General features: G+C 32.0%; 2 protein-coding genes and 1 long non-coding RNA gene across 3 annotated transcripts; all 3 read right to left on the bottom strand.

Moving 5' to 3' along the window:
- Window positions 1–4356: 4356 nt before the first annotated feature.
- LOC143046667 (uncharacterized) lies at window positions 4357–7876 on the bottom strand. The gene is made up of 3 exons (XR_012969216.1): window positions 6712–7876; window positions 5703–5786; window positions 4357–4507 (listed from the first exon to the last, which is right to left on the bottom strand). It is a non-coding gene; the product is annotated as an uncharacterized LOC143046667 (long non-coding RNA).
- A 24840-nt stretch (window positions 7877–32716) lies between these two features.
- On the bottom strand, window positions 32717–39012 carry LOC143044546 (uncharacterized). The gene is made up of 4 exons (XM_076216606.1): window positions 38913–39012; window positions 36590–36880; window positions 36107–36179; window positions 32717–34635 (listed from the first exon to the last, which is right to left on the bottom strand). The coding sequence occupies exons 1-4, from the start codon at window positions 38968–38970 to the stop codon at window positions 33846–33848; spliced, it is 1212 nt and encodes a 403-aa protein (XP_076072721.1). The 5' UTR covers window positions 38971–39012; the 3' UTR covers window positions 32717–33845.
- A 29849-nt stretch (window positions 39013–68861) lies between these two features.
- LOC143046666 (uncharacterized) lies at window positions 68862–71794 on the bottom strand. The gene is made up of 3 exons (XM_076219781.1): window positions 71684–71794; window positions 70766–70838; window positions 68862–70046 (listed from the first exon to the last, which is right to left on the bottom strand). The coding sequence occupies exon 3, from the start codon at window positions 69920–69922 to the stop codon at window positions 69008–69010; it is 915 nt and encodes a 304-aa protein (XP_076075896.1). The 5' UTR covers window positions 69923–70046; window positions 70766–70838; window positions 71684–71794; the 3' UTR covers window positions 68862–69007.
- Between the last annotated feature and the right edge of the window lie 295 nt (window positions 71795–72089).

Genomic DNA, 72089 nt, shown 5'->3' with positions numbered 1-72089 from the left:
CTGGTCAGTTTTGACCAGAAAGTTAAGAATATTTGATTACAAAGAGTAAAAGGCTCTAATTGGATTTGATCTATTAATAGACATACATAAAGTTCGGTTCGACGACATCCTTATATAATTGTAATGAGTTATTTTTCACTGCAAGCTTAGTATACACAAAACAAGCAATTACTATAATGTTTTCTCTCCATAAAGTCAATAACAGCACTTTTAAGCGCTCATTGAAAATGTGATGTTATACTTGGAGAGATAGGTAAATTAGTTAAATTACAATTTCGGGTTTTGCACAATCAGAACAAAATCAAAAGGTCTTTCCACGGAAAGGGGGAAAGACCTAATAATTTACAGCAACAAATCACAACCATTATTTGACCCCTGACTGTCGACAGGCACATACTTCAAAATAAATAAAACTGTACAATGGCTGCCTATCCAAAAGCCAATCAGTACCCACACAATCCATTCAATTTTTATTATGATAAATAAATCAAAACAAAAAGACAAATATTGTCAAGACCAAAAGTCAAAGGTATGGCCAGTTTCACCGTACGGCTTACAACAATGAGCAAAATCCATTGCAATTGTACACTAAGCTATAAGCTACTGTAACAGATAAATCTATGCTAGCTCCGGTATAAACTAATGTAAAACAATCCGATAGAGCGGCCTTATCTATGCTACAACTGTTTGAATACAAGTTGTGCAGAAATGTAACAGAGACTACAGGTTGCACTTTGTAAATGCAGCTGTTTCACAAGCCACGCCCCTTTTGTGGAGATACATATGTTAATGTGTTAACGTACTGGTTCCCAGATATGATCTAACCAGTTGTTGGCATGATACGGGTTATGTTTTTCTCATATATTTTATAATGGTATAATACTAAACCCCTGACGGGAGGGACTCAGTTGTACTTATTATTCATATGATGAAGACATAATCTTTCAATCAATTTATTTGAGGTCTGGCATGTCAGTAACTGCTAGTAGTCCATTGTTAATTTATGAATCATTGTTGTTTTGTTTAGTTTCTTTTGTTAAATATTCTGACAACGGACTCGGACTTCTTTTGAACGGACTTTTACAATGCGTATTGGTGGGTGCTTCTTTTTCTACATTAGCTAGAGGTATAGGGGAAGGTTTGAGATCTCAAAAATTATGTTTTCGCGCCTTTTCCATGTCAGGAGTCTTTAGTCTTGTATGATTTTTAATATTAGTTTCCTTTGTATATAGTGTGTATATTTCGGAGTTTAGTATGACGTCCATTATCACTGAACTAGTATACATCTTTGTTGAGGGGCCAGCTGAAGCACGTCTCCGGGTGCGGGATTTTCTCGCTGCATTAAAGACCCATTGGTGGCCTTCGGCTGTTGTCTATATCTGCTCTTTGTTGGGGTTGTTGTCTCTTTGACACATTCCCCATTTCCATTTTCAATTTTATCTGTCTTTCATCCTTTGAATGTAAAAGCAGTTTATATGAAATTCCTGTTCTCGGATATAATTTTCTACAAAACTTCATAGTGAAAGTAGCACAGATTTAGCTGCAAAGGGAGATCCTATGCGAAATTGTACAATGTAATACCTATTTTACAGAATTGCAACCTACATTAATAGTTGAAGTTAATCATTATAGGCACTTTGTACAGAACTTAGTGCATACTTGGCAAATTTTGAAACACTTGAGGAAGCTATGACAATGAACAAATGATGAAGTTAAAATTACAACGTATGAACACAGGTAATAATAAAACGGAAATGTAAGGGGGCAAACGTCATGTGACAGCAACCCTACAATACGTGAGATACATGTATGATTGACATGAAAATAGCTTTTCTACCATACCATATAGAATGTCACGGAATAAAAATTTAAGAAAAAAATCAAAGAAAAACGTCTCAAAGTCAGACATATATGTATACAATTTAAAGTAAAATCGAGAAAGGAAATGGGGAATGTGTCAAAGCGACAACAACCCGACAATAGAGCAGACATAGCCGAATGCCACCAATTGGTCTTCAACGTAGCGAGAATTCCCACACCCGTAGGTGTCCTTCAGCTGGCCCCTAAAAATGTGTATACTTGTACAGTGATAATGGACGCCATACTAAACTCCGATTTATACACAAGAAACTAAAATTAAAAATCATACAAGACTAACAAAGGCCAGAGGCTCCTGACTTGGGACAGGCGCAAAATTGCGGCGGGGTTAAACATGTTTATTAGATCTCAACCCTTAAAGTACACGCAATGAGACATTTTACAACGAGAACGTTCTTTTTAAAAAACAGTCAAATTTCACAAAATTGGCATTGGGGTATTTTTTCGATAAACTGCAATATACTTAGCAGTTTATCTATTTGTTTTATACAACACATATACTTGCATTGTTATGATATAAACCATGACATAGCTAGTTACATAGAGCGTTTTGCCTGTGTAAAATTGTCATGTCAGGGAACAATTGAAGGTCTTTCCGCCCAAATAGGCATATCTAGAAAGAGAAATATTAAATTTTTGTTAATTTTATCAATTCTGGTGTCAGATAATAGCTTAATTTATGCTGATTCCAAAATATATGGTTTATATACACTTTTGCTAAAAAAAGTAGGGGAGATAAATATGTACTTCCGGTAGTAAAAGGCTTATTCCGGGTACATTTCAACCTGCATTTATTTGGTACAAAATAAAGCAAAAAAAGGGAGTGAAAATGTCTCAAAAGTCCCCAAAATTTGGTCCAAAGGAAAATTTCAATCCACTAGAGTGATACTTTTCCTGCAACCATAGACATTTATCTATCAAAAGGTCCAAAAAAATATATGCATTTCTGCTCATTTTTCCATAAAGTTTAATTAAAAAGTTAAATGGTCAAATCTTTGTTGAAATACACTACCATAATTTCTGGACCTGTGGGCGTTACGGATGTGAAAATACACACCGTCAAACAGAATATTTGCCTATAAAACATGCAAAAAACAATCTTGATGTTCATATAAACCCACTTGGAAGGCTATTTTATTCCTCAGCAATCAAAAAATCAATTTTATTGTACAAAAACTTTCATATTTAAATAATTCACCATGGCCAAAACTAGACTTCTAACTGTGTATTACTACCTTAAGTTCTGGTAAATTGTACATGAAAATAATGCAAAATATCAAATTCCGGTTTACAAAATGTCATACCCTCTGACTTTATCTTGAACCAATAAGAAAAAGGAGCAAAGGTAAAAATGTAAAAGTCAAATCAAACTTTGATCCCAATTTCAAGGTCATTAAACAAGGACCTTAAATCAAAAGACCCTAAGTCTTTATTACATATTATAGTTAATGAATTATATCATAATTACGGCTAATCATCTTTTATATAAGCTTTGGATTTCAAATATTTTGGCTACGAGCATCACTGAAGAGACATGTATTGTCGAAATGCGCATCTGGTGCAAGAAAATTGGTACCGTTAATTTGATTAAAATATAAGAGGGGAGAAAACTCCCATTAAATGTCTACGTGAAATTTCAACCATTATAGTTTGTGTTACGACATGTAAAAACATTTTGTCAATATCTTATACGATTTCTAAAAATAAGTGATAACAAGCCAAAATCAAAATTTTTGAACATGGCCTTAACCTTTGACCTTGACCTCATTTTCTTTTTAATGGACAAATGACCTCAGATAAAAAGTTCCTAGGTCTCTATCACTTATGATTTGCCAGTTACAAATACATTTCACTTATATTACATACAGAAGGGGAAATAACTCTCATATGAACTATACCGCTTTTTTCAGTCAAAATTAAACAAAACATCCTGAGGATATAACGAGCAATTTGGAAAAATAAAATTGTCCGTTTCTTCTACGGTTGCGAAGTATAAGAAATAACAATATCAATCAATCAATCAAACAATCAATCAATAAAAAAGACAGTAACACCATTCTATGCAACAATTTTACTCTTTGATTAAACCGGAATTGATTTTTACAAGACAACATCTATGTTCCTATTTAACCTATTCTCATCATTGAACTTCCCGCCATAATTTCCGGTCGAACTGTTCTGCAGAACTTAACTTTTGGATTTGGTGTTGATTATTTTCTTGTTTTAAACATCTATGAAATATTTACCACAAGAAATTAAACAACATTTTTGAAACGATTTTGCTATACGAAACTTACAGTGCATTCCCATTTCTTCTTATAGCTCACAGATAAATCGAAAAAATAAATCTGAGGGACAAACTTCTTTCCATAAAAAACGAATTTCATATTTTCAAATCCAATAATTTTGAATTTGTTGGTCTTTCGATTCGTTTTTATTCTGGGATTGCACCAGCAAGTTGACATATGTAAAACGATGCAATGTTAACATTTTTATTCTACGGTGATATCTTATAAAGAAATCTTTTAAATTGACTTGTAAAGTTAACAAATTTTTTTTTTGAATGTCTGGTCTTTCGATGATAATCTCGGTTCGATCTTTTGATGAAACTTTCGCACACTTTACAAATCTGAAAGAGAAAACAAAATTAACATGTAATGTCCACTACACTAGGTTATGCTTGGTCTTTATTGCACTAGTTGAGGAAAAGCAGCCTATGCGGAAACATAATTTCAAAAGGAATTCATAAGCAGTGTACAGTTGAATTGCCTTTTTTATTTTTGTTATTTACCTACGATAAAATGCTTGACGTACAATTGGTTTTGGTAAATACATATTTTTCTCTTTAAGATCATGGAATAAAACAATTACTGTTTTTTGTTTCGGTAAATATGTGGTTTAATTGACATTGACGTTGGCCTCGCTGATTATCAGTTTTTCAAAAGTCAATAAAACCACATATTAACCTCATCAAAAGAGAGTAATTGTATAAAATTGTCTATACCGAAACTATCGATATTGCTTAACCACTTAGATTTTTATACTAATAATTGCAGTCATTCCATACCCAGTTAGATGGTACTTATTGAAATTTGAAACCATGCACTGTTATCTCGTGCAGTTATAAACATTTAAGAAACTTTTGATAGAAAACGTTGGTATAAAGTTCTTCCTTTGTAACACTGTTTTTCAGCATTATTTGATGCAGATTCGTTTAATCATTGTTGACGAATTCCCAGGAAATGCTATATGACAAACGCTACATCATATATATGAAAGTGTATGAAGACAAGGTGGCAATAAAGATCATACTAAGTCGAAGGAGCGATAACACAATGGGCAAAAGAAAATGAAAATGAACAGTCCATAAATCACTACGCAGAAAATGAACGATTGAGTAATGTGTACCAACAGTGTTGAACTCTGACCTGTGCTATAGAAGGGATAGCAGTTCCCGATCCAATAGTAGCACTCATTGACGTTGTGTGGTGTACGACTGTTGTTTCTGTCATTAACTTTTCGAGAAAAATCCAAATGAGATATAATACTTGAAATAAAAGATAAAATCAGGGCCATACAAAACTTTATTTTTCAAAAACATGACTTACAAATGAATTTTTAAGCAACTTACATCACCATTATAATAAGAGCTAATAAGGGGAATCCAGCCATTACAAAGAAGACGAATCCTTTGTAGAATGTTACTGTTTGGTGGTAGATGTTATTGATCTCGTTGTATCACTAGCCGGGTCTACCTTGACTTATCACTCAACTTCTTAATATTGGTGCACTACTCACCTTGTTTATCTTGGTGTACCACTTACCTTGTTTATCTGGATGTACAACTCTGGATAAGATGGCTTTAATCAACACTGTTGGTAGCATTTTTAGAATACCAGCTGCTGCAGCTGCAATATATATTGCAGGTTAAACTAGTGGAAAAATTGTCAATTGGTGCTTTTTTTTTGGTTATAATATCATTGAATTATCATATAACATCGACAAATATTGTAGATTGTTAATTAACTAAACGGTAAAACTATTGACAAAAACAATAAAAACCATTTTGCTCGATTGCTTTTTTTTATTGTGAAATGCAGTTCTTATTTTTACCAAAATTATGTTAATATGCACATTTTGAATCGGAAAGATACAATTTTAAACACAAAACCTCACCTCTTTACCTCACTAGTGCAGAAAACTCATACGGTAAGGAGTGTTACCCGCCCATTTTTTGTTACCTTTGTTCTGTATCAAATGCGTATTACTTCATGCTAAAAAAACTATGTGTTAAAGTCAGATATATGTAATGTTCATTTATGTTTACATTAATGTATGCTTTGGAGAAGACGTTACTTAGTGGAAAAAACTTGTTTCTGATCCATTTGTCCTTTTGAACAAATGAATATGTTTAACTAATCTAAATTAAACGCGCATCTGATGCAGTGGTACCGTTAATGCTATTGATACATAGTCTTGGGTTGCTTTCTTACGGCATATATTGGTTTATTTCGAAAGAACGCATATGACGCAATCAAATGATTTCTCTTTCAGTGAATAAAAGATCCGTATGAATGATTGTATAATTTGAACACCACAATACATGTATATGGTTTTGAAATATAGGATTGCAATAATTATTATACCAAATAATTTGCATTACGCAAGTTATCGTAATACGACAATGTCTTAGACTAAACCTTTAATATGTTAATGGATTTCGAAACAAATGCTGATCTTTTTGCATTCTAGTTGTTTTCTTTGGTTATTTTTAAGTTGTATATTAATACTTTATAAAGCAAATCAATTTGTAATGGTTAGTTAATAGTTTACCTCCATACAACATCCAATTATTTGTCGATAATCCAAACAGTATTAAGCTTGCGATAGCGGACAAGAAACCAAATGATACAATCAATTCGTCTGTAATGTATATTTTTGAAGCATATCTGTAAAACTTTAAGAATAATTGTTCCGCCTACAAACATTACAATATCATTGCAGGCACTAAACCAACCGATAAATTCTGAAGACCAACAAAATGGTGAACTCAAGGTACATATCATTGTTATGGAGGTGGTTGCAGACAGTGACATCACATTAATAAAGAATATAAACAAATACAGCAAAACGTACTTTACACTGCCGGTTATATTGTCACTTATGGTACACCAGGAAAATATTACTCCGGGAGATAATGGACATTTGTGTTTCTTCATTTTTTTCCCAAGTTTCATTTAAAGTGAATACCACTAAAATTGCTAAGAAGAAAATAATCCCGCCTGAAATAGCGAAAGGATACATATAACCTGCAAATTCTATCAGATATCCCGTACTTATATAAGAAAAGAAAATTCCAAATCCTAGTAAGGCATCATATATAGCTATAACAATCGTTCTTTCTTTTCCTTTTGATGTTCCGTCTGCTAACAGTGACACACTTGCAATATGGAAAGTATTATATGTACCAGAGAAGCCTTGAAGTGCAAATCCAACTAAAAAGTAATACAAATTCAGATCAAAGTAAATAGCTACCGCCTTCATTGCAAAGGAAATTGTCATAACTGATAAATTCCACAGCAAAATCTTTTTCCGTCCTATTCTATCTACCATAGGTTCAACGAAAATAATAAATGGAATAGCAATACCGTACTCTGCTAGTGTAATATACCATACCCAGTCGGACGTTATGGCTTGTATTGTATCGTCGGAAGTACCATTTACATTACAGCTCCGAGATCCAATTTCCGAATGGTTCTTATTTAATTTCCCCGTCGAGTTGTGTGCAGTATTGTGACTTTTAACGTAAGAATAAATATATTGTGTCGTTGCGGCGCCGGAAATTGAGAGAGTATAAATAATAACATATATCATAACTTTCCCGCGTGTACCTATCCGTTTTGATTTATGTTGTTGCCGAAGCCGTTGCTCATTCAATAGCGGTTTTTGTTCCTCCATTTTCAGATATAACTTTCACTCAAACCATATTCAGATAATATTGGTGAATAATCATGATAATATAGATGGGTTTGTTATCATGTCATATTTATAAGCCAAGTTAAATCAACCTCTATAAAACAAATAAACAGAGTGGTCAATGTTCGGTTACTTATGCAATAATCTTTCTATCTTCTGAACTTGTTGTTCGTAACCGTAATCATAGCATTAGTCAATAGAGGGATAATGGGTTAGCTAACTTAAAGAATGATACATAACGTTAGGAAAATAGTACATAAATATGGACTCAAATTTTAACTTTATCATAAATTTCAAAATTGCTATAATTTGGTTCTTAAATATCTTTACTTCAAAAACCTTACAACTTTTTTAAAATGAATCTCTTCATAAGAGTTCATTCTTGGCTTCAGAATAAGCACATTTTGGATAAATACAATGATTTTGTGCCTTTTTCGAACCTAAAAGCTTGAGAATTCCATCAAAAATTTAGAGCCAATTTTAGCCCTTGCTTCTCCTTTCTAACGTAACTGTTGTATATTTAATTTAGATTGAAATAATCTGGCATATATGCATACACAAATTCGTTATGCATATAAATGAATATCTCCGACAGGAATAAAACTAATATGAGTAAATATCATTTATTCAGACACCCAGTTGGTTATGGCATCTGTTGTGGTCATCTAACAGAAGGCCATATTAGGTCATAAACACATATATAAAAAAGAAGATGTGGTATGATTGCCAATGAGACAACTGTCCACAAGAGACCAAAATGACACAGACATTAACTACTATAGGTCACCGTACGGCCTTCAACAATGAGCAAAGCCCATACCGCATAGTCAGCAATAAAAGGCCCCGATAAGACAATGTAAAACAATTGAAACTAGAAAACTAACGGCCTTATTTATATATATAAAAAATGAATGTCTACTTGATTCAGCTAAAATACTACTTGAACAATGAAATCATTGTTGCACAATGACAAAATATAACATATAAAACAAAAAAGTAATGTATGAATCAAAAACATTCAAGTCTATAATAAGGAGAGTTAATAACCTGAAAATCTCACTTTTTCACAAAGATGTCAAGATTGCGTATCTGGATTTTGTATTTGCGGATTGTCGATGTCTAGGTCGACTGTATCTTTCGTCGAATGGGCCTTGCATGCATGTAACAAACCTGAAATGGCATATTTAATGCTCTTCAACTTTGTACTTCAAGTTGTTTGGCTTTATAACTTTTTTGATCTGAGCGTCACTGATGAGTCTTATGTAGACGAAACGCGCGTCTGGCGTATTAAATTATAATCCTGTTACCTTTGATAACTACTGAAATGACATAATTAAAATCGTACCTTTAAAAAAAAAATATATTTGCATCTAGACGCTGTTTGTTCATAATACCTCCATAATACATTCTAAAAAGATTAATGTATTTTGTACACAAAGATATCGATGGTACCGTAGAGTTCTTTGATTAACAGATGATCTGTAAATAAGTATATCAATAAAAACTTTTACAACTACAAATCATTACAAGATTATATATGACTATTTGTGAATTTTCATTTTCAGTAAACGTTACTATGAATAAAAGGAGAAATGCGGTAGAAGTCAAAACATGTCTAGACGTCAACCATGAAAGGTCGACAAGAAAACAATTGTCTATGCAAAATATGTCAAGCTCTATTAAAATGTCCCCCTATATAAAAGATGCGAATAAATTGGCCTATATTGATAAGTCTAGTATATTCGGTAAAAAGCTAATCCGAGCTTATTTTTTGTATATTTTATACCATGGTGAATGAAAATAAATCAGTATATTTCTTTTGACAGTGTCATTCTGTTAAATCATAATAGATATAGGAAGATGTGGTGTGAGTGCCAATGAGACAACTCTCCATCCAAATAACAATTTATAAAAGTAAACCATTATAGGAGGTCAATGTACGGCCTTCAACACGGAGCCTTGGCTCACACCGAACAAAAAGCTATCAAGAGCCCCAAAACTACTAGTGTAAAACCATTCAAACGGGAAAACCAACAGTCTAATCTATATGAAAAACGAGAAACGAGAAACACGTATAAATTACACAAACAAACGACAACTACTGTAACTACATCAAATTCCTGACTTAGGAAGACTATTTACTCAACTTAGACTGATTCTTAATGTTTTAATTCCAGTATCTTTTTAACATCTTCATTTATTTGTGATGTCACCACGCACAATTGGCTTTTTTTTTTTTTTAACTTACATCAATTTATAACAAGAGCTATATGAAAGCCGGAAATCCTGCCATAACAAAGAAGACAAACCCTTTGTGTAATGTAACTGTATGATGATAGATGTTATTAAATAAGGTGGATCCAAAATTTGCACAAACTGTATTCAACTGATATATATTTGAAACAAGAATGTGTCCATAGTACACGAATGCCCCACTCGCACTATCATTTTCTATGTTCAGTGGACCGTGAAACTGGGGTCAAAACTTTCATTTGGAATTAAAATTAGAAAGATCATATCATAGGGAACAAGTGTATACTAAGTTTCAAGTTGATGTAACTTTAACTTCATCAAAAACTACCTTGACCAAAAACTTTAACCTGAACTTCGCACTATCATTTTCTATATTCAGTGGACCATGAAATTGGGGTCAAAACTATAATTTGGAAGTAAAATTAGAAAGATAATATCAGGGGGAACATGTGTACTAAGTTTCAAGTTGATTGGACTTCAACTTCTTCAAAAACTACCTTGACCAAAAACTTTAACCTGAAGCGGACGGACGAACGGAGGCACAGACCAGAAAACATAATGCCCCTCTACTATCGTAGGTGGGGCACAAAAAGTGCGCCTGAAAGTAGAAAATGAACAATTGTATTAGTATTATAACTACGAGCCTTCAATATTGATTTCTATTAACTATTGACAGTAATGAAATGTAATAAATCTGCGTTCATCCAGCAAGAAAGTCTTATCTAAGGAGGAATAAGGTAATCATCAAGCAAACAATGGTCAAATTTACCTTTATTTATATGACATTGGTAAATCAAAGTACTGAAATACTGAACATCGGATGACTGCAAGTTCTTGTAGATGGTCACAAGCACTTGTCTCAGAAAAAAAAATCACACCTTTATATTACCTGAAAGTGAGGTTAATGTACAGAGATATGTTTTTTTCTGAGATAAGTTCATGTCTGGATGATGAATAAATGACAGGGAATTTAACCTCAGCGTAATAACTATTATATTGTAGTGATACAAATCAATATACTCTGGTTTTATTGTTATACATTATATTAATATTTGTATATAAGTTACATGCATATATAATTTTCATGCATTTGTATGTCATTCTGTTCTACTATTCTAATAATAGTGCAGTGCAAGTGCATGCTGGACACTCTTCTGTAATAATTCGATTTTTCTAATAGATTGGATTTGAGTAGGCATTAGTATTTTCCCGCAAAACGTTCTTGAGATATTCTTCCCCATGCGTTAACACAATTTTTCTGTACGTGTGCATAGATATTAATGATTTTTTTTACTTATATATATATATTTCTAACGACAAAACATTTTTATATCATTAATTTATGTTTAAAAAAAATAATTTTATGAGTATTCATTAAAGAAATGAATTTATAACAAGCGATAAAGAATGTTATTTTGCACTCGATAATGTCCGCGTATTTATACAATCGATTACCAGTCAAAAACAAAAGTCAAGTCTCTGTGGCAACAATACATCGGAATGCCCTCACGGTCATCGCGATGTAAGAAATAAATGTAACTGCGAATACTCTCAGATCGGTACTTTAGTGTCTTTTTGTTGTGGGATGTAAAAGTTCCAGTCCACGTCCACTTTGTGTTTTTGTTAGATATATTTCTATTCGTATCGATTCAATGGTTGTCGTTTGTTGCTGTGTAACATATTTGTTTTTCGTTCATTATTTTGTACATAAATAAGGCCGTTAGTTTTCTTGTTTAAATTGTTTTAATAATATATTTGTCATTTCGGTGCATTTTATAGCTGACTATGCGGTATGGTCTTTGCTCATTGTTGAAGGCCGTACGGTGACCTAAAGTTGTTAATTTCTGTGTCATTTGGTCTCTTGTGGAGAGTTGTCAACTTGTCTCATTGGCAATCATACCAAATAATCTGATGTACAGTAGTTGTCGTTTATTTATGTAATTTATACGTGTTTCTCGTTTCTCGTTATTTATATAGATTAAACCGCTGGTTTTCCCGTTTGAAATGTTTTACACTCGTTATTTTGGGGCCTTTTATAAATAGCTTTTTGTTCGGTGTGAGCCAAGGCTCCGTCTTGAAGGCCGTACATTGACCTATAATGGTTTACTTTTATAAATTGTTATTTGGATGGAAAGTTGTCTCATTGGCACTCGCACCACATCTTCCTATATCTACTAACTAATTATACTAGATTAAAAGTCATAAGATTCCTCAAATTATAAAACAAATTATGCATATGTTTTTTATAACTAAATGGATAGTTTTCATTTTACAACTTATGTACATATATTTTTTTCTGAGAAAAAATCTTTAATTTGTCCACATTTAGAAGAAGTTTACTTATTTTAATTGCTTGCTTCCAGGAAATAATTCGCCGACATATTTTCCATATGCATAGTGACCTGAGAGTAACCCTCCTCGTAAAAATCCGGTGATCGCAATACGCATTAAAATAAACAATATTTATTATTATAATCTGATTGTACATTTGTACATGTTAAACACGTGCTCAATACCCATGCTTTTTGTTATTTGTTTACTATAAGGTGACAATCGGTAAACTTCGGCTTCAAAACACAGCATTTAATGAGCAGCCATATTTGTTAAATCATAACAGACAGAGAGAAAAAAAAATTAACGATTATAACATATATTTGCGTAGAAAATGATAAAATCGTGCACAGAGGACTACGTTTATGATAATATACATGCATTGGTTCAAGAATTGGATAAACATTATTTTTCACCCCTCACTGGTTTCATATGACGTTAACAAATCTGTTCATTAGAGTTATTCTGTACACTAAATGCTTCAAAGTACATTCTGGATATATTGTCAAAATACGATGACTTCGTGCATTTTTCAGACAAGGGAGACAATCCTTGGCCACAGCCTACGATCCAAAATGTTTTGTAGCCAAAATATGTCAATCATGACCTTAAACACAAACATTTTCTGGATTAGAAGTTTGATTTTCAGAATTTCGCATGTTACAAGTTTAAACTAATTTTAATTGCTGTTTCAGGTGACATTTGGACCTTTTTGATTATTGCTCTTCATCTTTTATATAAGCTTTGGATTTCAAATATTTTGTCCACGAGCATCACTGAAGAGACATGTATTGTCGAAATGCGCATCTGGTGCAGGAAAATTGGTACCGTTAATGTTATTGGTAGCACATGACAGTAAATTGACGTGTAATAGTATTTCCAACTTATTTGTTTCTCATGTATAACATGTATAATCGTATTGAAATTTCAAAACAGTTTTGACATTTTGATAAGATAAATCTGATTAAAATACAGACTATGTGTGTATTCTGCGCTTAGAAGGGTCTGACTTAGGCTCCGTTTTACTTTTTAAATGCCCTTCCGGGATCCTCTGGTTTTGTCGTTATGGTACACACCTTCAAAAATATGAAGGCAGTATGTTATTGGCTGATGTAAGTATTAACAGAAGAGAAAGAAAGACGGAATGTGTTAGATCCTTGTAAGCGAAGCATGGACACAGATCCGTTAATGATATTGAATAAAAATGAAATGATGCTGTCACCCCATGAAAGAACAGAAATACACATCTTGATAACAATCATATGTTAATCAATGCCACACATTGACCGTAAATCGACTGCATGGTGAAACGTAGAACAATACAACGACAATTTTCAATCTTATCTTCAAACCGCGTGAAGTACGTTCATTAGTCATTTTTCATTATTCAAAATTCAATAATGAATAATGTAATATTGCCTAAGCTACCCTTCCGGAGTGCCTAATCTACCCTTCCAAAGTGCCTAAGCTATCCTTCCGGAGTGCCTCAGCTACCCTTAAGGAGTGCCTAAGCAACCCTTCCGGAGTGCCTAAGGTACCCTTCCAAAGTGCCTGAGCTACCCTTCCAAAGTGCCTAACCTACCCTTCGGTAGTGCCTAAGCTACCCTTCCGGAGTGCCTAAGCTACCCTTCCGGAGTCTCTAAGCTACCTATCTGGAGTGCCTAAGCTACCCTTCTAGAGTGCCTAAGCTACCCTTCCGGAGTGCCTAAGCTACCCTTCCGCAGTGCCTAAGATACCCTTCCAAAGTGCCTAAGCTACCCTTCCGGAGTGCCTAAGCTACCCTTCCAGAGTGCCTTAGCTACCCTTCCGGAGTGCCTAAGCTACCATTTCGGAGTACCTAAGCTACCCTTCCAATGTGCCTTAGCTACCCTTCCGGAGTACCTAAGCTACCCTTCCGGAGTGTCTAAGCTACCTATCTGGAGTGCCTAAGCTACCCTTCTGGAGTGCCTAAGCTATCCTTCCGGAGTGCCTAAGCTACCCTTCCGGAGTGCCTAAGCTACCCTTCCAAAGTGCCTAAGCTACCCTTCCGGAGTGCCTAAGCTATCATTCAGGAGTCCCTAAGCTACCCTTCCAAAGTGTCTAAGCTACCCTTCCGGAGTGCCTAATTATATAAGCTACCTATCTGAAGTACCTAAGCTACCCTTCCGGGGTGCCTAAGCTACCCTTCCGGAGTGCCTAAGCTACCCTTCCAAAGTGCCTAAGCTACCCTTCCGGAGTTTCCTGAGCTACCCTTCCAAAGTGCCTAAGCTACCCTTCCAAAGTGCCTAAGCTACCACCAACATGTTTGTAGTTGTGTTCGTCTTGTTGAATCTTGAATTTTCTATGTAGTGTTGAGCCATACATGCAAATGGTGTATGAACTTAAAATAAACTTAAATGGGAAACACAGTTCATTCAGACCATTAACAAAAAAGAATTAATCGAAAAACCCACTGACAAATGTTTAATTCAATAAAAATAATAAACATTATAACAAACCAATCTAAAGACTGAACACGGAATACAATATACTATCATACTATCATGTTACTTTCTTCATCAAGCAGTAAGACATCCGTTCTTCTGCAGGGTCCGTCTGTTAGTCCAGCCGTGCAGCAGTGACTTATTTTCATTTTTAGTGCGTTTGTGGCATAAATGCTGCGAATCAAATTGAAAATCCTTATCCTGTCATTTTACAGGACAGCTTAAATCTTAATCGATACTTCTCGGTCAACCAATGTGTAAAACCTACATGTTTGATGCATTGCTAACATTATAATTGTAATTATATAAAATATTTCCCATTGGATGTAAAGCATACAACATCGAAATACACAAAAAAAAAAAACACAAAACTCGAAAAGATATGTAAATATTCAAGATATATATGATATAATTTTCATAGTCTTTCTCCATGAAGAATTAAAAAAAGTAAGAAAACATGAAGGGGCAATAACTTGCTTGATATATTTGTCACTGCACGTTTGACTAAAACAACTCATATTCAACATGCACGAAAAATCGAAGTATATGTAAAACGCGTAAAAAATAGTTTGACAACAATTTATAAGGAAGAAATTCATTACATCCGATCAATTTGTTTAATAACTGATAACTGAGTCATGCTTTATATTTGTCCAAATTACATATTAAACGAATCTCAAAAAAAGGAACAATCTTTTAGACACTATATATATAAAAGAAGAAGTGGTCTGATTGCCAATGAGACAACTCTCCACAAGAGACCAAATGACACAGAAATTTATTAACAACTACATGTCACCGGACGACCTCCAACAATGAGCAAATCCCATACCTCATACTCAGCTATAAAAGGCCCCGAAATGAAAAATTTGTAAAACAATTTAAACGGGACAACTAACGGCCTAATTTATGTACAATATTCATTTTTGAAAATGCTCTATATTAGACTTTAAATCATTGTCATTATGGAATATTTTTTAAATTGTTGCCCTTTCTCAGGAATTTTCAAGGCCGAGTATAGCTGTATAATTATGGAGTGTTCTCTTTATTTTTAATTCTTAGAATTTCAATTAAAATAATCCTATCTTTGGGAAAAAAAGAAAAAAACATTGGTGTACATGGTAAACAAGTATGACATGTTTTGTTGTATGTGTGATTTGCATGAACAAATAACAGTAAGTACATATTAATTATAAATATCAGATTTTTGTTTTTGCAAAAGAAAGGGGGGATCATTGATAATCAATCTCTCAATTAGTATACAATAGCTTTTCCGGCTGCAGCTTAAATATTTCAAAGAATTTGTCTCATCAAAATCTTAACCTTGTAAATCGAAATATTTCTTAAACCCGTAAGAAAAGAATTCGACCCCCCTTTTTTTCCCTCCGTCAAACACATAAGTTAAAATAGAAATTTGTTTAAAAAATAGAAATACGATACAATTTCTCCACCGGATTTTGATCTACGCATATATAAAAAAAAACTAAATTCATATTGTTGGGATTTAAATATTTCCTTATTCCAATTTATTAACTAGAAACCCTTTGAAAAAAATATGGTTGGTCAAATGTGGTCAAAATGGTTTTTAATTTTTATTGTACACGCCGAAAAAGGTGAGTACATTTATTTCAAAACGTGAATCCTTTTAATATGTTTATTTTTTATTTAATTTTCTTATGTATAATTCGGAGTTTAGTATGACGTCCATTTTTACTGAACTATATAGTATACATATTTGTTTAGGGGCCGACTGAAGGACTCCCCCGGGTGCAGGAGTTTCTCGCTGCATTGAAGACCCATTGGTGGCCTTCGGCTGTTGTCTGCTCAATGGTTGGGTTGTTGTCTCTTTGACACATTCCCCATTTCCATTCTCAATTTTATTAAACTGTTTTTGAATGTTTATAATTTTAATACGCTAAGTCGTGCAGATTTGAACATCATAATTAAACAATTGACATTTTAAGATCCATGACAAATAAATACTTGATTTCTTTCAGTTATGATAGTTTTAACATTCTTTTATCAAATGATCCCACCAACAGTGGGATGAACAGAAATCTATGGACTTGTCGTACTGGTTACTTGATATCTATTCGATATATCTGTGCAATGACAACAACATTACACTTATCAATTATTGCAACACAAATGTACATTTCTACCCTAAAAAAAACCTATCGTTAATCATACTGCTCAGATGCAAAATGAGATTTGGGACAACATTTATATTTCTGGTTGTCACGTCTAAGATGGAACCAGCATTGTTATAGTTCAAGATACCATGCAATAGATACATCATGCCTCTTTTTAAACAAATATTTCGTTTGGTTCAATCGGAATCACTGTTTTAAAAAAATTGACAAATCTTACAAGATAGAATTTCTAATAAAACCTCCACGGGTCGAAATTCGACACCAGTTTGACACACATTAGAAAACATAAAAGACGACAGCCATTAACAATTGTCAAAGAAGGACACAAATAAAATTTCAAAAGGCAATATACCATTTGAAAATCTAAGAAATAGAAAAAAAAGACAGAATTTGACACTTGTATTCCACAACAGGCAACATACTAGTGTTTTAATATTATATCTACAAAATGTTGTAAGATTTTCAATATGGGTCTGACAATTAATAAAACAGATTTCTGTTACATTGACTTTTTGTATGTATTTTTTTTGTGAATAAGACAGTTCCTCGCTTCCAAAGGACGGTAGTTTATTACCGGCTACGCCAGCTTCCTTTACCAATAAAGGAACTCCATCGTCTGCCATAATAAAGCCAAGGTCCATTGCATGTTGGATATGCACTGATTGATATTTAAGTCTTTGATACATGACTGTTTTTATTAATTGTTATTGGCTTTGAACTAGCGATCATGAACTGTGATGACTCTCTGATCTGTACTTAGTGTCTGTTTGTTATGGGAATGTTAAAGTACCCTACCACGTCTATTCTGATTTTCTTATTACGTTAACGCTCGTTTGAATTGTTTCACGTTAATAATTTTATAGCTGACTATAATACGGTATTGGATTTGATCATTATTGAAGGCCATGCGACGACCTTTAGTTGTTAATCTCCGTGACAGTTGGTCTCTTGTGAATAGTTTTCTTAAAGACAATTATACCATATCTTCATATTTTTATATTATCCACATGTTCGCTGATTAATGAAACCGTAATAAGAAAATCATAATTTCTGATAATATTTTATACTCGTTTTTTGTCTGACTGTGTAAAGCGGGTTTTGTTTTTCTTAATAAAAACGTAAATTATCATGGAAGTAAGCAGGAGATTTAAGAAAGGTATTCAGCAGTCCACAAATCACTACACAGAAAACAAATTAAAAAAAAACGACTAACAATGCTTATTTATTTTGATTTTTTCTATAAAAACGTACCTGTTTTTTTTATTTTTTTTATTTCTGTTTTATTCAAAGACGTCATGAGTGGCCATTACTCAGTTTCAAAATGTTACCTTTTGAAAAGAAGCAAATTATTTTCTTTCGTGTAATGACATAGCTAAAAAGTGTTTGACTTCTGACAAATTAAATATGAATTCTAGACCTCAAACTTGCTTCCCAAACAAAAGATACATAGAACACAGGCAAATTGTTCAACCACCAAAATTCACTTTCAAATTAAACGGTAAAACTCTCATTTTTTTCTTATATAATACCATATATATATGAAGAAATGCTTCATGAAAAAAGTTACCGAAATAATGTCAATTTTTTATTTCAAACATTTTGTTTGTATTTTTCTGATTTCTGCTTTGTAAATCGGAGAGAACGCATCACATATATTGTCATTTAAACTAGTTTTAGGGGACGAATACACATTGTCACGCAACAAGACAGATTTAGGTCAGAGTATCATACCATGCCATATCAATTACAACGAAGACAGCACACCACATACTGAGGACAACAATAGTTTTACAAGCTATGAAGTGTTGATTTCGACACCTTGGATGATACATAAAGGTTATAATAATTATTATATAAGTATGAAATTATACCAAATGAATAAAAATAAAATCATGATATGGTACATTTTGTCATGTTTCAACTCTTTATCAAATTGAAAATGGAAATGGTGAATATGTTAAAGAGAAAACAACCCAACCCAACCAAAAAGCGGTCGACCAATGGGTCTTTAACGCAGCTAGGAAAACTCGAACCCGGCGGTGGTCATCAGCTGACCCCTAAACAAATTATGAAATAGTTCAGTGAAAAGGGACGTCACACTAAACTCCAAAACATATATAAATGAACAACTAAATTTGAAAAAAAAAACATACTAGATTTACAAAAATTTATGATATGATTATTGTTTTCATAAGGCAGCTGTGGTGTTCCATATCAGCCATTACTAAATGACTAAACGGTAGGGGTCTGCTTGTTTTGTTGAAAGCCGTTCTATGGTCTTCAAATAAAAACTTCTTAAATCCAAGTTGTTTGTGGTTGCTTCATTGGCAAGCAGCTCTTTTTCTGCTCTTTGGTCGTGTTGTTGTCGCTTTGACACATTCTTCATTAAAAACCAACGTTTACGTTCTAAACAGAAAACAGAAATACACAAGCGCTCTTCATTTGTGTACTATGATCCTTGTATAGAAATTTAATACAATAAATGTATACACTGTATTCTCTCTTTTCCATTTTATCATGTAGAACTATTTAAAAATACCCACTACGGGTTTTTATTGCGAAAAAACACGTATTTAGTGAATGGCGAAGAAATGGTCACTATATTCAAGACAGGTTCATCTGTTTAATTGCTTACACCGAACATAAATAGAGATTAATAATACGCGATCTCGTTTCTCCGGAGCGGGAGATTTGGCTAGCCACAAAACCAGGTTCGGCCCACCATTTCTTTCTTACAAAATGTCCTGTACCCAGTCAGTAAAATGGCCATAGAAATATTATAGTTCGTTTCTGTGTGTGTGTTACATTTTATTGTTGTGTTTCTGTTGTGTCGTAGTTCTCTTTTATTTGTTGTCTTTCCCTCAGTTTTAGTTTGAAACCCGGATTTGTTTTTTTCTCAATCGATTTATGAATTTCGAACAGCGTTATACTACTGTTGCATTAATTTCTCATCTGTGAATTTGGAATACCGATGCATGATTTCAGATTGATTATCTGTATCTCAGTTTCCAATTATCTGTATCTCAGTTTCCAATTATCTGTATCTCAGTTTCCAATTATCTGTATCTCAGTTTCCAATACGTGATCATGTTTAATAAAGTTTGTTGATAGATGAAAACTGATAATGTAAAAAACTTATGCTGATCTTGTTTTAGAATTTTTTGTCAGAATTTCAGAATTCTCTTGTTTTATCCATGTTGTTCCAATAAAATATTTGTAGTTCGAAAGTTAAATAGAAGAGGCAATAAGACAGAACAACATCATAGATTAAAGAAAAACAATTAATGAAACACCTGTCCATTCTTTAATCATTATTTATGTTATGTTTTTGAGATAAAGGAAGACATGACATGGTAACTGATAATTTGTCTTTCTTGAGGTTGTTATTATTTTCCTCGAAGAGACAAGATACTGAAACAAGAATACCTAGAGTACAATTCACCTGGTCGTTGCTCATTGTTTTGTGAATCTTTTCCTTTCTTCGGATTGAGGGTGAGTAAATAATGTTAGTGAACTCAAGCTGATGTTATATCCTTGTTTGATTGTAAAAGATAGCTGATACCTTCCAAATGATTCATGATAAAGCGGTCGCTTCCAATACGGCTGGTTTGATGTTCATCGGATCCAACCAAAGACTTGAACATTGGTATTTGCGGTTTCTGTGATTGGCTCGGCATATGGCATTGAGACTAAAAAGAAAGAACAGATAGGAATTATAATTAATATGTGTCCATATAAGGAGTCATATCTTTCTGCTAACTTCAACCATACCAACAAGCCAAACATCAATCCATAGCTTAGAGTGTCTGTTAAATGCAACGCATTCTTTTTTTAATCAAGTTCCAATCGACGTTGAATACCTTCCCATCGTCTATGGTACACGTCAACGAAGCGTCACCTCAACAAAAAAGTAAAATTATAAAATTGTACAATTATAACTTGTTTCACGTATCAATGACGAACACAATAATTTCATGTAAACGCCAATGAAACAGGATGCGAAATATATGGTGTTGAGTATTTCATATAAAATTAAATCTGGAAAAGTGATTTGGACACAGTTTCTTTAAAGCGCTATTCTCATTTTTTTTATAAACCGCTATAAACCTGATAACCTACTAAAAGATTTAGAAGAATAACCATAGATTTTGCAGCAAGATCATCGACATACAATAGAATTGAGAAAGGAAATGGGGAATGTGTCAAAGCGACAACAACTCGACCATAGAGCAAAAAAAAAAAAACCTATATACATAGTAATGAGAGTCGTTCTGCGTCTAAGTACTAGTCTTGTCCACGAATAGATCAAGTTATTGAACTATTATAACTATGACCTGATTTGCGTTTTAGAATCACGTTTCAAAACTTGAAACAATTAAAACGAAAAAAACAAACGGCCTGATTTGTAATAAAAAAATCCAATAAGATTGTATGATATTTTTCGAAGGTTGAAGTACAGATTTGTGAACATAACAATTTTTTTATAATGTCCTTAAGTTTGGAAAACCAACGGGGTCAACATTCTAATTCGCAAATTGTCAATTGGTAAGTTGTACAGTGGAGATCACTTCTAATCTCTCATCTTATCTGTCAGAATCTGTCAGGAGAACTGTTCGAGGGCAGTATGTATTCTGACACAGTTTTTGATCAGTTCTATGACTAGAATTGATTTAGTCAGTTCTATCCATAGAACAGTTTTAAGAAATCTTTAGGTTTAAGTCAAAAGAAAATAATAATGTCAAAGTTTAAGACAGTTCTACCCTAACAAATCAACATTTAACGAATCGACATGTCACAAGTTACAAAACATCAATGTACAAATTGACAATTCACCAATAAAGAATTTTGAAATCACAGTTATAAGTAACAAACTGACAATTTACGAATTAAGAATTTTGAAACTTACAAAGATACAAGTTACAAATTGACAATTTCCATTTTGACATTTTCTTTCATTTCATACACAGAAATCCAAGTATTAAGATGCTCAAAGTGACTAGTTTTGCAATCTCCGTGTCAATAGTTTTCTGTTCATACCTCTCTTCCCGTACAATGTGAACAATTTAACGAGAAATCTAACTAATTCGAAGCAAGGTTTACTCAATTCGTCATTTTGACAAGATTTGTACTTATTTCTCCGTTAATATAGATCTGTTGTAGTAAACATTACACCTCACAATAGCAAATAGTTATATATGTATACATATTCTTCGATATCATAAAAATAAAAAATAAATAAACAGAAACCTACATTTCTCTGTCTATAATAGACATAATATAAATAATGTTCCGTCACCGTGCAAGATATTAGATACCATCGAGTTCAAACATTTTTTGCCGGAGTAGTTTAGACACAGTGGTAAACCTTCCACTAAAAAATACTATGTGTATGTCTAAACATCACTTTTTTGAGTTTATTTATGAAAGTCAATCCCCAGGTATATAGCACAACATATTATAGAATACTAATGGGGATTTATATTTTCTTTTTCTGATAATTAACACCTTAAAACTTGCATTTAGTATTATACATGATCCATTTTCTTTAATAGTCGAGAAAATGTATATGTTTCAAAGTGGAGAATTATTTGTATTATATGAGTACCTATAGTATCTGTCAACATCCATGTCCTAATTCAAGATCAAACGCTACATGCGGATCCTTTGAACTGTCGTACGTTGATTTTTACAACCATAACATAGGTGAGAGAAATTAACAAAACAGGAGTGAGGCCAACTTATTCACGTAATATTGAGAATGAAATGAAACTACAGAAAAAGAGGAATACACAATTCAAATGAGAAAAAAAAAATAACGGCCTGATTAATTTAATAACTTGATACCTTGACTAAATAAAGGCAACAGTAGTATACCGATGTTCAAAACTCATTAATCGATAGAAAAAACAAATCCGGGTCACAAACGAAAACCGAGGAAAACGCATAAAATATCAATCATGCGAAGTTCAATCGATTCAGTTTAAAGCGCCATAAATAGACTGAAAAAAGGAACTTGTGCACTGACAAAATATAAGTTTGGACAGGATGTTGGGTGATAAAGAACTGACACATTTGGTGGTGTCTGCAAAGTAGGAAGATCGAATGAAAGGCAGCAATTTTTACATTGCTACTGAAAAATAAGAGGACTTTCAATAGTTGTGTATCATGTAGATGCCGTGGTTTTCTCTTTTTATGGGATGAAATATCCAAATCTTTATTCCGACCTACACTCAATTATTTAGACCGGAAAACTGCAATCAATTTGTAAAACCCTTTTCACATTACTTGTACAAGGTAAACGGCTGCAATGTTTTAGTTATTTAAAATTACAAAATTACAAAAAAAAAAAAAACAACCAAAAGACATCACTGTTTTCACGATTGATGCTCTGTCTAAATTTATTATATAGAATTTACTCAAAATCCGGAAGATCAAGATCAAGTTGATAAGACCTGCTTGTTAGCTAAACAAATCGATGAAGCTCGTGTGAAATATAAAGCGGTTTCGTGTTCCGAACAGCACCCTGTAATTTGCTTTTTTTTAAATGGAGGTAATTTCAATTTTATTTTTCACAACATTATGTGGTTTCAAAGGTTAAACCAGACCATACAATAATATCAAAACATAGAAAAATAAAACAAAACAACACAGAACAATTAAAATTCAAACAAACAAATTCCAAACCAAGATATAGAACAAAACATACAAAGAAAGTAAAAAAGAAAATTATACTTATAATAAAAAACGAAAGCAAGAATCTAATATAGTGATCATTATTACATAATCAGTTATTACATTTATATTCCAAAAAAAAAAATGTAATCGTTAAATTTTTCAATTCAAAACTCCTCGTGAATTATTTTTTCGTTGATGATTGTTTTATTTCTTAAGATATTTTGTCAAACGGTACGCATTTTTCTGCATCACTAGCAAAACCAACACCATTGAAAAGAACAATATGTTGATGTTACTACGATTACCGTAACTCCTTTCTTACGGTAATTACTAGATAACCATCAAAATTTAAAATAACCTGATTCTTAAGAACTATTAAAATTACCATTCGGAAACCAACTAAACTCTTAAGTATGTGGCCGGGATAAGAAAGGGAAATAACTCAAAACAGATTAATCTCAGAAAACTAACAATTTGAAAAGCAAGCTTAATCAGTTTCTCATATTCAATCAATGATTTGTTGCCAAGTTTCAAAAGTGTTTAGATATAGAAAGATGTGGTGTAAGTGTCAATGAGACAACTCAATATCCAAATAACAATTTAAAAAAAATAAACCATTACTGTCTTCCAGTGTTTTATAGTTATTGTCATTCGTTTGCTGTGTTTAAGCTTTTAACTGTTTTATAAGGAACTTTCCGTGTTGAATTTTCCTTGGAGTTCAATATTTTGTTATTTTATTTGTTTAAGAAAAGCAACAATAAAATAGGCGTTTGAGTTGACAATGGACATTACGAACACAAGATTTCAAATAACATTTGAAAAGACAAACTGAAAGAGTTGATATTGCTTTGCTTCATAAAAAAGAATGGTCACCGAAGATACAAGTATCTTGTCTTAGGGAGGGATAAATCCTACGTTGTAAAGGATCAATCTGAATCAAACAAAAAATTCTCTAAAACTGACATTATCAAGATGCTTGATTTTTTGATTGAAAACATATTTGTTATTCGAAGGACGTGTTTTTCAACAGACTGTCGGCATTCCAATGGAAACAAATTGTGCCCCTCTACTTGCCGACTTGTTTCTTTATTATTATGAGGATGACTTCATGCAGGAACTTCTAAAGAAGAAAGATGAGAAGTTAGCGATATCCTCTAACTCTACTTTCCGCTATATAGATGATGTTCTTTCACAAGATGATTGAAAATGGTGACTATGTGGAACGCATCTATCCCATCGAACTAGTGATAAAGGATACAACAGATACACTTAAGTTGGCCTCCTATCTTGACTTACTTATAGAAATTGACAATGAAGGTCGGTTGAAAACAAAACTTTACGACAAAAGAGATGATTTCAGCTTTCCAATTGTGAACTTTCCATTTCTAAGTAGCAACATTCCAGCAGCACCTGCATACGGGGTATATATCTCCCAATTGATACAATATTCCTGTGCTTCCATTTCCTATCATGATTTTCTTGATAGAGGGTTGCTGCTCACAAGGAAGCTATTAAACTAAGAGTTCCAAATGGTGAAGTTGAAATCATCCCTTCGTAAATTTTACGGACGCCATCACAAGTTGGTTGACCGTTATGGAATAACCGTTTTACAAATGATATCGGATATGTTTCTTACGTCGTAACTACAATCCCATTCCCTCTCATGAATGTGACCTACAGAATTAGACTCTTTACCGATTTTGTTATCACATAAGCAACACGACGGGTGCCACATGCGGAACAGGATCTGTTTACCCGTCCGGTGCACCTGAGATCACCCCTAGTTTATGGTTGGGTTCGTGTTGCTTATTCTTTAGTTTTCTATGTTGTGTCATGTGTACTATTGTTTGTCTGTTTGTCTTTTTCATTTTAAGCCTTGGCGTTGTCAGTTTATTTTCGATTTATGAGTTTGGCTGTCCCGTTGGTATCTTTCGTCCCTCTTTAAAAACTATCACATTCGACCTTGACTTGCATTTTTTTGCGAATGATTTAATGTTAAAAAAGATTAGGTCAGTTGGAACTTTTATCAGTATCTGAAACAAGTAAAGAACTAACGTTTGACAGACGAATGAACGATATATTAGCTTCCCTTTCTTTGAGATGAAAGAAATGCAAACAAAAAGGGAAAGTTAACTAATTTCAATTGGAGATATTTTCATCAGTATGAATAGCAGGACACCTAAAAAGACAACAACGCAATGTATTTTCCATCGTGCATCAACCAAACATGCAAAACCAATACAAACAGAAGAAAAGAAAAAGGAACCTATATCTGTAACATGAAATGAATTCAACGACTGACATGGTCTCATTTTAAAATAAACTACGGGTAAATCTTAATCGGCGCACGATGAGAGTTTTTTTTTTTTAAAGATCTATAGTTAAAAGCTATTATTTCTACATTACAAAGGCAAAGGCTGAATACTGCCAAAAAAAATTAGTCACGGACAATCTATACTAAATGAAATATCAAGAAATATGAATTACCATTATTTTAACTATTGTATAATGTGTATGGAAGATATTTGATACAAGATAGTACGCTTCTAATCATCGTTTTAGGCGTATTCGACGATGGTTATAACATATCAAAAGAACAACTTCAAGTTCGTTTTGATGGGCAATGCCGACTTTTTGGAGATCAGAGTACGGTAAACAAGAGCACATTGCCTGATAACATATTTGTTTGGACGGTATTTATTAGGTCTAAAGTTCTTATTTGGAACGGCAGAAAACAGAAAAGTAAAATGCTGTATAATAACTCAAAATGTCAGTTACTAGGTAAGTTTATTTCCGTATTCAGGGATACATTGTCAAAGTTACTTTTGATGGTTTGACATTTTCATCACTTATGTCTGTTTGTTTTAGTCTCACATCGTTATTGATAAAAAGGAATTTTATGCGACTGTCATAAAAGTGAGGGGTATAACTAAAACCAAACCAGGTTTAATACGCCATTTTCGACACATGAAAATGCCTGTACCAAGTCTGGAACATGACATTTGTTTTCCGTTCGTTTCATGTGTTTGAGCTTTCGAGTTTGCCATTTTGCTATGGAACTTCCCGTGTAGAATTTTCTGCGGAATTCGGTATTTTTGTAATTTTACTTTTTAATATAAATATAATAAATCCTTTGTGTATAATCGTATATGATAGTTAAAGCAAGTATTAAAAATAAGTTTTAATCAATTCGTTAGAAAAATGTTACAAGCATTTACTGATTTTACTTTTACACTTAATATTATAGGAAATATACAAGATGGTAGTACTGCTAGTCTTTCTATACAAAGTGCAGAAGACACCTGTTTTACCACCAATCTGCAGTGTAATCTGACAATACAACCTATGTGTACTGTACTTGATGATGCAGGTATTGGTATGAGCAAGTTAAAAATGACATTAACATTTGAAAAGATATAAAATCTTATTTTTCTATTAGTTTTTGAATTTAACATTTCACGTGTTTGTACAATATAACAGACTGATTTCGTCGCCAAAATCTTTTATCCTTATTCATCATTATAGTTATCTTTTTGTTTGTTTCCTACATCACCGTTGTTAACTGCTCAAATACCTTTTCATGTTATGTTCCTTTTTTTTTTTATCTAAATGCCTTGTTTTTTTCTTTTGAGGACATTATTGTTTTTTGATGAACAGTAAGATCTAGGATAAAACTTCATTTTTTACCACACTTCCGCATGTTTAATATTGTCTCTATGATTTAAGGAATACTACTTTATTACTGACCCCCTTTTAAACTGAAATATTAAAGTTCCAATTTAGAAAAATCTTTTACTTCGATGAATAGAAAAGATAAGAGGCTTATACACACATTTATCTTTCGTTTCGTGTATCCTTGCATTTTTTTTTTAGAAAAGAAATTATTTCCAAAATATTTTTTTTAAAATGTAATTAAACCTTGAGAAAAATGTAAAAGTTCTAATTTTAGACATCTACGAAGCTACAACAACCAGTTGCGAGGTTCAACAGTCTCAAATAACTTCCATTAAACAATCAACAGTAATGACATCAGAGGTTGAAACACAAAGTGAACCAAACAATGCAGAATGGACATCAACATATAACAGTTCCTCTTTTGGCTCAGTGATTACCCTCAATGGCGGTACTGTATATATATAGACCCACCTTGTGTTCTGCACATTATGTAGTTAATTTTCTATCCAATATGTGTAGCATGCTTAAAACCAACACATATATTTTTCAATATTGAGTGGTGCATAATTTTTGTTGGTCATGAACAAAAAAGATGGGAGGGTAAAATACAAAAACAAAAAAATGGATCGGAAAACAATACCATCCTAGTCTTTGTTCAGCAGTGGTGCTGGTGAACAAGTTGACCTAAACAAACTACGACGAATTTTAGCGATTTGAAATATCTTGATAACAACATTTAGATTAGTATGTGGGATTCTGTTGTGATAAGGAATGTATTAAACCGAAAGTAAAACTAACCTTCGTGTTGACACTTTAGCCATCCGTGTCGCTTAATAACATCTGAATAGCTGTCAAATAATAATTTTGACCAATTTTCTTGTGTCTAATATTTCAAAGTCAATAATTGACAGATGGGAATTATAGACAGTAAAAAAGAGCTAAATTTTACGGGAGCCCCTTCCCTTTCATTTTAAAACATACTTAAATATGGGTTTTTGCATTGAATTTTTATCAATCGAATTGATAGATTTAAAAAGATAAAGTATTAGTGCCAATATAAGACAACTCTCCATCCAAGTCACAATTTATAAAAGTAACCATTATAGTTCAAATTACGGTCTTCAACACGGAGCCTTGGCTCACACTGATGAGGCAAGCTAAATGTATAAAGGGCCCCACAAATTACTAGCGCAAACCATTCAGTTTGGGGAAACGAACGGTCTTATCTATAAAAAAAATCCGAGAAACGAAAAACATATACGAACCACATCAACAAACGATAACTACTGAACATTGGATTCCTGACTTAGGACATGTTCAAACAATTGCAGCGGGTTTAAACGTTTTAATGATACCAAACATTCACCCTTATCCATGACAATAATGTAACATAACAACATAGAAAGACAAGCCATTAAATATAGATTGAAATGGATTAACTCAATAAAGAGACATAGTAACAGAAGTGAACATACAATGAACGAATAATTTTGATCTATTATACAATGTAAATACAAAATCAATTAAATAAGGGATGAATGATAAATGTAACAGTTTTATACCACAGTTTATTGTCTAATTTCAAATTCGTAAATCAGCATTTGATAAAAGATCTACAATACAGGCAACATATACCAAATGGACATTCAAATGTGATACAGAAAGAGAATATATATGACATTCTAATATTGTAAATATTGTATATTTATTTTAGTGGAATAGTACCGCAGAAAAATCCATAAATAAATGATTCATGCTTTTATCAAATATGTATGCTTACTGAATATATACCCTTCTTTTATTTATCAACAGGAAGTTTTCTAGAATATATCATGTCCACATCTGTGGTATTTGGGATATTAGTTCTTATAATTTTTGACATTTGGATATGCAAGAAAGTAAAAGAGGGGAACAACAGAAAGAGAAATGTCTCATCCCCGAGGAATAATGTGTCTCACAGTCAACCCTGTGAAAATGTACTTAATTCCGTGGAATATGATGAAGTTAACCCTGCTGGAATGATAGATATGACATTTCCACAAGTAATAGATATAACAGTCATAGAAGAAAACAATGACTCGGAAACACGTCGGAACCACAGCTATGTAAACCAATTAGCTCAGCATGCAAGCATCAGCCTTCATGATCTACTTCCCGATGATAACGAATATGAACATCCTTATCACACTTTGATGGACAATCGTCTTTCATCACAACATGAATATTCATCCGCTAATACAAAACCTGAATATGAGAATACCAAAATATAGAATTAGCCATATGGAACGGGGACCCAATTATTTGCCCAACTGAAACGCATATGAAATCATAGTAAAAAATGGGGTCCTGTTCAATTAATAATTTTGATAGCCAGCTTGGAACTTCTGGTCCGTGTTAGGCATTCGTTGTGAAGTGTTACGTACAATCCCAGTGCCTCATTCCGTTGCAGAATAGGTTTTTATTGACAACAAGGTCAGTCTGTCTACTTCTGGGGAAGAATAAAGGCTAGAATTTATGCAATTTACTCTACCTACTGACGCCAGATTACATTTAAATCAATCAAACTTTTTACAGAAATTCAAACTAGAAAGCCTACCCTTTCAAATAAATATACATCTAGTTACAGAACTAGTGTAATAATAACACTACACAATTTTAAACAAAAGTTATATTTTTTTTTAAGAAATTTTTTCAATTGTACCGGAATTGTTGCCGTAACTGGGATCCTATTCCATATATATTATGTATAGGGAAGTTATAGCTTCTATTAAATGTATATTATAATTTGTACCTTTTATTTGGGATGATTTAATATAATCAACCACGTCTGCCTAAATTATATTATAATGTATATGTGAATATATCTGCTGTGTATTGATATAATTAATGAAACGTCTAATTTGTTACTGAGGTATTCCGATTATCACCAATTATTATCAGGAACAAAGTTTTCACAGCTCAGTTACCTTTTCACCAGAAACAAATAGAAATATTTATTCTAACCGAATTAGAATAAAATTAAATAGATGTCGTATGATTTGCCAATGAGTTGACTATCAACGAGTAATCAAATGACGAAGTTTATTTAATCCAGTTGATGAATAAGATAAGAAATACCTCGAGATCTTTCATATAGACATCAGAACGCCGAACCGAATGTCCCCTCCCCCCCGAAAAAAAAACAAAACCAGGAGATACAAAAAGAAATTTATACTCAGAAGTAAATAGCAACTGACCCCATTGCATGACGAGAAAAAAAGACGACATCGAGAAGACAATCAATTTCACAAAACACACCATAGAATAAGAGTGCACAGCTTGAACAATCTCCCCCCCCAAAAAAAACAATAATTAAATAAAGAAAAAAACCCAAAACCTAACTCAGATACACCGAGAGTGTAAGCAGGAATATGACAGTTGTTATTCATTCGTTTGATGTGTTTGAGTTTTTGATTTTGCAATCTGTTTATGGACTTTCCGTTTTTAATTTTCCTCGGAGTATATTTGTGATTTGACTTTTAACAAGAGTTTCGTACAGAAGGACATCATCAGCCTAGTAGTGATCAGCACTTCGGAGTTGACATGAATATCAACTTCATGGTCAATGTCTTTATATAAATTTCCTGATTACAAAACAATGAATTCTTTGAAAAACTAAGGATTTTCTTATCCCAGACATTAATTACCTTGGCCGTATTTGGCACAACATTTTGGAATTTTGGGTCCTCAATGCTCTTCAACTTTGTACTTGTTTGGCTTTATCAATGTTTATAACTATATCTGAGCATCACTGATGAGTCTTATGTAGACGAGCGCATGGCGTATTAAATCATAATCTTGGTACCTTTAACTATTACCACATTACGGGCAACACATTTGCGTAAGCGTATGTGTAATTCTTTTATGGTTTTCCGCTTGAAATCATAGGAGATAACTCGTTTTCGATAATATAATTTGCATTAAAAAAACCAATGAATCTAGTTTTTCCCTAAGAACTTTATTGTTTTGAGACTTGGACAATATTATTTCCTAGCACTTATCATTGTAGGAGAACATGGATAAGTAAAATATAGCTTTCACACACATTTGCAATTATCATGTGTTTTTGGGTTGTGAATAATATAATATAAACATTTGTCTTAAACATCAGGATGATCATTGCTTGACAAACAATAAGTCTATTTTAGGCTAAAAGTAGTCAGCAGGGAAAGGTTGACTGCAACAAATGTCCTGCCGGGGAAACATATTTAAGTGGAGACAACAGACCACTTTCGAGTTTGTTTATCTCCGGTAAAAATTCGTCATTTATGCGCGCCATTAGACAGATAGAGGGGACCGCCTGTATCCCTGCACTATTAACATTCATCAAGCGTCTTAGTGATCGTCATTGTGTAAGATAAACTAGAAACAATGTTTATTATTTAAAAGTTGCTAAATCACAATTCCCTAATGACAGAAGTCACAATTCCAAATGACAAAAGTGCTGATTAACAATTCAATATGCAGAATAATTCGTGCAATATATCATCATAGTTTTTTAGCCACTCGCTCAACATGGGATCTGAAGTGACGACGCCTCTAAACGCACAAATGATGTTTACTAAAACAAAACTTTTTGACTGAAATCTATCGAACTCGAAAGTTGTCTATTAGTTATATAATTTTTTAAGTTAAAAAAATAAATGAAGCATGAATGATATAACAAGGTTTCTATAATTCAAACTTGAGTCTAGCTAAAAATGTCTTATCTTTGCTATTTTAGATTTAAAAAAAAAGACAATCAAACAATCTAGTATGTGCACCTTATATCTAAATGAGTTGAATATTAATTTCCTGCTGCAATTGAGATTCCACGAATTCTATAATATAAAATAATTTCTCCAAAACATCAAATAATCAGAATATAGATAGATATAAACAACCATAGACACAATTGTCATGATGTAGCTCATACAATATCGCTATTTTAACCTGTGTTGTTGATTTCGACCTTTTTCTTTCCTATCTTCATCAAATAAATATAAGACTGTTTATATAAACAATGTTGTATGATTGACATATTAACCACACATCCTCAAATAGATTCGCATCGGAAACACTTAACAATACAATGACACACTTCACTATACATTGAAATTATGTTCTAATAGAAATGTATCAGAACAGGAAGTCCAAAATATATGATTTAATGAACTCATACACATGTCAGTTATGGTATTCAATATAGAATTAAACAGTATTGTTTCAAAACTTGTTCAATAATCTAATCACACCTGTACATTATTGTAATATTTTCAATTTCTTAAGTTGTAAACGATAATTAAGTCATGCATTACGAACCATGTTAAATATGTTAAAGGGGCACTAGTTACGAGATATATAAAACAATTAAAATGTGATTTGTTTTTGTTCAATCATTAATGAAAGTGGCATAGTGAAATAATAATTTACTCTAGCTGGCCATTATGGTTTAATTTTGTCAAAATAAACTAAGAAACATCGATGGTGAATTATTCACATGCAAGTCTATTATTCGAGCCCATTATATCCGTATTCATGTCACATTCAATTTAACCGTAAGCTAGAGATTGATTACGAATGCATTAAGCGCGTTCATGTATTCAAAGGAAAAGAATGTCAACATTAAACTTGTTGAAGTAAAACAAAGGTAAATAATTTGATTGCATGGTTCAATCCATAAAAAAATAATTATAATACAGGTAAAACGATGATATTAAACTTATATTTTAAACCTTTCATATGAAATTAAACAGACATAGAAAAATCCAATTGCATGTGTTCGCTTTCTATTTATATCTATATTTATCATGTTCATGTTAAGTTAATACCGCTTATATAACCATTGGCAGTATTCGGAGATCAACTCGACAGTTTATTATATAGCGTCTAGACTAAAATTCGAAAGACAAGATGAAACACATTATCAATCCCATGCCCTAATAATGGTTTGTTTTAGACTTTATATAATTGAATATACGTTTTAGTATTTTAGTTCTAAGTCAAATATGAGAATTTGAGTCAAATCGGTGAACGTAAATTTGTCAGCCAATGCCCCTTTAACCATGAATACTCGAGGTAAACAAGTGTTCATTCAAAGATGCACACCAACCAACTTTTTATTGAACTATTTTTATCAAACAAGAAAATGAGTATAAGAGTTGTCATAGAAGAATGTATATGAATATACTGATTAATTTTTTTAAAACTTATAAAAATGTATTTTTGTTATTCGTTAATTCCAGTTGAGCATCTGCATATTAGAGGATTCATCAATGAAAAAATAAGCTTAGTGTTCAGAACAATTAACTTTATAATATACATGTATTTCAAAATTGTTTTATCTAGAAAAGAAGGCTTAACCTTGATTTTTTTTACATTGACTACCACATATGTATTTATTTTTTATTTATAATTCTACAAGTTAAGCTTCACTCTCATTCATATCATCAATAGCGGTTGCTAAAGAATAAATTATAGATTGTTTTCTAGGTCCACCGAATTTGAGTCTTTCTCTTAAAGACAATCTTTTGTCGTTTGGTTCGTCATAAATGTGTGTACTTTTAACGTTTATTCTTTCTGAAAAGGGTAACACCGCAAATTTACTTGCAGCATATTTGAATTCTGAATCATTTTTGTTGTCATCCACAATAGAATGAGCCACGTCTATGTTTTTATCTCTTTGGTTGTCCACAATAGAATCTAATACAAACTGTTGATGGTCCAATTGTGTTTCCTTTACATCACAATTATCACTTGCTCGGCATTTTAATTGAGGACTATCAGATCGCATTTGGATTAAGCATTTGCGCACGTTTTGACCTTTTTGTACAACGCTTTTGCTAATCTGGGAAAACAATTTGTTTACTTTAGAACTTGCCGTGTCCCAGGGTTGATTAAAAACACTGACCATATTAACTCTGGTATGGTCGTATTCACTGTTCTCTGCGAAATAAGGTGATGTTTCGGACCGCAACGTGAAATCAAGATGCTGATATTCACAACCGTTTTCTGGTTTTTGGAAATTCGTATTTTGAACAACTTTGGTAGCACAGAAACGTGGTCCTGATGTTTCATTTGACGTTGATGCTTTATCGATAGGATCGGAATATTTTCCATCCGAAACATTAGAGGATCTTGTGGGCTGTGGAGGTCCTTCCATGGCCATAACAACATTTTCCTCAGACTTTGAAATAGGAAATGTATATGTTCCTCTATGTAAAGAAAATGAAAACTTATTTATGTTTTCCTTTAATTGCCGTTGTATCATATGTTTGTTATTTGGTACTGTGTTATATATGAAAGATACAAAATACCCAATAAAATTGTTTATTGATGAGATCGGAATGATTTTGTACGGCCAACTGTTTCAATAACATTCTCCGAAATACAAATAAGAATAAAGAACTTACAAAAGCCGATGATACATTTGTTCGACACGAAGCCAATGTATTCTTCCAAGAACAATTGCTTCACAGAATTTTAAAATTGTATATACTTATTGACTGCACTAGGGAAAACGATCTATTACAATACTTAGAACATAAACGTTTTCCTTAATAATGTCTAAATTAATTATCGGATAATTCATATGTTCCTTTAATTTTTTAAAAGCAATAATTCAAAATCATATAATTTTTTTGTATGATTATAATCTTCATAAATCGATTATTTAACATCGAATACGGTTGATGACCCATACAGTTCATTTGATAATTAGTGTCATTGTATGTCTGTTTTGATGACTTTCTCCAACATAACAATTCTTGTGCCTATACGCTAAGTTGCAATGATAATGTCTGCTCCTATTTAAAGTACCCTATTTTAAGTGGAAGTAAATATTTACAGCTCCCTATCATACTAAATTTTCCTACTTGTACGATTTATTTTACTTGTCTGAATATGCATGATCATAAATATAGTTCTTTGAGTAAAAAGATCAAAATAGCTTAATTTGTGAACGTTACCGCATTATAAATAAATTGATAAATATAATTCCCGTTTGAATGGTAATTTTTGGGGCCCTTCATAGCTTGTTTTTCGGTGTAATCCAAGGCTACGTGTTGAAGGCCGTACCTTGACCTATAATGGTTTAGTTTTATCAATTGTTACTTGAATGAAGACTTATCTCATTGTCAACCAAACCACATCTTCCTATATTTATCTATGTTTCGAAATATTTCTTACTCTTTTAAAATTTTACTCAATATGGGGCTGTAACGCACCAATTCAAATTTTGATGCAAACACAACGACAGATTGGCGTTGTCAGTTTGTTTTAGATTTATGAGTTTGACTATCCCTTTGGTATCTTTCGTTCCTCTTTTGTATTCAAATAGATGTCCTTACATGTATCTGTATTCGGCAAAATATTTTGATTTTGTTTGTCTTCGATGCTCTTCAAATTCGTACTTCATTTCCCCTGTTTAAAAACTTTTTCACTTTGCACATTACTGATGAGACGAAACGCGTGTCTGACGTACATAGATTTTAGCCTAGTATCAATGATTTTATCAAAAATTATCTACACTTAACGTTCTCAAACAGAATAAATGTAAAAAGTTTAACTTTAAACGCATTTGTTTTTTTTTCAATAAAAAAGAAAATGTTTAAATCAATAAACGCATTCAGATCGTTTTGATAAGCTAGCTTTAAAAAACCAAAATGCATTACATATAGTGCATACCTCTTCGGTTTGTACACACAGCAAGTGACAGCTGCAATTAGAATTACCAAACCTGACACACTCACAGCAACGCCTGTAAGAAATCATCATAGAAAGCTGAAATTGGTTTGAACTAAAATGGAATACGAATTGCAGTTCAACCTATATACAGCTGTTGTTTCCCTAGATATAATTAATTTAATCGTTTATTTATAAAACCTCACTTTAAACAAAGTGTTTATCCCGCTCAACTGATTAAAACAATTAAGACATTTGATATCAGAGGAAGTCGATCATTCTCTTAATGTGATATAAGCACCATATTTGAGACAGTGATTTTGATAAAAGCGAGCATGCTTGAAATTTGGAATGCTATTTTGAATAAGGAAAAGAATGATGGATATGCATAACGTATTCCCACAACATTTAATTAAAAAAAACCCTTTTTGAATGAAATGAAAGTGGTATATAAACTTGAACATGTTGAATATTTACATGTATTACCTATTTGCAGAACAAAGACTGAGTTTCCGTATAGAAATGGGACATCAGTTGCATTAGTGTCATAATTAGACGTCATTGCATAAGTTTCATATTCAGACGTCATTGCGATAGGTTCAGATTTAGACGTCAAATCTTTATTAGTTGATATATCCGGCCTTTGAGAATTTGTTGTCACTGTGGTTATGTTGCTTTTAGTTGAATGTAGCAATGCAACTGACGTATATTCGGAATCCACCAGTATCGTTGTGACTGCATCAGTATCATCATCATTTGTTACACTATTGCTGGTTCCTGAAAGTGAAGCAATGTATAAAAATTAAAATCTGCTTGACTTATTTGATAACGGAATTTATCTTTTTTGAATTACTAAGAATGAGTATTGAATATATTAAGAAAATATTTTAATGGCTTTTAATTTTTGTGGACACTTCTATTTCCAAGTATTACACAGTACTATCGAAGAGTACCTATTAATCGTTTGTTTTGTCTGTACTATATTTTCTCCCATTTATATGTATTGTAGTCCTGTCATGTATTGTTGTCATTTTAATGTTATAATTAACATTGTCATTAAAACGGGAGGTTTGGCATGCCACACAATCAGGTTCAACCAACCCTTTTAATCTTAAAATGCCCTGTACCAAGTTAGGGAAATGGCCATTGTTATATTATAGTTCGTTTCTGTGTGTTTTAAATTTTAATTTTGTATTTCTGTGGTGTCGTAGTTCTCTTATATTTGATGCCTTTTCCTCAGTTTAAGTTTGTTTCTCGGATTTGTTTTTCCTCTATCGATTTATGAATTTCGAACAGCGGTATGCTACTGTTGCCTTTAATTATAGTTTGTGTAAACTTTTCAAGCAATATGTATTTGAATAGACCAGACGTTTTCGCTTGTTTCAATTGAGCTTCCCCTATAATGCATGACTTGCCTTTTATTAGAAGTACTAAATCTATGTTTAACATCTTAATGAGTCATGAACTGCTGAGAAGATATAAAAAAGAAGATGTGGTATGATTGTCAATGAGAAAACTCTCCACAAAAGACCAGATGACAAAGAAATAAACAACTATATGTCACCGAACGACCTTCAACAATGAGGAAAGCCCATACCGCATAGTCAGCTATAAAAGGACCTGAAATTACAATCTAAAACAATTCAAACGAGAAAACCTACCTAAACGTTAAAGGCATCCTTTGAGCATGCTTGGAGCTTCCTCGTTAGTATAAATCTACAACCGAATGTGTTTTATTAGTCGAATTTCAAATTTGAATGAATTCAATTTAACCAAGTGTGGGGGATAAATTTGCTACACATTAAACCACATAAAACACATTCATCTGCAATTGACTACCTTCATATATCATCCAATATATAGAACTAAACACGCCATATCTTTTCCTTCCCTGATAAGTCGATCCTTCTTCATGATAGGTAATATGACATGGTATTTACGTACTCTTACCCAATCATTATTGTTTTTATGACATTTCTAAATCAATTGTCTGAATTTCTAGATTGAAATGAGCATAATGTAATTCGGAATCATACACAAAACGAAGATAATAAAGAAAATACTATAGGTTGTTTTTTTCTTTTCTTTAAGATTTTGTTTTACGTTGACTTTTTATCATCGTAATATTTTTATGATATATGCAAATTATCCGACTTCTATAGGATCTAATTTGGTATAATGTCCACTTTAAGAAGAAATAAATATATAAGTCAAGTGAAATGACAAAATTATGATGAGTTCGATTGATAACACAGTGCTTGAATAATTACTCCCCTAAACGGTATAGTTATCAATAACATAAACAGTACACATTTTTCAGCACATGATGCACGTTTCAACAATCAGTGTCTCTTCAGTGATGATCGAGGCTTAAATATTTGAAAATCCAAAGACTAATGAAAGAATGAAGAGGTATCAACCAAACAGGACAAAAAAGTATAGCCAAATCTGGGCAAGGAATCATAGCTTTACATGAAGGTACGTCATTCCTTAGTTTGAATAAAACATTTAGTAACAGCAAATTTACAATTTTTTTATAAATCCTCCTGTTTTTGATAAGGAAATTTGTAGGAGAAGGCAGATTTTGTTCAGTTTGAAATATGTCGTATTCAACAAAATGTGCATAGTTAACGAACAACATTTCACGTATTGTATGCTCTTTTTCCTCAAGTTTAAAGGAAATAGGTCGATATGTCATATGTTGGTTATGTAGAGTAATGTTTTTTTGAGGAAAATCCCTATCATATATATAGTTTATCAAAATCTTTGTGTCTGTTAACACATTCTAAATCAAACAAAGTGTACAAACCTGCCGCAATAAACAGCATCAACACAAAAGACGTTTTTGACACCATATCAACAGCCATTTTGAATCATAAAAGATTTCCCGTTGTTACAAACTATACGGAAACATTTATTGAATTTCTTAAACGAACATTTATTATAGTGGATGAACGTATTCTATTTAAAGCTTATTTAGGAAACAAATTAACGTTTAAGTGTATTCGCGATTTGTTTATATATTTATCAGATATTTTCCAAAAGTGCCTGTATTATATCAATTTTAGGCTTATAAAAAAGTAATATGAAAATATTTCGAATAAACTGTTGAAAGCGAACACGACTGTTTCCGATGTTACTTAAACATGTCGAACAGCTTGTTGAATTTGAATGAACTTGCTAATTACTTATACTCCTATATTACAAATACTCTTCATTTACGTTTTTCTCTGAGTTATATGCGTATTTTGTTTGATAAATAACATGACATATTGAATAGCTACATGTATGTTTGATTATGTGTTTTTTTATAAATCATATGCACACGAGAACTATTAGCATTTAACTATTTAATTTATTTAAATGTCGTATACATTTGATTCTTTTTGGTGTTTTGACGCCACTTTTAAGCACCGCATTTAGGCTTTTTTGAGGCGGCAAGTTTTCATCGGTGGAGGAAGCCTGAGTTTCCGGAGAAAACAACCGACCTTCGATGGGAAAACTGACAATCCTAGTCAATTAAGATTGGAGTCGAGTGCATGTCATATACATCATATGATAAAGAATTAACAAAATATGTTGTAAATATCTAAAAATAATAAGCCATAGCCATATTGACACCCAACAGTTTTCCTGATTGGTTGATAAATTGGTGTTGAATGTCTGTTTCAACATGTACACCATTGTGGTATTTTGTAGCTGTAAGTTTTTAAATGTGGAGGAAACTGAAGTGCATGGAATGAATCATCGACCTTCACATGCTTCGGTAGGAATACTGGCAATCAAATTCAATTATATTAGGAGGCGACCACAGGTTCCATTATTTTGGAACAGCTATCATTAGATATTCACATACATACTAGCTGATGAATGTGTACTACACTAATTACATGTAACGGTATAAATATGACTGCACTGGACTCGAATTCAAATATTTAGTCATGTCTGTACCAAGTCAGTAATAAGACACATGTGGACGTTATTATCCTTTCGTTTGAACTATTGACCTAGGTGTTTGATTTCGACATTTGGATATCCCTTTTTTAAATTTCCTTGGAGTTCGTAATTTTTTTAATTTTACCTTTATAAATTCATTTAGTGAGAATCGTGGTCATACAAATAGACATCTTCATCATAAGCCAAAACGGATTTAGAAATCGACAAAGAAACCAAAAAAACGAAACAATTGACAAATAAAGGCAACAGTAGTATACCGCTGTTAGGAAGTCATACAATGATTGAGAGAGAACAAATCCGGGAAAAAACTAAAACCAAGGGAAAACACCAACTATAAGAGGAATACAACAAACAACATAAACACTGAGATCCAACAAAAAACCAAAAAGACAATGCAACACAAACAGAAACTAACTTTAAAATAGCAATTCCCATTTTCCTGACTTGATACAGGTCATTTAAAGATAAAAATGGTGGGTGGAACCTTGGACTTTTATAGGAATGATAAAGATAACTTAGTTGTTTGAAATTCTCCTCTGTAATGTTGATTTTTTGTGTTAAATCAAGCAGTCTATTCATCTATTTTCTTCTCTATATAAAACTATCGATGATTACTGGAAATCTTCCAGAGTACCTGAGATCATCCCCGGTTTTTGTAGCGGTTAATATTGCTCAGGTTGTTGTTTACTATGTTGTATTTGGTAGATTAGTGTTTGTCTTTTAGTCCTTTTCGCGTCTTCCCATTGCGTTATCGGTTTTGTTTTGGAATTATGATTTTGAATGAGCATTGGTTTATTTCGCCCAATTGCAAGTTAGACTCGCAATTCCTATGATATATTTTGTTGAAATAGCATGAATATTAAAGATTAAATCAACCTCTACTTTATATACCGTTACAAAATGATATACCATCCAACAATCTCAATTAAGAGAATATTTACGATTTGTAGAGCATTGGCCAGGATTGATAACAATTTGGTTTAGTCAAATACAGTATGTACAGATACTTATACGGTAATCTTATACCGTGCAAGAAAATTCTTACTTTGTCGGGAGATATATTTATGAAAATATACGTGTTGAGTGCTAGGCTGGTTGTGCATTAAATCCTGGTATCTATGATGAGTTTATTAATATAAACTTAATGCTCCAAAGGCTCGCTGTGGATCACCCAGCTGGTTCATGTGCATCTTTAACATACTTTTTTTAGGACAATTTCTGACACTGTAGACTATAATAAATCAACAATAAAGATCACTTTCCCTTTGAGATTATTATGCCAATAATTCTTTCTTTAATAGTATTGTACTTCTCTATTTTCTTTATAGCTGAATATACGGTATGAATGTATTCACAATTAAAGGCCGAACGTTAATCTGTATTTGCTCTTACCTTTCTACCTTGACATTGGCAATCATACAACTCTTCCTTATTTTCATAATGATGCATAAACAATTCAGATTTGAAAAAGGAAACCACGAAGTAGTTTCCAGAAATATAACTTGAACATAAGTACTTGCTATTCAAAGTGTCTCCCTATCCATATTGTTTTCGCGGTAAAAGGCAAAAACACCAAGAAAGATAAACATTGTTATTGAAGATCAATCACTACAATATGGAATAGAATGACACTTTGATCCCCGTTGATGTAATTTAATATCTTGTCTTGCTGATAATGTTTTAACAGATGCGTTACTGTACATTTTTCCTCTATCATAGTTTTAATAATTGAAGGCGAAAACCGCTTAATATGTTGTTTGACAACCGTTATCATCGAACAATTTTTAAAATGGTGTTGTCCATTTTTTTTCAGAGCTTTTTGTAAAGGATAACGGGCGACGGATAAAACATTGCAATCAATTGACGACGACATACTACAGACGCGTAGTGAACGAGAAAGCTCACACTATTCATAGGAACAGATGAGCTAATTATTTATAACGGATCGAAGCATGAAAGAAAAGATCTCATCTGCCATAATTAACTTATGAAGTACTACACATTTATTTTGTTGTTGTATCCTAGATTAGAGCTAAACAGTATTGTCATAGTGGATATCGGGTGACGGAAACTTGTGAAATGGCATAAAAAAAACTGCAACTAATAACAGCATGTTAAATGCAGAAAGTAATTAAAAGTTATTAAATGATGCATTATTACAAATATGTATCTATATATACGCACAGTAATGTTCATAAAAAACCCCCACCTAATTTAACATTGTTAATGGAACATTTCAGAATTAAACACATGTTAGTCAACATTGATGGGCATATTACGCTATATGCAGTAGTATACGTTAGTAAGGTTGATATTCGTTGCATAATTAATCATTTGAAAATTAAACTAATTTACATAGACTCTAAGATACATATGTTACTAGAACTATTTAAAATCATACAGGTTAAGCTACACTCTCGTCTATTTCATCAAGAGATGTTGCTACAGAATAAATTTTAGATTTGCTCCTAGATGCTCTTAAATCAAGTTCTATACCAAATGGCATTTTCAGTGGTCTTATTGAGATCATGTGCAGGAGTCTTTCTCTTAAAGACATTCGTCTCTCATCTGGTTCGTCATAAATGTGTGTACTTTTAACATTTATTCTCTCTGAATATGGTAAAACCGGAAATGCACTGTCAGTTTTTCTTAATTTGGGCTTTTCTTTGTTGGAATCGACGGTAGAATTTGTTACGTCTATACTTATATCACTTTGATTATCTACATCAGAATCGAATACAAACTGTTTCTTGTTCAATTGTGTTGTCCAAGCATCACAATAATCACTTACGCGACTTTTCAATTTTGGACTACCAGATCGTGAGACGCGCCTTTTGATTATGGATTTGCGCATATTTTGACTTTTTTGGACAACGCTTTTGCTAATCTGAGAAAATAATTTGTTTACTTTAGACGTTGCCGTGTCCCATGGTTGTTCAAAAACACTGATTACATTAGCTCTAACATGGTCGTATTCATTGTTGTCTGCGAAGCGTGGCGTTGTTTCAGATCGCAATGTGAAATCAAGGTGATGATATTCACCGTTTTCGGTCTTTTGACAATTTGTGTTTTGACAAGGTGTTGTTGCACAGAAACGTGGTCCTCCCATTTCACTAGATGTGGAGGCTTTATCTTTAGGCTCAGAATAATTTTCAGCCAACGCAGCAGTTGGTATGGTGTGCTGCAGAGGTCCTTCTGTGGCCATGACTATATTTTCTTCAGACCTTGAAATATGAAATGTATATGTTCCCCTATAGAAAATAAATAAATGACGTATCTATACTCAGTAAAAAAAAATAAAAGCAAACATGTTTTGTTTTTTTCTCTATTTGAAAAACAACTATACAGGTAAACCTTAAAATAATTCAATATTTCAACAAACAAAACCAACTGTAGATTTCTTTGTCGAATTTACTTTTTGTCTTGGTGGTTTATATTAGTGGATGGATGTTTCATTATATAACAAACGAATTAATTTATTCGCTAATAAAATATTAAAATTGCGAAGTAATTCTTAGATGAGAGTCTTTATTTTGTATTGCACAATCTGTGAACTTTATTTTCGTGTTGCATTTCAACAATAAAAACTGAAAGCATTAATTATGAACTTCTTAAGTGTTTTACATTTTTCTGACAAAGCATCTTTATTATTATAGGCTTCATTATTATAGTTCTTTTGATACATTATAATCAGATATATAGAATTACCTCTTTGTAATGCGAATGCAACATGCAAGCACTGCAATTAGCATCACCATAGCACACGAACCAAGAATAAAACCTAAAAATAAAGCAAACATAAATTTACTTCCATTGTTAACATGAAAAAAGGTGATACAAATTATTTTTGTTTTTACTTGTGTTTCTGATCTAGTAATGGTCTGATTAAGAAATTGGTCGATTACACAAAACTAAAAAATATCAAATTGCAAATTTGATGCATCATATTCACGATTTGATGATGAATTTCTTATCGATATGAAGTTACGAGAAATGATATTCTAGGATAGAAAGTTGATATTCACTATTATTTTATTCAAAGGTCAAAATATAGGACTGTGCGACATTTTTTAACATTCATATACCCCAAACTAAGAGTTAGAGTTTAAACTTATACTACAGTTTTGAACTACACTTTTTTTTTTGCTTCAGAATTAATTTTTCACCACACTAGTATGTTTCTATACTGGTAACAGTCCAAAGTTATGTCTGTATGAGATGAAACATAGAGATCATATCTAGGAACCATAAAATTGAGAATGGAAATGGGGAATGTGACAAAGAGACAACAACCCGACCATAAAGCAGACAACAACAGAAGGTCACCAGTATGTTACTTTTGTAATCAAATCAAATTATCTATGAATATTATATATCTCACCAAATGAGGCGTTGTTTGCAAACTAGAACAGTTTTGAACATTTGTAACCTAGAACAATTTTCTGACAACACCGCCCTGGAATTGATTTGGACAGATAATAATCAAGCATGATAATTCATGTAGTACTTTACACACCCTACCATTAATTCTATAAACAAATATACTTACCAATTTGAATAGAAAACACCAAGTCATCATTGTCTTCACTAATAGTATTGTTTGCAGTAGTAGCGTTGCTACCAATGGTTATATCATGAATAAATGTAGTTTTTATGTGAGTGGTATATTGTAGTGTGTATTCTGTACTTGATAATCCTTGTGTCATATGTTTTTTGGATGTCCTTGTCGTTGTATCGCCACTTGTAGATGTCTCTTGATAAGAAACTATGAAATAAATGGATATACACAAAAATAAAACGTAAATGTGTAGCAATGATCTCTTAGAATCAGTTCGATTTATTTTACGATTGTGAAGTTTTCCAGTTGCCTAAACGTTAGGTTCTTTTATATGGATGGTTTTAAAGTTTGTTAAAGAAATATTTCCATGGTTTCTATCATATTTAAAAAAAAAACCGAATTTTCCTATTAAAAAGAAAATTAGTGAATACAGAAGGGAGCACCATAACCATCTATTTGGAATTTAAATTTATGTATTCCTTCGAACGATTGCGTTCATATGTTTACTTGATTTTTTCTTTCTTCCTTCATTTCAATCCATATCGGATATTTATTGAGAATATAAGATGCTTTTGCTCCATTAGAAAAAAATCCAAAGCACAACTTGCTCCACGTGTTATAATATTAAGAAAAAAAAAAGGATTACAATTATTTGCCCTAAAAAACCCATTATCAGATATAGAAAAGGGACATTGAAAATAAGAACTAATCTCACCGTAAATGTTAAGTCGACAAGTTAAATTTCTTTTAAGAATCGTGCTGACCATGTCTTCATCTAACTTAACAGGTAAAAGGAATCTGTGTAATTTCCTCCAAATTGACGCATTATCAGATTTAGAGTTTTCATCTTTCAATTCGTTACATGACCATTTGAAGTTTTCGTCAGACATGATTTTGGATAGGACTTCATCTATTTAAAAAGAGAGACACAACATTGTTTGAATAAAAACTTTTCATGTTAATAATATGAAAGTTGATGTAAGCAATACTGTATGTATATTGAAGAAAAAAGACACAATAACAACTTAAACTAGTTTGTTTCACTCAAAATAGTGACAATGCAGGTAAAATTGTCTTGTCTTAGGTACGGATGAAACTCACTTTATCATAAAATCAGTCTGATTTAAACAACAAATTAACGGAAATTGATTTTACAATTTCTTGATTGACAACACATATTACCCTTGATTTTGATAAGTGTTACTAATAGATTATGTATGTTTTTTTTTGTTTAAGACATTGTTTTCATTGTAATTGTTAGTTTGCGACTGACAGACAAGTTTAGCTAGCTATAAAACAGATCTACATATCGAAATTCATGTACCAAGTCAGGAATGTAACAGGTGTTTTTATTCGTTCGATGTGTTTGGGCTTTAGATTTTCTATTTGATAAAGGATTTTCTGATTTGAAGTTTCATTGCAGTTTATTATTTTACTGTTTATTGTAACGTTTTGAGGACGTGTTTTTTTTTTTAGTACGAAGATATTTTCAGAAAGATCATATATGAACCATATAAAACATGATATACTAATTCACAAAAAAAAAGAAAGAGTAGTAGTTGCGCAGTATTCTTAAAAAAATACAATTCTTAACAAATCCTACCAAAATGAGAACATTGCTGTAAAAGCAAAAGATATCTCGAGGGATCGATATTTGACCCAAAAAGTAAATAAATTTACGGTTAGTAAGACAAGGAATATTTTTTCCACGGATTTAGATGCAATTTATATGTTTTGTTTATGGAACAGCCTTTAAATGAAATGTTTGCAGTTGCCCCAAAAATCTGCCATACGCGAATAGTGCTCTTTTTGGTTTTCCTTGTTTAGATTGCACATCACTAATCGTCAATATCAGCGATATAGATTCCATAATAAAAGAATGGGTATTTAAAGTTCGAACAGAAATTTACGAGCTAATTATGTTTTTTTCGAAGTAAAACTTACCAACTTACTAAACGCTTAGTTGTCATGTGCCTGATATGAACGAACTAAAATAATGCTGATGCATTTTGAGTTCAATGTGACATCCATTTGCACTTAATTGGTACACATTTTTGTTTAGAGACCAGCTGAGGCACGTCTTGGGGTGTTGGATTTTCTCGCTGTGTTGCGATTGTGTTGGATTGCAAAAACAGAGAACCTAAGGTCCAGATTGTCTATCAAGTAAGCAAAATTTGATGCAGGAATGCAGATATCTAGACGTGTGAATTTTCATTTAAAAGAACCCATTTATAAATTCAAATTCAAATATTTATTCAAATTCAAATATTTATTGTCATATAAACTCTGAACAATAAGTTTGTGACAAATAATATAAACATACACAAGATACATTTAACAAATTAAACCATGAAAACAAAAAAAGCAAAAAAGCAAAACAATCTATCTATATGATATATAAATATATTTTATAAATAAATCAAGAGTCCCCTGTCCTCAGTTCTAATGCCTGTTTAAAATAGGACCCTAAGCTTTCTACTTCTTTTGAGGTTGATGGACAAAGAAGATATTTAATTTTTTCATTTTCTTGCCAGGACATACAATCTGGCATATGTTTAATTACATTTCCTATAAAGTTATCTCTTAGTTTAGCAATTTTTTTGCAGTATAAAATAAAATGGGCTTCATCCTCCATTGTATTACAGGATGTGCATAGTCTTTTTTCTCTAGGTATTTTTAAATGTCTTCCTTTTTCTATCATTAAATTATGATCGCTAATTCTCATTTTTGTTATGTTACTTCTCTTTTCAAAAGATTTACAGTTTAAGTAGTTTTCCATTTCTAAATTTTGCTTTAAACTTTTATATAAATACAATTTACTTTTTTTATCTATTTTTTCAAATTTTTGTTCAAATATATTTGTGTAGAAATTTAAGAATTGATGTTTTAAGGTTTTTTTTAACAACTTTGAGTAAATTTTTCTTTTGTTTCCCTCAAGAATGGATGCGTCCATGTTTACCTCTTTCAAAATATTTTTAACATATGTAAACCAGGTATAGCAACCTGAATTATCTAAACTTTTAGAAAGTAAAAAGGATTCGTATAATAATGGATTAATTTCAGAATTTAGTAATCTTGATAAGTAAAGTATACTTTGAGTTTTTATATGCATCTCTAGTGGGTATCTCCCTAGCTCTGTTCTCACAGCTATGTTTGATGAAGATTTTCTTGTTCCGAGGATATATTTACAGAAAGACAAATGTAATTTTTCTAAACTTGATTTATCAGTAAAATTAAGGGGGCTCATATTTGTTTTGGAAATATTTGCACGTTTTTCTGCTCTAAATTTTGTAACATAAGTATCCATATAAGTTATTTCTGAATTATAAGTGGCTATTGGTTTAACTATAGAATCAAAAAGACTGCAAGCTACTTTAACTGGCAGATTATTTAAGGAACCAGTATAAGTTTTAATGGCAAACATCACTTTCCTTGCTTTATTTACAAGCTCTTCAGAGCTATGCAATAAGTTTCCATTTGATTTCACAAGAATTCCAAGAAATGAATACTCAGAGACATTTGACAAACTTTCATTTTTATATTTTGATAAAGATGTTTCCACTTTTTTATTATTTTGCTGCAGAATCATTGTTTTAGTTTTATTAATATTTAAAGTTAATTGCCATTTTTCACAATACTTTTCTAAGTTGTTCAGACTATTTTGTAGGCCTTCTTTACTTTCAGATAATATTAAAAGGTCATCAGCAAATTGTAAAGATCCTACTTTAGTATCAATTAGTTCTAATGGACAGCTATTTTCATTTGAAAACTCTGCATCTAAATCATTAGTAAATAAATTAAATAAAGTAGGACTCAATGAATCCCCTTGTTTAACCCCTTGTGTGATTTCAAAATATTCTGAATGCCACTCTTGATGCTTGAAGGCAGATTTTGTTTCCTCATACTGTCCTTTAATAATATTAAATATTTTTTTCCCTGCTCCTGCCTTATACAGTTTATAAAGTAAAGTTTTTCTCCAGACAGAATCAAAAGCCTTTTTTAAATCTTCAAAGCAGGCATATATTTTATTTTTATTTTTGTGTAGGTATTTGTTTATTAAAGACTTAAGCACAAATATACTATCAGAGGTTCTGTGATTTTTTCTAAAGCCAAATTGAGTATTACTTATAGTATTTTCCATCAGTTTAATCAATCTTTCATTTAATACAGCATTAAACAATTTTGGTAAGCAACTTATCAGAGATATTCCCCTGTAATTATTAGGATCAGTTTTTACTCCTGATTTATGCAATAAAATTAAGTATGAGTATTTCCATTTTGATGGGTAAATACCTGTATTCAAAATAAGGTTAAACAGTTTAACAATACTTTTGATAGATACATTTTTACTAAATTTTACTATTTCATTTATAATGGTATCTGGCCCAGGCACTTTTTCTTTTTTTAGCTTACTAATAACATTTTTTATTTCAGAGTATTTTATTGGAGCATCTGTTTCTCTATTAGATATTATGTTCTTTTCAATATTAACAAGTTGTTTTTCTATTTCCTCTTTCCATTTTATATTTACAAATGTGGGTTTTCCTTGGTCCTGAATATGCTTCGTAATTATTTCTTCCTCTTTTAAAATTTCTGGTACTTCATTACCAGCATTTTTTTGTTTTTCATTCCTTTAAGTATTTCCCAATAATCTTTAGGTTTCTTATCAAAACTATCTGTTAATGAGTTAAATATTTTCTCTCTTATAAGAATATAATATAAATATTAATATTTTTACAAGTGTAGATTATTTTTGGCGGCATTAAAAATGTTTTTAAATTGTCATTTTAAGGGGAGGTTACTCTAAAACAGTGCATTTTACTGAAGGAATCTACATGGAATTTTTCTATTTTGTATTTTAGCCGAAATAACGTACGGTGACCATATATTTTCGTTTGATATTCTCAAAGCATTGTTTGAAAGCTATCTTTTTCTATTTCATTTTACAATTCTATCCTTTGGTTTTGTTTCTAATAAATAAATGGTGTTTTTTCCTGTATTATCCATACAAAATGTGTCATTTTGTCACAACCTGTAGCTTGAGAAAATGCGCGCTGACCTATAATTGTTATTATATTTGTTACCATATAGTAATATATACTACGTTTTGGCAAAGTATGAACAAATTCTATAATTTTAATTTAGACTCCCATACCATCTTAACAGTAAACAAAATCTGTTTGGAGTGTTTTCAACATAAGATTTGTAACATAAATGCAGGTAATTGTGTATGTAAAAACATTATTTAAGAAAAAATCATGTCAGCCATAGATTTATTGGAAATTTACACATGGCCTGTGCCGTGATATTCGAATTTTATTCTGAGCGTTAGCGATAAATTTAAAACAAATGTATGGCTTCTATGAATTGTTTCGATTCAAATAGGACTAATTCTGTCACCAACAAAACTGAAACGAGGGAAGGTATGCTGTGTGTGTATGTCTGTTCTATTTAACCAACTGTTAGATAAATGTACTAAATATTTAATAAAACTGTATCTTGTATGAATTATTTCTTAAATTACCGCTAGAAAAAATGTGATCGATTATTTTAATTCACAACATCAACATTTCCCATTTTTAATTTATATTTTTTTCTCGTAAGCTACCGTCAAATTCCCTGTTGACATTTTGTAAAGCAAGAGCAGCCATGTTGACTTGCTGAAATCATTATATGTGTGAATAATGCAATAGAATTGAAAAAAAAACACCTACCTCAACATTTTATTTTAATGCAATATTATCCGAGTTTTGAAAGTAAACGCAATAGAAAAACCTATAGCTGTTTCGTTTTCATTCGTGTGACATCCTGTTTTGAAATAACATTAACGTTAATGCGCCAAAAACATTAATTTCGCTGAATTTTAATATATTTTTGATTTTGAACAATTTTCCGATCTATAATTCATGGATTCTTTTTATTATGCCTCATAATTATAATGAAGGTTCTGTAGGTTCTTTTTTGTAATTTTTAACATAGCGAAATTGACATAGCATTTTCTTATATGTTACGACACATTATACGTGGGAGGTATATTTCGACAGACTTTATTCATGTTATTATGTATGTCTTGGAGTATTTAGTATACATATATTGGAATTGTATGACGGTGTTGTTTACAAATCGAATTCGAAAGAAGCACGTCATATTATAATAGTAGTTTTATTTATTAAATGAAAGGTTGCATATTCTTCCTGACCTCATAAGATTATTAGCGATTTGTGTTCGTTTTTATACTCTAGAGCTGTGTTTTGTGGACTGTTGGTCTTCTGTAGGACTTTTTTTTTCTTTATCAAAGTTTCTTTGATTTATCGTTTGAGACTGTTAACGTGGTATCCTTTTTTCATTGAAGATCTTAATTATAATTGCAAAACAAAGTAAAAGCAATAAGACAAATATTCGCGAAAATAAGTTAATAACCAATTCGTTATCATGAAACATTCAACCACATTTTTTTCAAAGCTTTCGTTACTTAAAGAAAGGCAACAGATATAAAAGAGACATTCACATTAAAAAAAAAAAGAAATCAAACTGACAGAGTCGGGCAAAAAACGAAAAAAAAAAAAATTAACAAGACAAACGGCAGTTAACAAAACACAAAATCTAAAAGTAAATTTTGAGCAATACAGACCCTACTAAATCTTTGTGGGACCAAACGTCCAAAAGGGTAAACAGATGCTGTTCGACATGTACAATACTGTAGCACCATTTTCTGATTAATGTAATTTCTAAACCGTATTTTTTCACTTTAAATGTTTTCACATTCTTATGAATTTTGTTTTTTCAATATTATTTTGACAACAAACAATGTTTAAAACTAAGAAGTTCTTTAAAGACGGGTTTCTGCAGATCGCGGTATTTTGGGTAACTGTATGAGTTGTTTTGATTTGCTGTTTGGTAGAAAGTAATCATAATTATAGGGAATAACTACAGGGTTTTATTTAGTTTCATGTGATTAGTAGTTGCATTAGAAACACAACTTACGTGTTTCGTTCATTTTGTTAACTGTTACCAGAAATTCAGGAAACATGTGCTGTCTTAAAAAAACGCCGTTTTAAATATTTGAAAATGCGTATGATAAGTGACTGTAGGTCTATCTGCTATAATATCAAATGATTTTCATACATCACTATATTATATAGAACTCAAAATTAGGAATAAAGTTGACATCTTGGAAATATGCGTTTATTCGTCCTTGACCTTTAATTTTGATTTGACGAAAACTGTACCGTAATTGCACCGTGCGATTTTTTTACGACTGGAGAAAAAAGAGGGTGCCGATGTTGATCTTTCGAATGATATATAATTCCGCAGTGTGTTAGTTGGGTGCACTAAGCATTGAATTTTAAGGTTAACGTCACTCCACTACATTTGTGTAGTGATGAAGTTGAAATCATTTCTTTGTAAATGTTAAGTTCTCAATCACCACTTGGGTGACCGTTACATCACTGAAGAGACATGTATTGTCGAAATGCGCATCTGGTGCAGAAAAATTGGTACCGTTATTGTTATTACATAATATATGTTTTTACGGATTACAACAAAGATGTCATAAATGTCACAATCCCGTCGCCTTTTCCCCTAATGTTACTAACTGAATAAGACTGATCACCTGGTGAGTACCTACATTAGCAATACTAAGGATTCACATACGAATACGAATCTACTTATCGAGCACCTGCGATTTCCCTATATAGTTCAGTTAGATGTTATGAAGAGAAAAAAAAGACCTTAATATTGTATTGGCTGGTGCAACAAAATAAGTCGCAATGGACTTTGACAACGGAAAAATTGAATTGCCTACTCGATGGAAAGAATGTATCTCAAGATATGTGTCTGATACGAATAAAAAAGCAATAAACGTATCCACTAGTTGATCTATCTGGAACGATGCAATAAGCGTATTTCGTGATAATTATTCATGGGACATGCAGGTCTAAATACAAACATATAGCTACAAATGGTATTAAATAAGGAAAGGAGATGCTCCTGAAAGGGTCTGTATCGTTATTAATAATCGGGACCATGGAACATTTACATTTGGTTTGGTGTTGTATACGGTTTATGTTAAAAAGGACATAAATGTGTTGTCATTGTATTCTCTTCTGTCATTTTGAATGCAAGTTCTTATTTTCAGATTTTCTTTCTGATTGGTTTAATATAAGATGCATGCGTTGTGTTTATGTTTATATATATTTTTGCTTTGCAAACATCTTAAATTAAATTGGGTTCCGTTGGAGATCGATCAGAATTTTTTTTTGTTCTTCTTTTATCTCATTTTGAATAATAATTGATAAATGAATAGATGAATTTTTAAGTAGTTTTTAGCTCATGTAAAACCGATTAAGAAATTAAAGCAACACTTAATCAATTACATGCGTCCGAAAAGCTTTTCTTGATAATTTTCGTTCTCTTTTTATAAAACAAAGTACAGTACATTATATAAAATAATGAATAAAAGTGAAATCAAATACGAATGATGGCTAGTCTTATTAGACTGGAATTGTTGTTCAGATAACTTCAAAATAAACATAATACACGATAAATTCAGAACCATCAAAATAAAAGTAATAATTAGAAATATTATCCATCACATATATTGTTGGTACATGTATCTAAATAATTTTGATACTCAGATTTAAAGCATTTAGATAGTCGAATTTGGTATGTTTCTTAAAGAATCTATAATTTGAATACAATAAGAGGTGGTGTAAACTTTAATTTGACAAAATAAAATTGAGAATGGAAATGGGGAATGTGCCAAAGAGACAACAACCCGACCATAGAAAAAAACAACAGCAGAAGGTCACCAACAGGTCTTCAATGTAGCGAGAAATTCCCACACCCGGAGGCGTCCTTCAACTGGCCCCTAAACAAATATATACTAGTTCAGTGATAATGAACGCCATACTAATTTCCAAATTGTACACAAGAAACTAAAATTAAAATAAAACAAGACTAACAAAGGCCAGAGGCGGCTCCTGACTTTGGACAGGCGCAAAAATGCGGCGGGGTTAAACATGTTTGTGAAATCTCAACCCTCCCCCTATACCTTTAGCCAATGTAGAAAAGTAAGCGCATAACAATACGCACATTAAAATTCAGTTCAAGAGAAGTCCGAGTCTGATATCAGAAGATGTAACCAAAGAAAATAAACAAAATGACAATAATACATAAATAACAACAGACTACTAGCAGTTAACTGACATGCCAGCTCCAGACTTCAATTAAACTGACTGAAAGATTATGATGTCATCATATGAACATCAGACACAATCCTTCCCGTTAGGGAAAGTCTATAAATACAGTTAGCAGAGTCAACAAAGTCTTTATAAATTCATCCATTTTAATTTTAATTTCGACTTATGTTATAATCCATTTTCTAATCGGATTATGAAATTTCAGTACATCGAGATTTTCTTGTCTTTGTCGGTGTATTTGTCATTAATAAATTCCTAGCTATTACCACAGCTAAAATGAAATACAATGTCTATTAATAACGCGACGTGTGAGACCTCTAGATTTTTTATTATTAGATACAAAGATCAATTTTTAGTGTAAATTAGTTTTATCACGCTTACAAATTGGATCAAGGTTTTCGGCTTATAATAACGGCTCTTGAAATTTGTTAGCCTCTCAACCGGTAAATCTTTGGAAAATACTCCTTATAAGCATGATTTTTTTTGTATACAATTGCATCTTACATTAAATGAGTCGACAAATAATTGTAAAAAGAGTTCACAATAAATATGGAAACATCATAAAGCTGCAAGGACCGTTAGAAGTTTGATGAAACACAGCTTGGTTTGTGCTCATTTCAAGGGATTTGAAATATTGTTTTTCTTTAAGATCATTTGTTTCACGTGCAGATGATGTTTTATATTTATACAATAAACTAAAAAAATCTGTGTGGGATCGTGGGAAGGTACCCAACATGTTTCATTGTGTGTTATCAATGTTGATTGAAAAGATAATGAGACACCGTCGATATGAATTCTATTATTAAGAATACAGCTGTTTGATTTACACACCCTTATGTAATTGTAAACTTAGGTAATTGCATACATTAAATGTATGTATCCTAAATACACAGACCCTTGACTGAAATACTGTTGATTGTATTGATAAGGATATTTTGGGAATAAAATTTATACAGTTATATGTAATTTGTGGCTTTCAAATGTCGGCAAACGCAAGATTGAGTAGAGTTTCGTATAAACTTTTAAACCATTCAAACTTATAAAAGCTTCTGATTTACCTTGATTTTTAAATTAAGATCACTTTGTGAAATTGTTATGGTATCCTTTTTCCATAGTGTGAAAATTACCTGCATTTTTCGAGTTTTTGCAGAAGTGTTTGTCAGAACCATCACAACTCTTGTTAGCAAGAACACACGAATGCATAATGTCCAGATTATATAAAGGACCTTCAGGTATACATGTTTTCTTTGATTCAATACACGAATGGAAAGTATATGGATCGCCAGACGTACCTTCAAAATATACTAATGATATTTATTTAGTATTCTTAATAATAAAGCAAGTATTGCATATTATTAGTCTCAAATTTGTAAGTATAATAATGCTGTTTATCGTTTGATCTTTCTTTAATATTTATATGATAGTTATACCATGTGTCACCTAAATATGGTTTTAAGATTTTTCCTCACTCAATGTTTTTATTGATTATTGTAAAGATGTTATTAATACATTCATATATTTGTCATACATAAACATATATTTGGTACAAACGTATTTGAGACTGCAACCCACTACTATGATATGTTCTATAAACACAATTTCATCTTACCTAACATATGTTCATAAACGGAATAATAGTTTTGTGTCGATGATCCGCATACATTCAAATAGTTTTCATGTGGGCAGCTCTGAATGCAGTTATTGCCCTGGATTATATCTTGAAAACTGGCAACAGGAATATCAGCTTTATCAAGACATACACACAATTTCCCCTATTTGAATTAAAAAGCATGAAACATAAAATAATAATTTCTACAACTTTCTAACTTCATGCCATTCATAGTTGCAAAACACTATAATTTTGCTTAATATGTCTTTTTATGGTTTATTCTGTATGTATTTCTCTATTATTTCCAACACAGTGTACAAGGCGTCATGTTTGTTGGTCGATATCCAGGTTCATTTATTAATGCAATGAAGTAACATTATAAAACAAATTTTGCGGGACTTCACCATTTTCTCTATTTAGTAGTAAGATTTTGAAAACGTTAATAAGTATCTAACTGAATGGTTCAACATTCACTGGGGTAAAGCTGATGACCGTAACTGCATTCACGGTCATCCCAAGATGTCGGATGAAAAATTAGGTCAGTTTCTGTATTGTCTGTTAAAGTGTTTCTATATCATTTTCTTTACAAATCATACATTGAAACGATGTAAATTTATAAAAGAATCACTCGGAAATCACTAATTACTTCCGAGAAATGTGCATGAAACGGGAAATTCGATTTGAAAAAATCGCTCAGATGACCGTAAATCACAATCGAGATGACCGTAACAGAATCAGCGATTCATAACAAGGGTGACCGTAATTGCTTTTAAGATGACCGTAATTTGTAAATGATGACCGTAACTTTTAAAGGATGACCCCCAATCTTAGAAATATCCGTGTTTATATAACTACCTTTTTGTATCAAATGATTAATCGTGTTGGTATAAACATATTAATATGAGAGTCTTATCCTATAGGTAGAAGAAAATAAGACGTGCTTCAAATGCAAAAATTACCATATGTATCTTTTTTTTACAGTAGAGGGTTTATTCATTTTTTAAATGAATTTGCAAAAAGACATGCAAATGAACAGATAGGGAAAACATGCTACAAAAGCGCGATAAAATGACACTTTACAAGTATAATGAAAAAATGCGGTGCACAGCCTCCATGCAACTGCTCGACAAAAGATTTTTTTTTATTTCTGGGATTCCTTTTAATGACATATAATAAATACACATTTTTAAAAATGCCAATGCATGTACATCAATTGATATTATATCGTCTTCCATTTTGTCGTGCAAATAAAATAACAGAAATATTTTGAAAATATCATACGACTAAACTAGTGAAGGTGAGCTCCAGCAAAGTAGATCCTTAAAATAGTCTTGTACGAATAGCGTATCACAAGGGGGAACGTTGTTGGTTATTTGTATATATACAGAAATGTTATTCATATAGTCAGGATTCTACTTCTTCAAAATTATCTCCCTATTACGCCAGTTTATGCTCACAATCATAGAAATGGAAGCCACTGTAGGGATGACTCTCTGCCAATTTTGCTCTTGAAGACTGATAAATTTATCCACATAGCACCATTACGATCGATCGTTATATGTCAGTTATATTTTAAAAGACAAATGTATCTACTAGCTAATGAGCATCAGTTAATGTCTTGTCTGCATTGATTAAACTTAAACAATATTGTCTGTTTGGATGTCAGGTGAAATTTTCGAAAATTCTTAAGCATTTAAAAAAATTCGAATTAAATATTTCGTGGAAGGGCAGACTAAACATTTTCAGTGGTTGAAGATTATAAACCCTAGTTATCACACACAAGAAAATCATATTTTTTCGAAGATATCCATTTTCATCATCCAAATTAAAAGACTGTCGTCAAGTACTTTTAGAAAAAAATAGCAATTCGAACACACCTACTCTGTTTTTGTGATTCATTAGATAGGTATTTCACTTGACCCATATATTTCATCTTTTCGTACTGTCATTTTTTTACGTTATAAAGTCAACCTGTAGCTTTGATATATAAACATGATAGAATCTGAAGCGAGATGCTATATCAAATACTCTTGCTTTGTACGTTTTAAAGACAAAATATACACCCCAAACATGCCCTAACATAAAAAGGTGCACTCGATTTTCTCTTTTCGATACAATCGTTACCTATTTTGGGGAATTTTTTCTTGATTCACATAATGGAAGGGCAGACACGAATATTTCTGAACTAAAAGATTGATATGTTCTCCGTCCGTGGTAAAAAAAATTCGGAGATTATGCATTTTCTACATCCAACTTATAGATACCCATGTCGTTGACTAGATATCTTATTGTTTTGCATTATTATGTAATAGATACATTGAAAACTTATGCAAATGGTGTTATTAAAGTAAAACACTTCGTAATTGAGAAGAAAATTGTCGTTTTATTTGTTTCTATTAACTTTTTAAAATTTTTGATACTATATCAAACATTACAGTAAACATTTATCGCTTTCTCGATAAACAAAGAGCTTCAATTCTTTTGTTCTATTTTCAAAAGATTTTCCGCCTGCATATATCAAGACAAATTAAGATTTTAATCTGCCCTCTGGAACCATACACAGACTTGATTACCAAATATTCGTATGTATTATTAATGTTTTTAATGCTCCATTTATTGGCATTATGTTTTTCTGGTCTGTGCGTACGTTCGACTGTTCGTCTGTTTGTTTGTCCGTTTTTCCAGCTTCAAGTTAAATAAAATTGAAACTTAGTACACATTTTCCCTATGGTATGATCTTTTTAATTCTAATGCCAAAATACAGTTTTATCCCATTTTCACAGTCCAATAAACATAGAAAATGATAGTGTAGATGAGGCATTCGTGTACTAGGGACACATTCATGTTTCTTTAAATTTTCGTCGTATCACTGTCAATTTGTGTTAAAATTTTAACGTCGTTATCAATAAATATTTCATTATTTACGAGAAATATGCAATTTACTATCATTGTCATAACTCAAATACGGCCAATTATATTATAGTTTAAAAAAAAAAATTATGAAACATATTTATATCCGCTAACCGAGCCCCTATTGATATCGACAAACTCAACAAAAAAGCTTTGAATACAATACGGATATTTCTTAGAATTGATGGTCATCCTATAAAAGTTACGGTCGTCCAATATAAATTACAGTCAGTCTTTAAAAATTACGGTCCTCCTTTACAAGTTACGGTAATCTTTTTACCAATCACGGTCATCCTTGTTTTATGTTACGGTCATCTTGAAAATATTTTGATTATGATTTACGGTCATCTGAATGATTTTTTCAAATCGAATTTCCCGTTTCATGCACATTTCTCGGAAGTAATTAGTGATTTCCGAGTGATTCTTTTATAAATTTACATCGTTTCAATGTATGATTTGTAAAGAAAATGATATAGAAACACTTTAACAGACAATACAGAAACTGACCTAATTTTTCATCCGACATCTTGGGATGACCGTGAATGCAGTTACGGTCATCAGCTTTGCCCCAGTGAACATTACAATGTTTACAGCAGAAAAGTATGTAGTAATATTTTTAAAGGCACTCCGTGAATCATTTAAATTACTAAAAAAAAAACCACCTGCTATTGTCTTCTTTAATGTATTGGATAATATTCAGAAGATCCATTTACAACTTACGACATTCATAAAACACAAAGGTTCAAAATCCCCGTGCATAGTCGACATTTTTTTGATTTTGCTCTTCATAGGTCCCTTTTGGTCATATAGTTCTTTGCATGTGTATATCTTATAATATAAATCCTTGGCTTTTAAATAATTGGTAGTGAGCTTTCTAAATAAATGTACATTCAGATAACAAAAATAACAAAAAAAACTTGCGAGTCTTGACGATTTGTCTTCATGACTTTGATATTCGTCAGAAGGTTTTACTCTTCTTTTTAATTTGATTATAATGAGGTATATTATGCAAATTGTGATTGCAGTGTAAATCAACTTTTGATAACTTCGTATCTTTAGGGAACCATTCATATCATGTGCACGAACCAACTTCTTTCCCTATGTAACGACAATTATACATCAACGAACTGAGTTACAGATAAATCGATAAAATATATATCGTAGCTATATGTATACAAGTGTTTTTGGTACTTACCTTCAATCCTATAAACTGATGATTTTCACACAGTAGGGAGCACAAAGCTGGTGAATTGTCTTTCAGAGAAATACTCTTAGTATCTTCAAGTGTAATCAATGCACAACCTGAATGAGAATTTGTAGAAACATTAATGATAGGAAATTTGATCGTCTGCTATACCGAACTCAATACCGAAAAGTAGATACATTATATATGCTTTACAAATGTATGGAAATACAATACATATTTGTTTACACGGTTCTCTTAAATTCATTTACTTTGTTGTATTCAATTTACTTGTCCCTTTTTAAATCCCTGCAGTATGAGCTCCTTTGTCTAAATTAAAAACAACGAGACCTGGACGACGAGCTTATATTTGTGGTGATGTAGTCGGTACCCCGACGACAATATATTTAAAAGATGTAAAAGCTATATGGTTTTGGTTTGTATTTGTGTTTTCATTTTTTGCCATGGCGTTGTCAGTTTATTTCAATCTCTGAGTTTGACGTTCCCTCTGGTTTCTTTCGTCCCTCATTTCTTTTACGTTTAGTGTATTATAAACATATGTATTAATAGTGAATTGGGAAACAAGTTTTGCAACTTATTTTAATCCCTTTCCACTTTGCGGGTGCGAGTGCTGCCTTTTACGTTTCAACTCTGTAGACAGAATTGACCTCATGTGCAATTGAGAATGAAAATGGGTGATGTGCCAAAGAGACAACAATCCGACCAAACGGCAGCAGAAAAAACGAAGGCTTCATATTGTTCTTAATCACAGCGAATTTTTTTTACCAATGGGCATTCGTGTGTTATTAAGATATTTTGTTTATAACATTATAAGACTTATCTTATGAATCTGAAGCTATCAACCAATAACCTTTCTTCTATAATATTTTTCAGTTAAGTGACTTCCACAATGATTTGTTGACCCTGAAATGAATTATTTCTTTCCCTTCCCGATATTTTTCATCTGTGTATGTTTCCGTTCATATTAGGCAAGTTATTATACCAACCGGAAACTATTTTTTTTACACAAGAGCGACATGTATAGTGAGCAGACGCAATTGACTTCAATGTGCTCCCGAAGTATGAAACATATAAATCCAATTAAAAGGCGTTTGTAATGCGGGGTTCACACATTGCCGGTTATTGCTCCCGTTTGCTATCAGACAGCGATACGACATTATCTGGAATATCCTATCATTGTCTGAACGAAGTAGTTTGAGTTCGAAACAGATTCCTACGGGTCGGGAAGAATCCGAGAAGTTCGGCAAAGCCCCGACAGTGTGCGTCGCGTAACATTCGAGGAAACTTTGCCGATTTTGTCTAGTCGGATTACAATCGTGTCTGTGTCGTGACAGATTCTGCTGTATCGGATCAAAATCCTAACAATGTTCTGTGTATTCTGGATGGTGTCCCGTGGAACGGGAATCATCTGGAGAAATTTTTCATTGCTGTTTTTCTGCCGATTGAGTCAAGATTGCATCCAGATCTTGTCGATTACGAACCGTTTTTGCCGAAACCGTTCCGGAACAGTCCCGTTTTTAATAGGAAATTCGTCAATGATACCCACATCAGAGTCTCGACAATCACAGAATACAATACGACTGAGACCAGACAAAGCCGTTTGCAATGCGATAGAGCGGACCGTGATATAATTACGTTCCGACAGTACCTGATCATCCCAAGTTTGCCGACAGTTTTCGAACGGATAACTTCCGTCAGCGTCGGTTAACTGTCTGGTCACTGTCTGGTCACTGTCTGATATCTGTCGGATTAGATTCGGTAGAATCGGGACGCAGTCGTGACAGACTCGGTCGAGTCTTAACCAGGCGAAATATACAAATTTGGATTAGAAGCGGATTGAGAACGGGATTATCAGGATAAATTGGCTTGGAAACGGCTGAATATCGACGCTTCCTGGACAATATCTGATTGTTGTCGTGATTAGATTATTTGTTTTACAAATTTTAATTTCCATCCACGATTCACAGGATCTAAATCAGACTTTTGAATTCTTTTTTATCGGGAATGGTCCTGTCAAGGACGGTAGTAAAATCGTAAATGTGTGACCCCAGCTTAAGCACACATTCAACTTAAACAATTTTGCTATTGTTTTCGTTTTTTTGGTTTGATTTGTGTACATTTATATCTTATTTTTTTCCCTACAAGAATCACAGATCTGTTTTGTAAAAGAATTTTTGGCCGAAGATGGGTAATGCATTTGGATTGTAATCAATCTTCGTTAATCGGCTTCAATATGCACATAGTGCTTTTGTGTGATCCATGTCTTGATTGAAACGCATTTAAGACTTCTTTAAAAAGTACTCTTTTTATATGTATTGTTTGTATATATGTTTAAATGTGATTGCATTATCTATATACCTGATATTTTGCATTTATTCATTTTAAACTAATACATAAATGAAAAAGTGCTAGTCGATTACTAATGTACACCTTCGTATGTCATCCAGGAGGAATTAAAATACAATTCACTTTTAATTTCTTCATAGCTACCATTCAACTGATCAGAATCATCCTCCATTGTTGGTATCTTACATTTAGCAGCACGGTCATACAGTCTTAGTCGATTTTGATCACCAGATAAAGGTTCTATTCATATGTAAGAGAAGATATATTTTAATTGTTTTAAACCATATAAAACAACTCGTTATCATAACGTTTAAACAAAACATGCGATAAACAAAGTAATTGCGCAAAATCCGTACATGTTTGCAACAAAGAAAACAAAAACACCTGACATTACAACTACACCTAAGATTTTCAATTTATATTACTTGCTTTTAGGACTTCCAATATAAACTATATAAACAAACTGGTTTTTTTACATCATGTTTATAATGAAAAATGTGTATATTATAAAATGAAAAAGTAAACAATTGAGTATTGACTATTAAATCCCTTTAACTATTTAATTATACCTTAGATAAAATACATATAGAATCCTACAATTATTTTTTATCAAATGCAGTAAGCTTTTTCACCCTGGCCTGATTTAAAGATGAAACATTAAACACCATTTTTATCATTCAAAAAATAGTCTGTCTTAGTGGTGACTTTCTAGAGAACTAAAAAACGTGATCAACAGACACGCGCTTTAAATATTGAATTGTGTCTGTATCAAGTGGAAATCTCTGTTTATCTAACACTGAGACATCAACAAACTCATAAACCATTAATTATGTTAATTTTAAAAATCTCAGACATAACTAGATGTAAAGTTTTGAAAAAAAAAATCAATTACACATCCGCTATTCAATGATGGCCAATCACTGTATTGCAATTGTCTTTACATTTCAAAATAGTACAGCGATCGGAGTTGCTTGTGAAGCTTGTTCTGATAAACCTACCATTGCACATGAAATTACCGCTGTTTTTTTCGATGGTATTCATATTGCTCAGTGTTTAAGTTTTTTTGTCGTTTTTTTTCTATAGTATTATCAACTTGTTAACTGCTTATGACTTTGAATTTCAATTTGGTGTCTTTCGCATCTCTTTTATATGCTTAAACAAATTTGGGAAAATATACATGAAGAAATCTAGTTTGCAGAATATAGCTTTTTAACTGTCTTCTTGAACAAATTCCAGGTTTAGAAGAAAATTATCATAACTCGAACCAGATATATTGAATACTTATTATATATAAGTACATTAGTTGGGATAGTTCATATGTTAAACCGTGACATTGTGGACAAGTAGCATTCACATATAAAATAATGCGGTTTTTAATGTCTCTCTCTACTTCTCAATTTATAGAACATATATGTAAACAAATAAATGTTTTGTTTACTGCATTAACTATTGTTTTGTTCCACATAGAGACCTAAATCTGTCATAAACATTAATTAATTCCTACATTTGCTTCTCCGTATGGTCATGTATCTTACTCTAGCTTATATTAAAGACATATATCATATTCTGTATTGCTTTTTGGATTAGATATACGAACCTGCATTTCCTAAATTACTCCAAATTCCAATAATTCCAATGCATATTACTGTCCACATTACAGAAAATATAGCCATTTTGGAAATCATCTAATTATTTCCTGTGCAAAGTCACACATAACCAATTTAACAAGGAAATGTAAAATAAATAAATAAAGTATTGATGTTTTTTTTTGTATGGCCATTACTTTCCAGCGGAAATTGGTTTTATTTTATCATTTCATATCTGAATATGTCAAACATATTTGTAACTGTTTAAGAGTATAAAAGAAAATATTTTAGATATATAATTACAGATAAGCTTCGAGGAGGGTCCTACTTTTGGATAGGAACATGTAGTGAGATTTCACTAGAAGGTTTATAAGTAAGGAATTAATTTTCAGTTCAATCAGAGAAGCACTAAAAAGTAAAATCACAAAAATACTGAACTTAGAGGAAAATCAATTCGGAAAGTCCATAATCACATGACAAAATCAAATAACAAAACGCATCAAAAACGAATGGACAAGAACTGTCATATTCCTGAATTAAGTCACATTTAATACATTGCAGTTCAATAAAGACATTAGCCATTGATATACTACATATGAGCATATAGGTCATGAAAACGAAATAACTGTAGTTAGAAATAAAACAAATATTTTTTAAGTTAGTCTAGAAATAAAATGAATTAATATATAAAGATTAATACATGGCCTTTTCCATATAGAGCTAGGTATCATTCAGAGACCCCCAAATCAGCCCGATGATTGTTCACTTTTTTTCATAACTTATATGCAAAAGCTATCATACTAATTCTAAGTATATAAAAAGAAGACGAATAAATCATTTAACCATATCAAAGAAAAGATAATTAGAGAAGGCACACTTAAAAATCATTAGTTTACAGATAAAAGAAGCTCGACATCTTTAGCTTGAGTCTAAACATAGAATCACTATAATACTGAACTCCGATGAAAAACAAAAACGTTAAGAGCGTAATCAAATGAAAAAATCAAAAGCTCAAACACATCAAATGGCGAAATCAAAAGCTCAAACACATCAACTGACAAAATTAAACTCAAAAACATTCTAAAAACTCAAACACATCAAACGAACGGGTAACAACTGTTACATTCCTGACTTGGTACAGGTATTTTCATATGTAGAGAATGCAGGATATTACCTGGTTTAGTATCCAGCTATACCTTTCTCTTGTATGACAGTCGCATCAAATTCTATAATATTGAATACAATGTATGAACATGGGATCATGCGGCATTTGTTGGTCATTCACATGGCCTTGTGTACAAACACTGTATATTCGCACGTAATCCCTTACTGACTCATTAACTGAAGTAAAAAACAGTTGAACATTCGGAACTTTTTTTTTGTATTTATTAACTCTAGTCTTGATCCACTTATAAAAAATATCTATTACAAACATTATCTACCAATGAGAAGAGCACAGGACTTCAGATTTATACAGAAAGCTGTCCACCAAATGGGCGGTCCCTGATGACGTTTATATATATACTGAATTTATCCCGAAAGAGAAGATTAATGGTGAACAGGCGCAAAAAATCACAAATAACTTGCATAATTTCTTAAGTATGTACATTTTTTTTATTAAAAAAAATACTTTAAAAATTACTTTTTATTACATGAACTCGTGCAAATGATATAATATTTCTAAGTTAATGTTTCTGTTGAATCAGTTGAACATCCAAATGATCATCGATGTGAAATAGTAGACACTAGACATTATTTAAGGAGCGATGCAATACACATAATGTATTTCTGTTAATCATTTACACCAGTTAAAAACTTTTGGATGTAAAAATATGGTACAAATAGATTTAATTTACTGAATTGCATATTTCTTTTTGTTGAAATGAAAATGTTAAAATTAAACTGCTCCCGGTTAACAATAAAATAGGAAGATGTGGGATACATGTATGTGCCAATGAACCAACTCTCCATTCAAGTCACAAAGCAAACCAATTTTAGATCACTGCCTTAACACGGAGCTTTAACTCAGAACGAAACGCAAGCTATGAAGGTACCCATAATGCCTAGTGTAAAACAATTCAAAATGAGGAAACAAAGGTCTATATAAATAAAGATGTGGTATGACTGACAATGAGACAGCTGTCCGCAAGAGATCAAAATGACACAGACATTAACAACTATAGGTCATCGTACGGCTTTTAACAATGAGTAAAGCCCATACCACATAGTCAGCTATAAAAGGTCCTGATAAGGCAATGAAAAACAATTCAAACGAGAAAATGAAAGGCCTTATTTATATTAAAGAATGAACGAAAAACAAATATGTCACACATAAACAAACGAAAACCACTAAATTACAGGCTCCTGATTTGGGACAGGAACATACATAAATAATGTGGCGGGGTTAAACATGTTAGCGGGATCCCAACCCTCCCCAACCTGGGACAGTGGTATAACAGTACAACATAAGAAGCTTATCTACCGAAAATGTACGGTCATTTCACTACGTTATTTTATAGCTTTTGGGTCGATTCCGAAAAAGCGAGTTAACGTCTCATTGTTTTTAGAATGAGGCTGGTTTTATATAGTTTATGACAATTTGTTTCGTTTGACTGCTTAGATAAATCGTTTATTGAAATTTAAATAACTTTCACCAAGCAACTGTCATATGTATAATATTTATAAATATAAAGTGAATTAGATATTTAGAATTTTCGACAAATTTAATATGGATAAGAACTATTATTTTACATTAGAAACAAAAAAATGTTTAAGAAATTTTCAGAACATCTTTTGAATATTCTATTTATAATATGCTATTATTACGTAAGTATTTCTGTATTGGCCTTGTTATTGTTCCGAGACTTGCTGTATTGGCCTGAGGCGAAGCCGAAGGCCAATACAGCTGGCCGAGGACCAATAACAAGGCCAATACAGAAATACACGTAATAATATCTTTATTAATTAACTACAGTGTTACAATATTTTTTTAATTTGATTTCAAAAGAGATAAATATTTTTACCTTGAAGTGGAACTATCCAAATCTCAGTTTGTTTCTTTTTATTAGATGCAGGTGTCTTCAGCATTTTCTTATCTGATGAATTTTTCTACCCTTTTCAGTCACTATAAAGTGTTACAACTTAAATTTAGACGCAACACATAAATAGTAATTGGAAAGGTACTGTCATTGCATGTGTTATGCAGAAACTAATTTAAAATCGATGTCTACAATCGTGAAATTATGAGGTCGTCAAGAAATGAACTTTGTGATAATCTACTCGTTCCCCAAACCTGAAATAGTTCTATCGTCTGCCTTCAAAATACCTTTTAAATGAATGTGACCGTCTTTCGCCTGAAATGTATGCCATACTGAAATTTTCAGCATGTTTAAGATAACTAAATGACAACTACGTCTTCAAAACAACTATTTACTTTCCGTTTGTGTTTATCGTGACTTTCAATGTAAAATCTAGAGACGTTCCGAAATCCTGCACTTGTGTCAACTCGGCCAAGATAGAATAACTCGGCCAATACAGAAACAAATCTATATTGGCCGAGTTATTCTGTATTGGCCCAGTTTACACATTATATTGCATAGGCAGTTTTCATCATATTAAGTCCAAAAACAGTGTAGTTAATTAATAATTATATTTACAGGACTACTTTTTGTCAGAAAGCACGACTGCAAAGTTGTTATGACTAACACATTTTCTGGTTACAAAAAATAATCGTTTCTTATATAACCAATTACATGTTAAAAATTTATCGAAAAAAAAAGAATTGTACGTTTTCATACGTTATTTAATGAAATAGATATACAGCATTACATTATAAGACCACAACATAATATCCTCCAAGATATGACGATTTAATACATACAGGGGGAGTAACCCCCCAAAAAAACAGGTAAAGTGTCGCCCGTTTTATTTAAAATGTTTTAAAAATCGTAACACGACTGAATACGATCTTACAGCAACTAAACAGACCTTCAGTCTTATTTTTTTTAACATGATGTAACTAAGTCTTATTTGAACGCAAGATGAATCTGTCTTGTTTATCTTGACACGACTGATCTGACAGAACAGGAAATATAGTCTGAGTCTGGAAGTCTAAACAAGTCTTAAGGTTTTTCACCAGCTGTAAATTACATGTAAGTCGAATAAGACTTGATCAGACCAAAATGACCGTTTCAGACTTAAATCTTGCAACAAGTGATGCATGAGCTATTATGTAACTACTACGTACCTTTGCAGCTGCACAATATATCAGAAACAGATACTAGAAAATTCCAAAGATCTTTTAGAGAACTTTTTCACCCTTTACACATATTCTACAGCTAATGATCAAACTATCGACATTTCCTGGTGAAACCACAGTGCCTTTCTCTTTGTCGACTTGTTTCATTATTTATAAACATGGGTTTCTTGGGAAGAAATACAATAATCTAGCATTATACTTACGCTTAACTTCCGACTATAAATGGAGATGTCTTCTCACTCAATAAGGCAAAGTTTGGTCACTATATATGTTAAACGCATCTTTCAAGTTGATTTTTAGAGAGAGCACAAACTTTTATAGCTGCATAACATCCTGACTTACATCAAGTAACCAATAAAAACGACAATGAGGTTCAGTTTAAAACAATAGGTAACGTATATCTCACAGATACGTATACATTGTAATACGATATATCAGAACTTTACAAATTGTCTATCATGATTTCCTTGCAATTGATAAATGTATAGGATGACAGCACAGAAGAGAGAGATTCAAAGAGCAGTATTTTATATTAAGTTAAGCCTTCCAATTGATATTTTATACTATGTCGTTCTATGTTGGGATACTATTGTTTCAGAAAAGGGAGAAGGTTTGGTATCATTTAAACGAGTAATTCCGCTGCAAATGTTTGCACCTGTCCTAAGTCAGGAATCTGATGTACAGAAGTTGTCGTTTGTTTATGTAGTTCATACGTGTTTTTCGTTTCTCGTTTTTATATAGATTAGACCGTTGGTTTTCCCTTTTGAATGGTTTTATATTACTAAGTGCTGGGACCCTTTATAGCTTGCTGTTCGATATGAGCCAAGGCTCTATGTTGATGACCGTACCTTGACCTATAATGGTATACTTTTATAAATTGTTTTTTGGATTGAGAGTAGTCTCATTGGCTCTCATACCGCATCTTCATATATCTATAAACGATAATATGTACGCTTAAAGTTTGAAAAATGCAACACTAGCATGTTAATTTTTTTTAAATGTATGGCATACGCACTCACGAATAGTTGATAAAAATTTGCCCGAACACTGATGATTAAACTTCATACATAGACATGTATGACACGATTAACGAAGATTTGTAATAACATTTTATTCAAACGTTTTTTCATACTTTGAAAGAGCAAATTCTCTTTTTGGATATGCATCGATAACTTCAAAATGTTCCATAGGCCAGTCAAGTCTTTGAATGTTATCTTAAAATGCTAATTATACTTTTTTGAATGAAAACTCAGTTGATAGTTTAAAAGAAACAGATTTACAAACAGTCATCGGGGGTACTTGTATTGTCAGATTTTTGAAAGGAAGCTGGTGTTTTAAATGTTTTCAATGAGAACATCCTTTGGAATGTCAGTTTCACTGAAGACCTTCGTGTGTCTGGTTGAACACATTTCGTTTGGCGATTAACTTTGTTCCGTAGTGTGCATTGACTAACACCATCCATCGCTTCTTCTTTGTTGTGCATGTCTTTTCTTTCAATTATATTTTCTGCTACATCTTCTTTTGCAATTTCAGCTTTGGGCGAATCATATACAAAATTATCCACACTTAATTCTGTAACAGTATACGCATCGTTTCCACGTATTCGTGATTGTCTTTTCAATATTGATTTCCGTATACTTCTTCCTCTGTGTACCATGCCCTGTCTTATTTGAGAGAAAGCTCTTTGAAACTTTGAGGTTTCTTCGTCCCATGGATCTTCATATACCATATCGTTTTCCTTCTGCTTAGTCCTATTATGCTCATTCCCATCTATGACACATTTCTCGTCAGATTTCAAAGTAAAATCTAGGTGATGGTACTCACTTTTAGTTTCAATGCCAGTATTAATGTCTACTTCGTTAGATGGTATATGTCTGATTAACTTCACTGCTGTATATGCAGCATTTTCATTGTTTGCTCTGCCTGTTGAAGTACCTAGCCTGGCTGATTTCGTTTTTGTAGATGTCGCATATTTTGGTGATGAAACCGGTCTGATAGGATGAAGAACAGTATGTGAAGCATTTCCACCGTTTACGTTTTGTGTTGATGAACCCTGTTCGTTTGATTTCATCGTTAAATTTGTAACGGTTTCAGTGTTGAAGTTGTTTATTGGTATATCCTTTCCAACTGATTTGACTGTTGTATATGCAGAATTGTCAGTGTTTAATGTTGGCATGGATAATCTCTTCATGTCGCTTTCATTTGGAATCCATTGTAAACCAAGGTGATCGCTGCAAATGTCCTCAGTTGCAAAATATAAATCTCTTCTTGTCTTTATAGCATTTTGATCTTGTATTTCTAAACTGTACTGTTTCCTACAGAACAAAATATTATAAAGCTTTCAATAAATAGACTTATAGCCTTAGATAGCAAGGCAATGCCTGAATTTGAAAGCTAAAAATTGTTACAAAAAACAAACGTGGAAGATGCTAATGCTGTCTAATAATCATCACAGTACAAACATGTAAGACAGAGAGTTATGTGCCAACTTGAATTTAAAAGTAGCAGAAGTAAATCAGTCTACATCTTGAACGAAAAGTATACATCAATAACTTTGAATCTTACGAAAATCAAGTGTACTATCATTATATAACGACTGGTTGTGAAAAAAAAACAGAATATTTTGTTGATTTATTCTATGTCGTACTCCTTGTCCAATAAGAAATATATAAGAGTAAATACCACAGCAAATGTTACACATTTACACATTTTGATTTGTTTTATATTTCCGATTTCACCCTACATTTGTCATGATTGTAGACGAATTATTTTTTCATATGTTATCTTAAAATAATATTTTTTAACCTTCTTTCTATCACATAAAATTGGTGTTTAAGTATTTTTTTCAACAATGTCAGTCATTCTGTAGCTAGTAAAACGCTCCTTACGCCATATCGTTTTGTATTTTTATTAAAATTCAGCACGACCAAAGCAACATTCAGGCAAATAAAGCTTGAATTTTTAGAATTGAACAAAATTTCAAAACGCATTTGTGAAAACAGTACTTTAGAGGAGAAACTAATAACACACATACCTCGTTTGTCTGTATAAATACAATACAAATATAGCTGTTGATATAATAAGAATAGACAGAAATGCTGTGATACCTGCAATGTAAAATTTTGTTTTATGCTCTCTTTCTTAATTCCAATTAATTATGTGTAAGTAAGTTGAACAGTGGTTTGAAGGCAATGCATTAAACTGTATAGCAATGCATAATAATTGAAAACAATTTATCACAATTAAGAATACATACAGTGAAATGCACTTATAAAGACTTCAAACCGTTAACAAACTTTGTTTACAATGAACTATTTTTTCATTTAATATTTGTTCTTCCTTTTTGATAATATTTTATAAAAAAAAGACCTCATAAATGAACTGTTTTTCTGGCTTTCGACTGCTGCAGTATTAGTTACAGTGTATTGATGATAACCTACAAACTACATCAACTTTTCAAAGTATAAAAATATTAGTTCGCGTCATGCTTATTGACGCGAATGTACCTTAGTTTCAACTCAAACTGCAAGCTCAATTTTTTTTTTATAAAAGCAGAGCTAAAAAATCCAAAACTTATCAGGACTTTTCAACTGTCTAAAAAGTAAACTTTATTATTTTTTTTATAAACGTTTTACGAGATTATCGTTATTACCATATGAATTGATGTCTGAAAATATTGTCAATTCTAAATGTAAACTGGAGATTTTTTTTAATTTTTCAAAAACAATATCATCACAACAAGAGTTTGAGAAAGTTATATTCGAACTATATGTAACAATACAGCCATTATCCGCGGTCGGAAACGATTGCAAGCTTGTTGAACATTGAAATTTGCTAGAAATTTTGTAAGGCATTTTCAAATATAGGTACATTTATATGTACATGTAAATGTGTAATATTCAAATGAACTGCACTGCAATGAGAGTAAACATTGATTTTCAAAAGTCCTCACCAATGATTATGATAAAGACGTCAGTTATTCTTGTTCTGTCAATTTCCTCGTACTCCTCGAACGGTTCGTACCTATTGCCATTACTGTCTGTAGTATTAGAACTATTCGATGCTGTTCCTGCAATTATAACTTACATTTGCAGAAAAAAGCAGCACTAATGTCTTACAGATAACTTCTAAGTTTTGAAATATTGTTATATTTATTAGAGATCCGGGCCAGTGAATACAGTTCTAATTAGAATTTCACTTTTGTCGTTTGAAAAATATAGCCCTTGATAGAGTAGAAAATACCAATGTTGTTCAGTTTCAAGTATTTGATTATTTAACAGTAGTTTATCAATGTTCAAAACCTATCTACGGTTCTACGAAATTAAATTAAATTATGAACCATTATTAACAAGGAACAA

Source organism: Mytilus galloprovincialis, chromosome 9 (genome assembly GCF_965363235.1).
Source record: "Mytilus galloprovincialis chromosome 9, xbMytGall1.hap1.1, whole genome shotgun sequence".
NCBI lineage: Eukaryota > Metazoa > Mollusca > Bivalvia > Mytilida > Mytilidae > Mytilus > Mytilus galloprovincialis.
Note: the sequence above shows the minus strand (reverse complement) of the source record. Positions and strands in the feature narration are given on the sequence as shown.

Excerpts from the sequence above, each read along its gene's own strand:
- LOC143044546 (XM_076216606.1), bottom strand. The coding sequence starts at position 38,970 with ATGGCTGTTGATATGGTGTCAAAAACGTCTTTTGTGTTGATGCTGTTT. Across the intron at positions 36,881-38,912 it reads GATGCTGTTTATTGCGGCAG|GAACCAGCAATAGTGTAACA; the intron begins GTTTGTACACTT and ends CTTCACTTTCAG. Across the intron at positions 34,636-36,106 it reads TGTGTGTACAAACCGAAGAG|AGGAACATATACATTTCCTA; the intron begins GTATGCACTATA and ends TTCTTTACATAG.
- LOC143046666 (XM_076219781.1), bottom strand. The coding sequence starts at position 69,922 with ATGAAGAGATTATCCATGCCAACATTAAACACTGACAATTCTGCATAT.